Source organism: Chelonoidis abingdonii, chromosome 9 (assembly GCF_003597395.2).
Source record: "Chelonoidis abingdonii isolate Lonesome George chromosome 9, CheloAbing_2.0, whole genome shotgun sequence".
In the NCBI taxonomy this organism is placed as follows: Eukaryota; Metazoa; Chordata; order Testudines; family Testudinidae; genus Chelonoidis; species Chelonoidis abingdonii.
The window spans coordinates 86,102,523-86,169,930 of NC_133777.1; the positions used below are offsets into that span (position 1 = coordinate 86,102,523).

Consider the following 67,408-nt stretch of genomic DNA (forward strand, 5'->3'; position numbering starts at 1 on the left):
GCTCCTCTGGCAGAACGTCTTTCATGTGCGGCGTGTGAGGCCCAGAGCATGGGACAGTGGCTGGGCTGGGCAATCGCTACACCGCTCACACCTCAGCTGCAGCCCCTGCTCTGTTGGCCTTGAGAGGGCATCTGTAAGGCTCTGCCCCAGCCCACCTGCAGGTGCTGTGGCCTGGCTTCCCCCCTTCTGTGACTGTCCTGCTTCCTGAAGCCACACCAGCCTGCCCTCCAGCCAGGCAGCGCAAGGCAAACGGGACTGTAAATAGCTCCTGGGGCCTGTTTCTACATAAAGCCCTGAGCTGAGCCTGTGTGGCACCGTGTGTGCGCGCCTGCAGGCCCTGGCTCAGGGGCCAGCCCCCCTCTGGCCCCCCAGTGCCCACCCTGCTGCCGTTTGCCTGTGGGACACTAGAACTCAGGCTACAGCCACTGGGGAGGGTGGGCAGGCAGGGCTGGCTGGGCTAACCACAGGGCACAGGGAGTGGGAGCTGGGGGCTGGCAGGGCCCTGTAGTGGGGCTGTGCTGGTGAAGCTCTGTCTTGGGGGAGCAGGTGTCCTTGGCACACTCCTGGTTCAGGCCTCACCTGAGCTGGCCCTTGGTGGGCCTGCGGGGTGCACAGCACTGTGGGGCTCCAGCAGGATCCTGCAGTGCCCAGGGTGCATTGGGAGCTGATCTGCCTCCCTCCTCCAGAGCAGGGATGGGTACTCGCAGTGCCCTGGGCTCACATGTGCTCCTGCCCCACTGCGGGGAGCTGCTCTTGTAGGCTGCTATCACTTGGCTGTCACAACAGCTCCCTGAGGACCCTGCCCCAGAACAATGCAGGGAAGACACCACATGTGGGTCACAGGCTGCCCCTAGCAGCAGCCCATCGCTAGGCCCCAGCCCTGGGCAGCGCTCCAGGCCTCACCAAAGCCCTCGCAGAACTGCTTGATTTTGTTTTGCCTCCCACATGTTCTGTAGTGGGCAGGAGACACAGAGGTGGTGCCCACACACCTTGCTCCACCCCAACGGGGAGCCCTCACTTAATGCCGTTCGGCCCCTTCCTGGATCCTGGGCACTGCGTCAGCTCCCCTCCCATAGCAGCCAGTCGGGAATTGAGGCCGGGGACACTGCCTTGTGTCTCATGCTCAGAGCTGGCAACGGGCTGGTGAACCGTTCCTGGCTCATGGTGCAGGGGTGTTTGCTGGGGGCAGGGGAACAGCCCCATGTACCTGCTATCCAGCTCCATGGGCGTGGTGGGCAGCACTGGGCAGGCAGCCTTGTGGGGAGCAGGGGGCGGCCTGGTCCCAGCTGGTGGCTCTGCAGGGCTCTGCGAAGCCAGAACTCGTAGTCAGTCTCCAGGTTCTGGCGCAGGAAGAGAACTGCTGAGGGAGAGCAAGTGCAGGGGCTTCCCAGACCCTCTCTGACCCCCAGGCAAAGGCGCCAGTGTGTGTGTGGGGCTATTCATGCTCCAGCACAGCCTGCTCTAGAAAGTCCCTTAAGCGTGCCTGAGACAGGGCCCCGGAGAAAAGGCACAGTACTGGGGGAGGGGTGGACGGGCAAGGTGCCAGGGCTGGGGCTGGCCCTGGAGGGGGAGGAGGCAGGGTGCTGGGGAAGGGCTCAGTGTTGGAGGAGGGTGATAACTTGTGTGGTTAAATGCCTGATCACACTTTGGTCCATCATGAAATACACTTAAGAGCTCAAATAACCAGTGTCAGTCAGATTGACGGCCCTAGACCCATAGCAGCTAATATGGGGAAGAGGTTCTGTGCCATCCCAGTCTCCAGGAAGCCAGCATGGGCAGTGATCTTACATTCTCCTTAGCAGAAGGTGAGCTCTGCGCACCTCCCGGAAGCTGCCAGCGCGTCCCTGTGGCCCCTAGGAGCAGAGGCAGCCAGGGAGGCTCCAAGCGCTGGCTCTGCAGCTCCCATTGGCCGATGCGCCTCCACCTAGGGGCTAGACATGCTGGCCGCTTCCGGGAGCAGTGTGGAGCCAGGGCGGGTAGGGAGACTGCCTTACCCCACTGTGCCGCCAACTGAGAGTCACCCGAGGTAAGTGCTGCCCAGCTGGAGCCTGCATCCTGAACCCCCTGCCCCAGGTCAGAACCCCCTCCTGTACCCAAACTCCCTCCTGGAGCCCACACCCAGCCCTGAGCCCGCCCTTGCCCCCCAAGCCCATCATCCCAGGCCCCACCCCAGAGCCCTCACCCCCCCACACACTCCAAACCCCTTGGCCCCAGCCCAGAGTCCACTTTCGCACCCTGAACCCCTCGTTTCTGGTCCCACGCTGGACCCTTCACTGCCTCCTGCACCCCTGCCCGTGAAAGTGTGAGGGGGCAAGTGATGGGGGGCAGAAGGGGGGATGGGGGCAGGGCAAGGGTGTTTCAGTTTTGTGCCATTAGAAAGTTGGTAACCGTAGCCTGGAGGCTTGGCTGGGTGGGTGGGGACCCTACTAGCCCTCGGCCTGGCTGGAGCTCAGCATGGGCACGGAGCTCCTGGGGCCTGGGGTCAGGCATGGCTCTGGGGTGGACTCCAGGGGGACCTGTGGCCAGGGCTGGGGGCGTGGAGAGCAGGGGGTGGGGTGGGACAGGGCAGGGATCCTGAAGGTGGCTCCGTCCCAGCTGGCAGGTGCTTTCCTGGTCCCGCTCCAGGTGATGCGCCATCCCCCGCTTTGCGGCTCCTTGGCCTGGCTGGACACAGGCAGCAACGGGTCCCCCAGCTGGGAGGCAGAGGCAGCACTGGAGCCTGGCACAGGAAAGTGCCAGCAGGGACAGCCAGGTGAGCAGCTGAGCAGGGGGCCCAGCAGGTACCAGCTGCCACCGGGCAGGGGCAGCCCCTGGGTGCTGTTGGGGGGTGTGTGCTGATGGAGCCCAGGGGGGCAGTCCCTGGGTGCTGTTGGGGGGGGCTGATGGAGCCTGGGGGGGCAGCCCCTGGGTGCTCTTGTGGGGGATGGACCCCAAGGGGGCAGCCCCTGGCTGCTGTTGGGGGGAAAAGACCCCTCCAGCTCACACAGGGGAGAGACGGGTGCATGGGCTTCCCTCTGCAGAACCTGGCCTGCAGGCTGTGGACAGGATCCCCAGGAGCTGCCCCCGTCAGCTTGGCAGAGGAGGGGTGTTTCAGGACCTAGCAAGTGCCCCCTCCTGGCCACCGGTGAGGATTCCTGTGAGGGGAAACCCAGCCTCTCTGCTCTGGCTCCTGGGAATGGTTAAAGCTTGTCCCAATCTCGGGCTCCCTAGGCACCCTCTATGCACAGTGCGAGGGTGGGCGCAGTGCTGACCCTTCACACCCGAACACCACCCCCTCAGCCTCACCCTCCCATTGTGCAGCCGAACATCACATCCAGCCCAATAAACCATCCTCCCCACACTGCCCTTCCCTTGGCAGATCACCTGTCGGCGGCAGGCAGGTCCTCAGCCCCCATGCTCACCCGGCCCCTGCCTCCTTCATCTTCCTGGTGCAGAATGGCTCCCCCCCAGCTCCTTTACAGAGGCCTGTTGGGGTCCCCTGCTTTGTTCTCCTCCAAGTAACTTTCCCCTGCTCTCAGCCCCGCTCCCTTCAGGAGGATGAGTCTTCTCCCAGCTAAGGGATGTGAGGGGGCACTCCCCATTGTCAGGCCTGGCGGAGCCATGACACCCCCCTGCTGACTTGGGCAGCTGCACATGTAGAGGATTCCCTGACACAGTAACTGACCAGTGTCATCACATCCTCCACAGTCCGGGACTGGAATGGTCCGAGCCCCAGCCCATCACGGGGGAGACGGCATCTGCAGTTGCTGGTGGATCTGCTGTGGAAGGGTGTTAGTGTGTGTGGGAGGGGGGATCCGGTTGCCTGGGCCAGAGATGGTCGCAGTGCCGGGGGCTGGCCAGTGCACCATATCCCCTGGGTGAGGAAATGGGGAATGGCCAGTGTACACCACCTGGGAGAAAGGCCTGGGGGGGACCATTTCCTTGTGCACCCCGGCTGGAGATGGGGAAGTGGGTGCCCTCGGCGGTGGTGCCCAGTCTGCAGCAGTAATACCCTCCTGGCACTCAGGTTCCGCAGCATCGCCAAGTCCTATTTCCGCCAGGCCCATGGCGTGCTGCTCGTGTGCAACGTCGCCTCTGAGAGCAGCTTCCTCCATGGCCACCGGTGGATTGGTGAGATCCAGGTACTGGCCAGGGAGCAGGCAAGGCCATGTTCCCAGCGGGATGCCCGGAGCTGCTCACTTGGAGGCTGTGCTGCGCTGCACTCAGCTGGTTCAGGTAGAGCTTCAGTGAAATAGTGAAGCAGGCTGACTCTTACCTGCCCATCCCTAGCCGTCAGGGTGGTTCCCCCTGCAGAGCTTTGAGGCAGGCCTCTCTACTCTGCCCTAGGAGGGGTGTCTCATGCCAGGCCTGGCACATGAGGATCTGGGCACTCCTGGGAACCAAGCCTTGGAAAAGGCTTAATGTAGTCAGAAAGTCACCTGAGGCAGCAGGCAGTGGGGGTCTGCACCCCAAGGACCAACCAGCCCCTTGGAGAATGGGCCAGCAGCATGGAAACCTGGGAGCTCGTGGCAGGAGTCTTGGCCGGTGCTGCCTGTGCTGTGGGATTCCTGCCACTCCGTTCCCAGGCTCTGTGGGGTGCTTGGGCCGTGAAGTCTTTACCTCTGGTTACATGGCCAATGACCCAACGGAGCAACACAAGCAGGTATCCAGGCAGTGTCCCTGGCAGGGGTGGGGCTGGAGTGGCTCCAGTCTCCCTGCTGGAATGTGTCTGGGGATGAGCTTGGGGGCGGCAAAGGTGGAGCCCCTGATGCTCATGTCCCCTCTCAGCAGGCCACAGAGGGGCCTGTTTCGCTCATGCTGATCGGGAACAAGATCGACCTGTGATCGGAGCTGCCAGAGGCAGCGGGAGTCCACACAGCGCAGGGTGAGAAGCTGGCCATGGTGAGTGAGTGCCCCTGCTGCTGCACTCATGGCCACTGACTCAGAGGGCACCAGGAAGGGGTGGGTGGGGCCTTGGGCAGAGGTGCCCCGTACACAGTTCAAGTAGATGTAGACGTGTATTCTACTGAGCTGTGTGCGCGGAGACTTGTTTGCCTAGCAGGAGCCTTACAGCTGGGTACCCGCCCTCAGTTCCTTCTCATTGCCCCTGCTGTGTGTGTTACCATCTCCCAGTGACTCCACACTGGTAGACATTCTACCGCCTGCCGTCCCTGGGGGAGTGCCCTCCTCAAGCCGGCAAGAGCCCTGTGCAGTACCCTGGACCCAGTAACGCTAAGTGCATGGAAAAGCGCTGCTTCGTTCCCAGGCTGAGATCTGCAGGTTCTATTCCCACCCTGCCCCAAACTCTCTGGTCGTTATGGCGATAAACAACAGGGCCCAGCAGGGTAAGTTCAAGTCAATCCCTAATGGCAGAGGCTCTAAGTGGCTGGATCTTCTGGGCAGGAAGATCTGTAATTCATCTGCCCTACAGATAAGCTTTGCTAGCTATATATGATTTCCTCAATTCAGCCATGTCTAAATTGGAGGGGCAGTTACCCGAGGCCTAGTGGGGAGTTCTGGGCATTTGTTGTGGAAGTCTGTTTGGTGGCCAGAGTGTCCCTGCAGTCCACCCTCAACACTGAGGACACCCCAGCCAAGGTGGTGGCCTTGGTGCTAACTATGAGAAGGGCTTCTTAGTTGCAAAACTTTGGGATGACTTTGGATATCCAGCAAGCCACTGAGGCCTTCTCTTCTGACAGCGAGTCTTGTTCTCGGACAAGGCTGATGACACTCCGCACCCCTCTAAGGATTCCAGGGCTACCGTGAGGTTCCTGGGAGTGTACACACTGTCCACGCAAAGAGGGACGCTGCTGTGGGGTACAGCAGTGTAACCGGGCAAACTCACCCCCGCGGCGCCTCCTGCTGGTTGCTTTAGGAAATTTGCTCAAATACGCAGCTCGGAGCGCCCTCTGCAGGCCGGTGATCCGCCTTCTGGCCCCATGTCCCTCCCTGGACCCCGGTACCCCTTTTACGTGGGGTGCTGCCCCCCTGGCAGTAACCCCTTTTCCTTCAGGGTTTCCCCTCTGCTATCCCCACTTTGCGTCAGTGTCTTGGCAACTGCCCAGTCATTAGCTATCCCCACGCCCTGGGGCAGACTGCAGTGTTAGCCTCTCATCATTGGCAAAGGGGGTTTGGGCCTGCTGCCTTGGCCTACCCCTGGGTTGCACCCTGCAACCCCAGTACCTCTTGGCCCTAATTCTAGGCTACAGCCTGGGGCTCTCCAGGCAGGAGCTCCCTGGCTCCTCTGCCTTTCCCCAGCACTGCTTTACCCTAGGTACCTGTCTGGTCCCTTGCAGCAGCCAGGCCCTTCTCCCTCTGAACACAGAGAGAGACTCTTGGGCTCCTGGCTTCTCTGCCCTTTTATAAGGGCCTGTGGCTCAGTTTGGGGTGTGGCCCCAGCTGCTGCCACTTCCTCCAATCAGCCCATCTAAACAGGCTGCTTGCCCCAGCCCCAGCTCCTTCCCTGGGCTGTTTTAACCCCTTCAGGGCCGGAGCAGAGATCCACTCTGCTACAAGCAGCAATGCTCGCCTGCAGCACTCCTTTGCACAGCCTTTCCCCCCGAAGCGGTGGCCTGCCCTAGAAAGAGAGAGATTCCACAAGAGGAAGAAGTCGGGCCCAGGCTTTGGACAGTCCACGCATCATCTCTTGGAACCCACTAAGAACCCCCTTTGACTCCTTACTCCAGTGCAGTGGGCAGGTGTTACTCCACCCACAGGCATAGTTTGATTTCTACGTTTGGGCAGGGCATCACCTCCCGCCCGACTCACCTCAGCAGGCCACCTGCCTTTCTTCCAGGTAGGGTAGTACACTGGCCGCTCCCCATTTCCTCACCCAGGGGGTACGTTGCAGTGGCCAGCCCCTGGCTCCTCCCCCCCCCTACTCTGCTAGGGGCTGTGTGTGGGCAGGGGGCAGCTCAGGGTGCAGGCAGGGGCTGTATGCCAGGAGGGCCCCTCCCCGGTCGCTGCTCCCGGGCACCTCTTACTGGCTGCGTGAGCAGTCAAAGGGGTCTGGAAGCTGAGGAGCAGTCGCAGCCCTGGGCACCAGCAGCAGGAGATGGGGGAGCACCATGGTTGCCTGCTCCATGGGACCAGCCAGAGCATCCGCCTCCTGGCACTGCCCAGCTCGTTTCCCACCTCTGACCGCGCCAAGGCGGGTGGGGGGGGGGAGAGACACATTCTTGACCTTTGTGTCCTCAACAAATTCATTAGCTACATGAGTCACTCTACTGGCTGTCCTCCCTGTGCTGTCTCACAACTCTTTCGCTGCTCTGGATGTTCAGGATGCTTACTTTCAGGTGGCCGTTCTGCCAAGCTACAGGAAATTTCATCATTTTGTGGTAGGAGAACCCCACTTTCAGTATACTGTTCTCCTGTTCAGCCTCTCTTCTGCCCCCTGAGTCGTCACCAAATGTATGGCGATGGTCATGGCATATCTCAGAAGGAAAGGAATCCACATCTTCCCATAGCCCAATGACTGGTTCCTGAAGGCAACTCCAGAGAGGAGGTTCTCACCCATGTCAACACCACATTGCATTTGCTCGAGATTCTGGGAGTCATTTTAAATGCTGCAAAGTCAGCCTGGGCTCCCACTCAAACTATTGAGTTCACTGGGCCCTGTTAGATTCCACAAGGCCAAGAGTGTGCCTGTTGACCAACTGCTTCCAGGTAATTCAACAGCTCTGCTTCTGTTGGCAATCTCCACCCTCCGTGACACTCCGGGTGCGTCTGAACCTGCTGGGCCATATGACTGCGTGTACGCATCTGGTACAGTTCACCACACTGCACCTTTGCCCTCTTCAGGAGCACATTCCAGGTTACTCTGCCAAAAAGCAATCAACTTGTGGCAATTCTGCACCGAAGAAAACATCACTCTAGTGGCAGTCCACTTGCAGGTGAAAAATCATCTCATGGACCAACTAGGCAGGGTTTTCTCCCTGAGCCATGAGCAGTCCCTGAACGTAAATGTCCTCCAAGTCATCTTTGCAAAGTGGGGCATCCCTACAATTGACCTGTTTGTGACAAGGGAAAACAAATTGTCACCTGTTCTGCTCCCTGTGGGGGCCTCACTCCGGGATCCCTCACCAATGCTTTCCACTGCAACTGGCCTTTGGCTCTTCTGCGTGCCTTTCCCCCTACTCCAGTCATTCCTCACTTCATCCACAAGCTCTAGGTGGATCAGGCCACGCTCATCCTCATTGCTCTTGTAAGCAGAGTCAGGATGAGCTCTACCCTGACATCTGACAGTGAATTATGGGGAGCGTGGAAAGGAATTTCAGGTATTTGCATTTGCACACCCACCCTGCTTAGCATAGCCCATGGCAGCCTGGGATGATTACTTTGACAGCTGTGGATCCCCAATTTCTTTGTTATTGGGGCAGGAGGAATAAAGTGTTGTCACCCTGATTATGTGAATGAGGAACTATGAGACTGCTTTATGACAGAGAGTTTCACTATCAATTAAATAGCACTCGCTAGACAAGGGACATGGGTGCCAAAACCTAGTGAACTGAGAGAGGTTGGGGATAGTTATGTGTATCTGATAGTAGGGGCTGCTTTTGAGGGTCTGGCATACCAATTGTACCTCCTTCTCTCTTTTCCTCCCCACACTGTTGAATAGTAGAGCTAATTTTTTTTCTATTAGGAATCTAGCTAGAGGCTGCTGAGCTGAATTCACTTTGGACCAATAGTGCACCAGCACACAATTACAAGCTGAAATCACTAAGAGCTGAGATTATTGAGTGCTGTGTGAACTAGTGGGGAGCTTGAAGATATATTACTAAGTGGCTGGCAGGGCAGTTTGCAGGATGGTTGGAGTGGCCTAGTGGAGCTGAGCTGTTTGTGGGGACAGCTGGTGGAGCGGAGCATCTGGTGGAGTGGAGCAGTGTGTGGGATGGTTGGAGCAGCCCATGGAACAGTGAGTGGAGCTAGGGGATGGCTGGAGGAGCGGAGCCGAGCTGTTCGTGGTGAAGGCTGCAGCAGATCTCCTTGGAGAATAGGGGCAGTCAGCCTCGGCCCACATAAGCTGCCCCTTTCCACCCTGTGTGCCCCCCCCCCCATTTCCACCCAGGCTGGGGGGGAGGTGGAGTTTTTTGCTCATGGTTTGTGTTTATAATCCTGTTTGTGGTGTTTCTCCAACGTAATGCCGCAGTTTCCTTCCTTTATTAAAAGGATTTTGCTACACTCAGACTCCGTGCTTGCGAGTGGGGAAGTACTGCCTCCTAGAGGCGCCGGGGGGAATGGTATGTAATTGTCCCAGGTCACTGGGTGGGGGCTCGAGCCAGTTTTGCATTGTGTTATTGAAACGGAACCCCTGGATACTGAATGCGGCCCTTGTTGCTGCCAACTCAGGGGGGCAGAAGGGTTACACTCCAGCTTGGCTGAAACAGTGCTGGTTCCCAGACTTCCTTGCTCTGTCAGTCCAGTCTCCCATACCCCTTCCTCTCCATCCCAACCTGCTCACTCAGAACCATGGCCAAAACCTCCATCCTGCGATTAGTTCCCTGCACCTGACAGAATGGCTGCTACATGGCAAAAGGAAGAGGAAGAGCAGTGCTCAGCAGCTGTCCGACCAGGCCTACCCAACAGCACTGGAACGGTCTACTTAGCAAAGTGGAAGAGGTTCTCGGGGTGGTCTTTGGAGTGCAGGACCCAAGCAACAGGGGCTTCCATCCAGGACATCTTGGAGTCCCTGCTACATCTTCAAATATGGAGCCTTACGCTTAGTTCCTTGAGAGTGCACTTGGCAGCAATATCAGCATTTCATCCCCCTATTCAAGGGAAGTCAGTTTTTTCCAATGCCATGGTGAAGAGATTTCTGAAAGGGCTTCTCCACTTACATCCTCTGGTTTGAGAGTTGGGCCCCCCTTTCACACCCCTTGCTTCCTGTCTCAGAAAACCCCATTCCCAATCCATCCCATCTGCAAGGATGCATGAGTTGCAGGCCCTGATGGCTGAGCCACCTTACACTTTATTCTCCAAGGACACGCACAGTAATGTGACCACACCCAAAGTTTTTATCCAAGGGTGGGTCTCTCTTTTATCCTATATCAAGACTGCATATGAAATAGCTTTGGCTGCGCCTCCTCAGCTGATACGCGCTCACTCCTTGAGGGCGCTATAGCATTCCTCAGTGACTGTTCGATACTGGATATTTGCAGGTGATCCACACATACGTTTACAGACCATTATGCTATTACCGCATCTTCCAGAGCAGACACCAGCCTCAGATATCCATTGCAATAGACTCCAAGCCCCACCTCCAGATTGGTATACTGCTTGTGAGTCACCGAGGTGGAATATGTGTCTGCATCTACTAAAAGAAGAAACAGTTACTTACTGTAATTGGTTCTTCATGATGGGATGCAGCTGTGTATTTCACGACCCACCCTCTACTCCCTCTGCATCGGAGTCTCCTCTCATGGGCTTTTGGTGGGAAGGAACTAAGGCTGCTGCCTCCTGTAGCCAATGGAGAGGCCACAGCCACAAGCACTACCCCTCTACCAGTACTGCTAGGCAAAAGGCTCTGGCTTGCTGGGTGTGCACACACCTAAGTGGAATTTCCATCTGCAGCACATCTCAAAGAACTACAGTTACAGTAAGTAACCATTTCTTTCCTGTATTCTCAGGCATACGACTCACTGTTCTGCGAGACCAGTGCCAAGGATGGCACCAATGTGGTGGAGGCTGTGCTGCACCTGGCCAGGTGAGAGCCCAGCACTAGGAGTGGGTGCAGCCCCTTCCCTTGGCCTTCACCGTGGGAGACCGTTGGCTGAAGAAGAGTACCTTGCTCGCCACTCAAAAGCCCTCTCCACCCAGAGGCCCAGCCACCCTCAGCCCAGGGGGAAGAGAGAAGTGTGTGCACTATCCCCCTCCCTAAGGGGGAAATGTCCTTTGCCCCTGCTGGGAGGTGCTTGGGAGATGAGGGTTTGTTCACAGGGGCCCTCTTCCAGCCGGGAGGAGGCTGCCTGCTGGTAACATCTGTGCCTATTGGCTCCACAGGGAGGTGAAGAAGACTGTGGAGCCAAGTGAAGATGCTAGCAGACCCTTAACTGACCTGAGTGCCCCTGCCAGGCAGGCACCTCACTTGAGCTGCTGTAGGACCTAGTGCAGAAGAGGAGGATTGAGCCTGTGGCTCCTTCAACCAAGGGGGGCAGACGGGGCCCTGCTGTTGCTTGGGCAAGGCTCCCCATGGAGTGGGGCTGGTCTGCAAGCTGAGATCACCCTGGGCCAGAAAATAGGTGCATCAGCTCAAACGCCCACTCCTGCGGAGGGGTTGGTACTTGCCCTGCTTGAGAGCCTGGGTGTGCAAGGTGTGACTTGTTGCTGCCTGAAGCAGCTCTGGGAACTGTATTCTGAGTTTAATGCAGATGTCACTGTTGCCATGTCAGTCCCAGGATATTAAAGACAAAGGGGGGAAATAATCTCTCTTCTTGGACCAACTTCTGGGGGTAAGAGTAACAAGCTTTGGAGCTCCACAGGGACGAGAGGAAGAGCTTGCAAAGCTCAGAAGCTTGGCCCTTACTCCCAGAAGTTAGTTCTTATCGGACCACTCCCTCCCCCAGTTTGGCTCTGAGATCCTGAGCGGAAGTGGGACATCACTTTGCTGCCCCAGGCAGACCCATCTCCATGTTTAACCCTTTGCTGGCTGCAGGGCTCTGGTTGGGTTGCTTTGGTATCTTAGCAGCTACTTTGCCTTACAGCATGGGAGAGGAGAGAAATGGGCATCAGGCTTGTTCTGGCCTCTCCTGGGACCTAGGCTCTTTAACAATACATTATTTTTGTCATCTCTCTCTGGCTGTGTGGAGACTGTTCTCTCCCCTGTAAGTGATGGGGGGCTCTCACCTCAGCTCACCTGCCCATAGGCCTCCTATCTCCTTCCTGGGCCTACACCTGGCCCCCTGCCTTTGAGTGCTTGGGGCAGTAGGACCTCAACTGTTGCTTCCTTGCTTATGCATGATCTGGGATGTAGTGCCACCTCCTCCATGAGCACCTGGCACCAGCCAGCTGGCTCCACCCCAGAGGGCTAGGATCAGCCTGGCCTACAGCTCGAGGTGAGGGTCCATGCCCAGGGAAGCACCCAGCAAGGGGAGAGGTGGTCTGAGCCTGCTACCTCTCAGGCACATCCCCCACCCCCCCAAAAAAACAAAACAAAACAACCACCCAAGCCTGCTCTGCATCCTCTCCCCTGGCTCCACCACTGCCTCCCCCATTTCTCTGGGCTGGGACCCAGCTTTGACCACTGGGTGCCAAAGAAACAGCCTCACTGCCTGTTTACAGTTCTGGGGGAAGGGGAGGAGAGAATGGGGTCAACCTCTGGCACTGCCAGTGCATTGGCCTTTAAGGATTTAGCCTGTGGCTTCCCCTGCCCTTCCTGTGAGAGATTCCCTTAAGCCCTGCCTTGGTGCTAGCTAGGTCCAGGGCCATGCTTTCAGCTTGAGAGGGCTCGGGCCCTTCCAGGCTCCGCTGTATGAGGCAAGCAGCTCCCTACTCGGGAGCAGGGAGGGAATGGCACTTCAAGGAGGAGGCTCTGCGGGGCCACGAACACCAACAAATAATCCAACACCCCTGAGGAATCCAAAAGCTACTTTAATACATGGAAGTGGGTCCGATGTGAATAAGGGGGAGGGGCTCCTGCAGCTGCTTGGCTACGCAGCGCCAGGCCACCCCTCTGGGCCAACACTGGCTGCACATTGTAGAGAGCGGGGAGGCGCAGACAATCCTGGCGGGCTACACGCTTTGCATTCTACCAGCAAGAGGGCCAGAAGGCTGTGATGGGCTGGAGAGGAGAGCAGGGCAAGCACAAAGGTGAAGGGCAGGGATGCTGCCTCACTTCTGGGCCAGACCAAGTTCTCCACATGTTATTTTGGTTGTTCCTTCTTCTCAGTGGCCTTTTTCTGCTTCTGCTGCATTATTTCAGAGTCTCTAGTGGGAGAAAAGGAGCCTGTTAGCTGGTGGGCCAGGAGAGTGTAGCTGTGTCTGCTGGGGGCAGGGAAAGCATCTCAGGTTTTCTGGTAGCATAAAGCAGTAGGCAGAGGATTTCAGCACAAGGGAACTACTGGCCAGAGCAGGAGTGGCAGATCCAGGGCCCCCAAACTTCAGATTCAGGAGAACTGAATTTGGAAACCTTGGGTGGGTGGAGGGGGCAGGACACAACTAGTTGAGCGAGGTGGGGATACAACAGGATCTTCTCAAAGCAGTAAGAAGAAACGGGGGCCCACAGGTAGGGGGTACATGCTGCTGGAGGACAGGGAGAGCAAGTTACTGAGCATGCCTGAGAAATCTGACTGATGAAAGAGACAGCATCCCCGAGTGCAGCAGGGAGGGGAAACAGGACATTCATTCATTGTTATTTCAGAGAAAGCCGAATGGCAGGATGTTCTGCCCGGGGCCCAGCTCTAGATACACTGCAGGTAAGAATGCTGGGCTGTGACCCCCATGCTATCCCTGGGTCCCAGCAAAGGATGGTACTTCTATGGCTACACCATGGACTGATACAGCATGCAGGGGCCCAGGGCCCTTTGAGCATGAACCTCCCTCTTAGAAGGGAGCCAAGACCCCACTTCCTAGGAGCCCTCCAGAAGAAGCTCTGGCAGGTGGAGTTGCTGCAGGGAACACGGGGCTGCAGCCCCAGTCAGGAACCTAGGGCCTGGTTCAGTCAGACGCTGTGTTCCAGAGTCACAAGCCAGGAGGCAGAGAGAACAAAGCCAGCCTCTTGGCTCTTCCTCTCATCATGGATAGTTACCTCTGCTTCCGGGCAGCAGCCGACAGGCCGTCATCACGCCGCTTCCCCTTGCCAGAGTCAGTCTGCTTCTTCATGTTCTTCTGACGGGCCAGTTCACGCTGGTTACCGCCTGCAACGACACCAGCAGAAGACTGACTCGTTGCACCCTGGACGACATAAGGCCCCATGACCCAGCCCCATCAGACACCAGTTGCCCTCCTGTCTGAGGTACTTCTGGAAGCAAGGAGCACGAGCCTGGGATGAGACGTTACTGGGAGGTCCCCCGGTGCCAGCGCTCAGGCTGGATAATGGCACACCTGTCAGTTCAGAGAATGGTCACTTGACCACCTGTCTTTAAGAACAAACATGTCAGTATCCAAGGGGCAGCAGCACGGCACTCTAAGTGGGTGGTCCCCATGGAGCCCCAGGGAAGGGCTGTTCAGGGTTAAGGAGCCTGAGTCAGGGGGTGGCTGGGTGTGTACCCTGAAGAGCCCAGTTCATTCAACAGCTGAGGCAGCAGCCGCTGGAGCAGGGGTGCTGAGAACAGTAACTTGTGCCGGTGCACGAAGTGCTCCACCTAGAAGCCCTGCCGTGCTCTGGCACTGGCGTTGCCAGCCCACTAGCAGAGGGAGCTGGTGCTGCTTCCAACGGGCTGGGATGCAAAACCCAGGCTCTTGAAGCAACCTTCAGCCAGCACTGAGAGACCAACCCCTTGGACCCCCTAGGCCACAGCCTCCGGCTCTCCCAAGTGGGGCTGCCTACTCCCAACCCCCCCTGCTCCCCACATAACCCTCTGGGCTCCCCTGTTCCCCAGAAAGCTCCTCCTCACAGACAGCCCTGGACAGCCCAGCCCCACAACCCCTGCTCTCCAGATCCCTCCCTGCCCCCAGAGCCCTGGGCAGCCCAGCCCCACACCCCCCGGTTCCCCAGACCCCTCCCCAGGAGCCCTGGCAGCCCCGCCACACCCCTGCTCCCCAGATGCCTCCCTGCCCCCGCAGAGCTGGGCAGCCCAGCCACATCCCCCCTGCTCCCCAGATCCTCCCCCCCACAGCCCTGGCAGCCCAGCCCCACACCCCCTGCTCCAGATCCCTCCTGCCCCAGAACCCGGGCAGCCCAGCCCACACCCCTGCTCCCAGATCCCTCCTGCCCCCAGTGATGACCTGGGCAGCCCAGCACTCACCCCCCTTACTGCTCCCAGATCCTCCCACCGGAGCCTGGGACAGCCCAGCCCACAGCCCCCTGCCTCCCCAGATCCTCCCCGCCCGGAGCCCTGGGCAGCCAGCCCCACACCCTCCCCTGCCTCCCAGATCCTCCCCCCCCCTCAGAGCCCTGGTCAGCCAAGCCCCACACCCCCTGCTCACCCAGATCCCCTGGCCCGAACCCTGGCAGCCGACAGCCCCACACCCCTGCTCCCCAGATCCCTCCCCTCCACCGGAAGGCCTGGGCCCAAAAAAAAAGCCCCCGCCGCCACACCCCCTGCCTTCCCAGATCCCCCCCCCAGAACCCTGGCAGCCCAGCCCCACACCCCTGCTCCCAAGAATCCTCCCACCCAGAAAAAAGCCCCCCCCCTGGGCAGCCCCAGAGGCCCAAGCCCCCCTGCTCCAGTATCCCTCCCTGCCCCCAGAGCCTGGGCAGCGCCGCCCCACAGCCCCCCTGCTCCCTCAGATCCTCCCTGCCCCCAGAACCCTGGGCAGCCCCGCCCACACCCTGCTCCCCAAGATTCCTCCCCCCCCGTAGCCCTGAGGAGCCCCGCCCCACACCCCCCGCTCCCCAGAATCCCTCCCCCCCCCAGAGCCTGGGCAGCCAGCACCACACCCCCTGCTCCCCAGATCCTCCCCCCAGACCGCAGCCCAAGCCCCAACACCCCCTGGGGGCCCTCACCCAGATCCCTCCCCAGAGCCCTGGGCGCCCAGCCACACCCCTGCTCCCGACCCCCCCCCCCCCCAGAGCCCTGCAGCCCAGCCCCACACCCCCTGCTCCCGACCCTCCCCCCCCGAACCCGGGCAGGCCCCGCCCCAACACCCCCCTGCTCCAGCATCCTCCCCCCCCCGAGCCCTGGGCAGCCCAGCCCACACCCCGCCCGGCTCCCAGATCCCTCCCCCCCCAGGCCCTGGGCGCCCAGCCCAACACCCTGCCTCCCAGATCCCTCCCCCCCAGAAACCCTGCAGCCCAGCAGCCCACACCCCCCTGCTCCCAGATCCATCCCCCCCCCCTAGAGCCCTGGGCAGCCCAAGCCCCACACCCCCTGCTCCCGACCCCCCCCAGAGCCTGGGCAGCCAGCCCCACACCTCCTGCTCCCAGACCCCCCCAGAGCCCTGGGCAGCGCCAGCCCCACACCCCCCTGCTCCCGACCCCTCCCCCCCCAAGAGCCCCTGGCAGCCCAGCCAACCCGCTCCCGCCCCTCCCCCCCCAGAAACCCGGGCAGCCCCGCCCCCACACTCCCTGCTCCCCAGATCTCTCCCCCTCAGAGCCCTGGGCAGCCCCGCCCCACACCCCCATCGTGCTCCGACCCCGCCCCCCCCAGATGACCTGGGCAGCCCCGCCCCACACCCCCCTGCGCCCCTCGCGATCCCTCCCCCCGCAGCCGAGCGCCGAGCCCGCCCACGGAGGGCCAAGGCCGGGCCCCCCCGAGCACCATACGGGTCATGTCTGCGCTCGGCGCCACGTCTGGGCCTCCACCCAGCCCCCGCCGCTTCCTCATTGGCCCGCGGATTGCGTCACCCGAGACCGCAAGCTGGCCGACCTCGCACAAAGACCCGCCCCTGGAGGCTCTATTGGCTCAGGCCTGTGAGGGGCGGGCTTGTGAGTCGGTTTATGATTGGGGTAACGGAAAGGGGCGGGGTTGAAGGTCGGGCGCTCCGGGGGTGCCGTGTTGGGCGCGCGTGGGTGTGGTGGGGAGGAATCCCGGCGCTCCGGTTGTGTCCCGGGGGCGGGGAGATCCCGGCGCGCTGGGGGTGCTGTGTTGGGGGCGGGGGGCGGAGATCCCGGTTGCTACCGGGGGTGCCCGTGTTCGGGGGTGGGGGGGCGGAGATCCCGGGCGCTCCGGGGGTCTGTGTTGGGGGTGGGGGGGAGATCCAGCGTCTGGGGGTGCGTGTGTTGGGGCGGGGGGAGGAGATCCCGGTGCCTCCGGGCGGTGCTGTGGTTGGGGGTGGGTGGGGCGGGAGAATCCCGCGTGCCTCCGGGGGTGCTGTGTTTGGGGGTCAGGCGTCTGGGAGTGCGTGCAGCGGCGTGGGGTGGGGAGGAGATCGCGCGCTCCGGGGGTGCTGTGTCGGGGTCTACGGCGCTCCGGGGTGCTGTGTTTGGGTGGGGGAGAGGAGATCCCGGCAGCTGGGGGTGCTGTGTTGGGAGGGGAGATCCCGGCGTCCGGGGGTGCTGTGTTGGGGTGTGTTATGGGGAGATCTGGCGCTCCCGGAAGGTGTTGTGTTGGGCGGGGTGGGGAGGAGAGCCCGGCGCTGCTGGGGGTGCGTGTGGTCGGGGGTGTGTGGGGGGAGATCGGCGCCCGGGGGTGCGTGTCGGGGGTGTGTGGGGGAGATCCCGGCGCTCGGGGGGCTGTGTCGGGGGGTGGGGGGAGAATCCAGATAGTCGCGGGGTGGCGTGTTGGGGGGGGGGGGAAGATCCCGGTGTCCGGGGGTGCTGTGTTGGGGTCCAAGGCACTCTGGGGGTGCCGTGTTTGGGCGGGGGGGGGAGGAGACCGCGCTCCGGGGTGCTGTGTTGGGGGTCCGCGCTCTGGCGGGCTTTGTTGGGCGGGGGGAGGAGAATTCCCGGTGCTCTGGGGTGCCGTGTTGGGGTGGGTGGGGAGGAGATCCGGCGCTCGGTTTACCGTGTTTGGGGGGTGGGTGGGGCGGGAGATCCCGGTCTCCGGGGGTGCTGTGTTGGGGTCCAGGCATCTGGGGGTGCGGTGTCAGGCGTGGGTGGGGAGGAGATCCGTGCGCTCCGGGGGGGTGTGTCGGGGGTGGGGAGATCCCGGCGCTCCGGGGGTGCTGTGTTGGTGTGGTCCTAGGCGCTCCGCTGTGCTGTGTTGGGTGGGGGAGAGGAGATCCCGCACTCTGGGGGTGCGTGTGGAGGGGGGAGCATCCCGGCGCTCGGGGTGCTGTGTTGGCGTGGGTGGGGAGGAGATCTCCGGCGCTCCGGGGGTGCTGTGTCGGGGTCTAGCCCCGGCTATCCTGGTTGGGGTGGGGGAGGGAGATACCCGGCGCTTCGCGGGGGTGCTGTGTTGGGGGGGAGATCCCGCGCTCCGGGGTGCTGTGTTCGGGGGCGTGGGATGGGGAGGAGATCCCGGCGCCCGGGGTGCTGTGTCGGGCGTGGGTGGGAGGAATCCCAGGCCTCCGGGGGTGCGTTCGGGGGGTGGGGTGGGGAGATCCCGGCGCTCGGGCTGCGGTGTCCGGGGGTGGGGGAGAGGAGATTCCCGGCGCTCCGGGCTGCCGTGTCGGGCGTGAGTGGGGAGAGGAGATCCCGGCGCTGCAACCGGGGGTGCTGTGTCGGGCCGTGGGTGGGGAGAGAGCTCCGGCGCTCCGGGGGTGCTGTGTTGGGCCGGGGGGGGGAGGAAGACCCGGCGCTCCGGGGGTGTGTGTTGGGTGGGGGGGGAGGAGATCCCGGCGCTATCCGGGGGTGCTGTGTTGGGGGTGGGGGGAGATCCCGCGCTCCGGGGTGCCTGTATGGGGGGGGGTTAGGAGATCTGGCGCTCCGGGGGTGCCTGTGTGGGGGCGAGGCGCTCCGGTGATGGCCCTGTGTTGGGGGTGGGGGGGGGGAGATCCCGGCGCTCCGGGGGTGCCGTGTTGGGAATCCAGGCGCTCTGGGGGTGCTGTGTTGGGGGTGGGGGGAGATCCCGGCGCTCCAGGGTGCTGTGTTCGGGGTTTAGGTGCTCCGGGGGTGCTGTGTTGGCGGTGAGGGGGAGACCCAGGTGCTCTGGGGGTGCTGTGTTGGGGGTCCAGTGCTCTGGAGGTGCTGTGTTGGGGGTGGGGGGGAGATCCCGGTGCTCCAGGGGTGCTGTGTTGGGGGTCCAGGCACTCTGGGGGTGCTGTGTTGGGGGTGAGAGTGAGGTCCAGGCATGCTGGGAGCGCTGTGTTGGGGGCAGGGATGAGGTCCAGGTGCTCGGGGGTAGGGGGGTGAGGCCTGGGTCCAGCCCTCTGCATGCCCCAGTCTCTGCCCTGAGATCAGGCCTGGCTGCAGGGCGCTGGCTAAACAACAGCTAAGTTTATTTACAAAAACACACAGGTCACTGCTAAAGTCCTGTCAGCTGGTCCTGGCTTCACTGGGAACGTGGCCTGTGTCCTGTGCTGGAGAACCCAGGGCTCGCACCTGGCCCCCCCTTTGCTGTGGGAGGGGCTGTAACCCCCCTGCATCCCTTGTGTCCTTGGCTAGTCTCAGCTCCGTGTTGTCAGGAAGATGGAGGTCACCGTGCTGCCCAGAACCACAGCCACAGCACCAAAAAGCAGCTTCCAGGGGATGACCTGGAAAAGACAGGAGGCAACTCAGCTGGTGTCCTTAAACAGCTGTGGGCTACTGGGGTCCATCTGCAAGAGAAGAGGAGAGAGAGAGAGAGAATGAGCTTCACAATAGCCACCTGCACGGCAAGGTCCCCACAAGGCAGCTTGGGGCCATGGGCAGGGGCAGGGCCGGCTTTAGGCCAATTCCTGTGAATTGGGCTCCGTGCCAGCGCCTTTTTAATTTTTACTCATCTGGTGGCGCTCTTGGGGTCTTCAGCAGCATTTTGGCGGCTGGTCCTTCACTCGCTCCAGTCTTTGGCGGTGGGTCCTTGAGTGCCACCGAAGATTCGGGGTGAGTGAAGGACCTGCTGCCAAAGTGCTGCCCAAGACCACCCAAGTACTGCTGGGCGAGTACGAATCGGGCCCCACACTTGCTAAAGCCGGCCCTGGGCAGGGGTCACCAAGCTCCTTGTCCTGGGAGGATAGCGCAGCCCCTGTACCTGAGATGGAGGTTCTCTTTCCATTTCTGACTCCACAGGTCATCTGAGTGGGCTGTGGTCTCACTATTTGTGATTCAGGGACAGTGATGCTGACCTGTCTTGTAGGGAGAGGGCGTAGCTAAGATGGTGGTTGTGTGTCAAGAGCTTTGAGATGATAGTGGCGGGCCAAGGAAGGTCCTGATTCATCTCCCTCCCCACAACTCGACTGCCAGCCAGGCTACTTGTTCCTGCCTTAGTTTCTGGGTTTCATTGCTGGGTTAAAATAACGAGGAGTCCTTGTGGCACCTTAGAGACTAATACATTTATTTGGGCATAAGCTGTCATGGATTAGAGCCTACTTCATCGGATGCATGAAGTGAAAAATACAGGCGCAGGTATAAATACATGAAAGGATGAGGGTCGCTTTACCAAGTGTGAGGTCAGTCTAGCGAGATAAATCAATGAACAGCAGGCTACCAAGGGAGGAAAAATAACGTTTGAAGTGGTAAGAGAGTGGCCCATCACAGACAGTTGACAAGAAGGTGTGAGTCTCTGCAGCCTTCCAGGCAATCCCTGCACAATGCCAGATGGGGCTGGGAGTGTCTGCATGGGCCCTAGCTAGGCAGGGACCTTTGTGAATGGATGTGATGGGGTGTGCAAGCCCCACAATTGTAAGGGCTAAGGGCCAGCCCTGGGCCCAGACAGTTCTGCCCAGCTGCCCCTGCTGGACATGCTCTCGGTGGAGGCTGAGCTCAAAGGGGGCAGCTCAGCTCAGTCTGAGGGACAGTTGTGTGTTGCAGGCTCCTGCTGAGAAGCTGCTGGGCTCTGGGTGGGCGGGCCCAGGCCCTGCTGCCAAGCCGCTGCAGAGGATGGATGGCATCGATGAGCCATGATGGAAAGAGGAAGACCCTCCCAGAGCATCCACCTGCCAGCGTTCTGCTCACGTACACCAAAACCAGCAGGCACCCACTGTGTGTAGACCCTGGTCTCCTGTTCATGGGCAACGGGGAAGTGTCTCCACCCAAGAAGAGGTGACACAGCCTCTACCTGAGCCTTCCAGCTGGGAATAAATCACTCTGGTAAAACTTGGGCCCTTAGGCCAGGATGACAGGAGTCACAGTTTGGGCAGGTCCAGGTTAACAAGGCAGGGTTCTAGGTGATCAGGCTTTGGATGCAGACGCAGGCATAACTGCGACCAGTGACAGTAATGGGGAGGCAGAGTTCTTGTGCCGGAGCAGCACCAGCATCCTGGTTGGGCCAAACCTACATACCCATGCGCTCTGGTATGCTGCTGGCGGCACCAGGTTGTCCACACCTGTGGGGGCAGGGCGTTCCGGCGGCCCTTTCTGACTCTTCGCTAGCTTTGAGAGCTCAGCATGGATTGCCTGAAAGAGACCAAGAGAGGACAGCAAGTCGTTAACCCTGGATGGCTCCACCTGCTTCCTTCTGGAGCATGGAGAGGGGGCTTTTGGTCCAGCAACTGTCATTCCTCCTGCCTCTCAACCCTTTTTTATAATGGGATTTTAAAAAAAGGGTTGTACAATAAGAACCTTTTTCTATAGCAGCAGCTTTAGTAGGAATCTTGTTGAGTTCATTCCTGGTTAGGGCTCCTGGCCTCTATTTCCTGTTCTGCCATTGACTTGTATGACCCTTAGGTAGGTCACTGGCCCCTGGGCCTGTGGGGGGGAACAACACTGAGCACCTGGCTAAAGCACTTGGGGATCCCTGCGTGAAATAAGCAGGATACTGGCTACCCCTGTAAATGTGCTGCTTGGCGGCAGTGCAAGGTGAGACAGCTCCTCGCTGCCCATCCGCTCCAGGGAAAGTGGATAAAAGACGGTTATTCACCTTTGTAACCATTGTTCTTCGAGGATGTGTTGCTCATATCCATTCCAGTTAGGTGTGCGCGCGCTACATGCATGTTCGTCGGAGACTTTTCACCCTAGCAACACTCGGCGGGTCGGCAGGTCGCCCCCTGGAGTGGCAGCGCCATGGCGCCGGATATATACCGCTGCCGACCCAACCGCCCCTCAGTTCCTTCTTGCCGGCTACTCCAACAGTGGGGAAGGAGGGCGGGTTTGGAATGGATATGAGCAACACATCTCAAAGAACAACAGTTACAAAGGTGAGTAACCGTCTTTTCTTTGAGTGCTTGCTCATATCCATTCCAGTTAGGTGATTCCCAAGCCTTACCTAGCCGGTGGGGTCAGAGCGAGATGTTGCGGAATGTAAGACCGCTGAGCCAAAGGCGGCATCGTCTCTAGACTGTTGGACCAATGAGTAGTGCGATGCAAAGGTGTGGATGGGAGACCAGGTAGCCGCGCAGCAGATTTCCTGTATGAGAACATGGGCCAAGAACGCGGCAGATGAGGCTTGAGCCCGAGTAGAGTGGGTGGTCAGATGGCCAGTTTGAACATGAGCCAAGTCATAGCAAGCCCGAATACAGGATGTAACCCACGATGCAATACGTTGGGAGGAGATTGCCATGCCCTTCATACGTTCTGCCACTGCTACAAATAGCTGAGTTGAGCGCCGGAAAGGTCTGGTCCTCTCAATGTAGAAGGCGAGAGCCCTACGGACATCCAAAGTATGGAGCTGATGTTCTCATCGCGATGAATGCGGCTTTGGAAAGAAGACTGGCAGACAGATGTCCTGGTTAAAGTGAAAGGTGGAGACGACCTTAGGGAGGAACGCCGGGTGCGGTCGCAGCTGTACCTTGTCCTTATGGAACACCATATATACACAGTCAATGCTCGAAGTTCTGAGACTCGTCTAGCCGAGGTGACAGCGACTAGGAATGCTGTTTTCCAGGACAGGTACAGCAGCGAGCATGTGGCTAAAGGCTCAAAGGGGGGCCTCATGAGCCTGGTTAAGACAAGGTTCAGATCCCAGGTAGGGGTAGGGCGTTTGACCTGGGGGTAGAGTCACTCCAAGCCTTTGAGGAATCTGGAAACTATAGGGTGGGAAAAAACGGAACTGCCAGCTTCCCCAGGATGGAAGGTGGATATAGCCGCAAGATGCACTCGTAGAGAGGAGATCGCCAGACGCTGCTCTTTGAGAGACCATACATAGTCCAGGATAGTGGGGACTAATACAAAATGCGGAGAATGGCCGTGCTGGGCGCACCAGTGACAGAAGCGCTTCCATTTAGCGAGGTATGTCGAGCGCGTGGAGGGCTTCCTGCTTCCCAGCAGCACCTGTTGCACTGCGGCGGAACAACGCAACTCCGACTGGCTTAACCAGACAGGAGCCATGCTGTCAGATGAAGGGAATGTAGGTTCGGATGGTGCAGCCTGCCGAAGTTTTGCGTGATCAGGTCCGGCCAGAGTGGTAGGGGAATTGGGTCTGACAGGGACAGGTCGAGCAGCATGGTGTACCAGTGCTGCCTCGGCCAAGCCGGGGCAATCAGGATAAGGTGGGCTTTGTCCCTGCGGAGCTTGAGTAGGACTCAGTGGACGAGAGGAAACGGTGGGAAGGCATAACAGAGGTGGCCCGTCCACGGAATCAGGAACGTGTCCGACAGGGAGCCCGGGGAGCGACCCTGTAGGGAGCAGAACACCTGGCATTTCCTGTTCATTCTGGATGCAAACAGGTCTATGTGGATAAAGCCCCACCTCCAGAAAATTGAATGGAGAACGTCTGGACGGATGGACCATTCGTGTGATAGGAAGGACCTGCTCAGGTGATCTGTGAGCGTGTTCCGTACTCCTGGGAGGAAGGAGGCCACTAGATCTATGGAGTGGGCTATGCAGAAGTCCCACAGTCGGATCGCTTCCTGACACAAGGGGGAGGACCGAGTCCCTCCCTGCTTGTTGATGTAATACATGGCCGTTGTGTTGTCCGTGAACACTGCAACACAATGGCCTTGTAGATGGCGCTGGAACGCTTGGCATGCCAGCCAGACCGCTCTCGGACATTGATGTGAAGCGTCAATTCCCGGGGTGACCAAAGGCTTTGGGTGCGCAGGTGCCCTAGGTGAGCACCCCAGGCCAGTGAGGATGCGTCCGTTGTTAGGGACATGGAGGGCTGGGGAAGATGAAACGGCAGGCCTGCACACACTCGGGATGACGTCCTCCACCAGTCGAGGGAGCCTAGAACATCCGGCGGAACTGTCAGAATACTGTCTATGGCGTCTCTGCCCGGCCGATAGATTGAAGCGAGCCAGATTTGTAGAGGGCGCATTCGCAGTCTAGCATGCTTTGTGACAAAAGTGCATGCAGCCATGTGCCCGAGGAGAGCAAGGCAAGTATGAGCAGAGGTAGTTGGAAAACTCTGAAGACTTTTGACAAGGGAGACTATGGCCTGAAACCAGGGTGGGGGTAAACTGGCCGTTGCAAGGTTGGAGTCCAGCATTGCCCTGATAAATTCTATCCTCTGCGTAGGCACCACAGTGGACTTGTCCAAATTGATGATCAGGCCTAAACTCATAAACAGCTCCCTGATGATGGCGACATGGCTGATGACTTGTGCCTCGGAGGCCCCTCGGATAAGCTAGTCGTCGAGGTAAGGGAAGACGTGTATTTGACGACGGCGCAGGGAAGCAGCGATGACCGCCATACACTTCGTGAAGACCCGAGGGGCCGAGGAAAGACCAAAGGGGAGGACTGTAAACTGGTAGTGACCCTGATTTACCACAAAGCGCAGATACCTCCTGTGCGGGGGATAAATTGCAATGTGGAAATATGCGTCTTTCATGTCGAGAGCGGCGTACCAGTCTCCGGGATCCAGGGAAGGAATGATGGTTCCCAGGGATACCATGCGGAACTTGAACTTTTTGATGATTTTTTTCAGTCCTCACAGGTCCAGGATGGCCTGGAGGCCCCCTTTTGCCTTGGGAATTAGGAAATATTGGGAATAAACCCCCTTGCCCTTTAACTCCTCCGGTACCTCCTCTATAGCTCTGATTGAGAGGAGCCTTGCTCGTGAGAGGGGTCCCTGAAGAGGGATGAGGAGGGGGGATGGGAGGGAGGGGGTGAAACAAACTGAAGATGGTATCCAAGCTCCACCGTACATAGGACCCAACGATCTGAAGTCAACTGGGACCACGCCGGGAGGAACGGGGAAAGGTGGTTGTAAAACTGGAAGGGATCCGGAGAGGTAATTGGTACACTGCTGTCGGGCGCACCCTCAAAAGTTTGCTTTGGGTCCCGGTGCTGGTTTGGCGGGACCGGAATTGTTGCCCTCTTGAGGTCCAGACTGACGTCTGCAGGTAGTACGACCTCGTCTTCGGGCAAAATCTTGTCTTGGCCGAGGTGGGGGGTAAGGGTGTTGAAGTTGGGAGCGGAATGACCGTCTCTGAGTCTGGGGCGTATGGATTCCCAACGAACATATAATAACCCAGTTGTCCTTCAGACTCTGTAGTCCTGAGATCTGTCTTTTGCGAGAACAAACCTTGTCCATCAAATGGCAAGTCTTGTATGGTGTATTGCAGCTCAGGTGGTAGGCCGGACACTTGCAACCATGATATGCGTTGCATGGCTATGCCAGAGGCGACCGTTCTAGCTGCTGAATCGGCGGCATCTAGTGAGGCTTGCAAGGAGGTTCTCGCGACCCTCTTCTCCTTCTCTAGGAGAGCTGTAAACTCCTGATGGGAGTCCTGCGGAACCAACTCGGTAAACTTGCCGACCGCCTCCCAGGTATTGTAGCTGTATCGGCTTAAGAGAGCTTGTTGGTTTGCCACGCGGAGCTGAAGGCCTCCAGCGGAGTAGATCTTCCGGCCCAACAAATCCATGCGCTTGGCCTGCCTAAATTTTGGCGCGGGGGCTTGTTGGCTGTGGTGCTCCCGCTCGTTGACTGATTGTACCACCAATGAGCAGGGGGCAGGGTGCACGTAGAGGTACTCATACCCCTTAGAAGGCACCATGTATTTTCGTTCTACTCCTCTGGCTGTGGGTGGAATGGAAGCAGGGGACTGCCAGATAGTGTCTGCTCTGGCCTGGATTGAACGGATGAAGGGGAGGGCCACTCTGGTTGGTGTTTCCGCAGATAATATGCTAATCACTGGGTCCTCCACCTCAGGAACTTCCTCTACTGGAAGGTTGATATTCTGGGCAACACGCCGCAGAAGATCCTGGTGTGATCGTAGGTCAATCAGAGGAGGCCCCGATGATGATGTGCCTGCTACCGCCTCATTCGGGGAAGAGGAGGATGACAGCCTTGGGATGAGTGGGTCCTGGACTGATGCCTCATCCTGCGAGACCTCCGTCTCCGGAAGATCATGCTGTTCCAGTGCGTGTGCAATGGTTTCCTCCGTACCAGCTGGGGGAGGTCTGCTGACTGTGGCCTCTGGTGCACGGTGCTCTGAGTGGTCGGAGCATGATGGGCCCATTGGTTCGCCTTGGGCTTGGTGATAGGCCCAACGTGTCCAAAAGGACCACTGAGGCGGTCCGTGGTCTGGATGGGCCTGCGTATCTGAACATCTGTAGGAGGCAATGTCCGCATGTGAGGAGGCGGACGGATGACGTGATGGTCACGGAGGAGCTGAAGTTGATTGGGCCAGGTCTCTGCGTCCATAGAACTCATCTCTGCACGGTACCGGCGAACAGTACCGGGAACTGTGGTGGTAGCGGGACCGGGACCTGTGACCACCGCGGTGCCGGGAGGTCGACCAGTGCCTTACATCGTCATGCCGGGATCGGCTGCGAGAGGTATGGCGGTGCCGGGATCTGGACCGGTGCCGAGAGTACCACGACAGAGACCGGGATCTTAAGCGGTGCCGCGAGTACGACCGGTACCGGGATGGAGAATGGTACCAGGATTGTGAGCGGCACCGGGATTGGGAGCGATGTCGGGACCGAGAGTGATCGCGGGATCTAGATTGGGACTGATGGTGTCCGGTGGTTCCCGGGGAAGGTGGCTGCACCATGGTGGGCTTGCCCAACGACTGAATAACCCGCATGGGCGGTGCCGGGGGTTGGGGCAGCTCAGGCTCTGTTAGAGCAATTAGGTCCCGCGCCGTGGAGAAGGTCTCCGGCATGGAGGGCACAACGAGCTCGACCGCAGCGTGTGCCGGGGAGCTGGTAGGCACCGAACTCAACGGCTCCTGTGAGACCGGAATCAACGGTGCGGAGACTAGCGGTGCTGTGGCAGTTGATGGTGCCGGGCGGTCCGTCTTAGAGATACGCTCTGACTGCGGTGTAGCTGTAGGTGCCGCAGGAGCCTTGTGCCTCTTGCTCCTCGGGGAGAGGGAGCGGTGCAGGCCAGAGGGTTGGGCTGGTGAAGGGTGGTGCCGAGGAGCCTTTACTGGTGCTGGGCAGTCCGGTGCAGAGGAGGCACTTGCTCCTGGTGCCGGAGTCGGTGCCGAGGACGGAGGAGTTAGAGCTGCCTCCATCAAAAGTTGCTTCAGGCGAATGTCGCGCTTTTTCTTTGTCCGGGGCTTGAAAGCCTTGCAGATTCGGCACTTGTCCGCAAGGTGGGATTCACCTAGGCACTTTAAACAGGAGTCGTGCGGGTCTCCTATGGGCATCGGCCGATGACAGGCCGCGTAGGGTTTGAAGCCCGGTGAACCAGGCATGGGCCCCGGTACCGGGGGAGGAGAAGGGGCGAGCCCCTGATCCTCTTTAACTATATACACAACTATAAGAACTACTAATTTAAATGCTAACTAGAACTATAGAAATGAACTATGTACACGATAACTACACAAACGAGCGAATCGCAAGGTAGGTGGAGATCAGCTAAGCCGCGCTCCACTGTTCCGCCCGTGTCGGTCGTTGGTAAGAAGGAACTGAGGAGCGGATGGGCCGGCAGGGGTATATACTCGGTGCCATAGCGGCGCCATGCCAGGGGGCGCCTGCCGACCCACCGAGTGTTGCTAGGGTAAAAAGTCTCCGACGAACGTGCACGCGGTGCGCGCGCACCTCACTGGAATGGATATGAGGAAGCACTCGAAGAAGAATTTGGGAATTAGCCCCTGGAGGGGAGCCGTTGCTCTGCTCTTTACCTTTGTGGTGGGCTCTAGCTGGAGGGCTCTCTTTAGGATATTCATGGCTGCCTGGTCCTCGCCTCGTTCTGACAGCAGCTGTGAGACAGAGGAGATGGTAAAGAAAAGATGGGAAGCAGCTCAGGCGGCATCACGCTATGGGGGATGGGACGCAGTGATAAGGGGGAAGGGCTCACATGGAGAGAGCCTCAGATACAGCCAGAGGAAGAACCATTTGGTTACTAACTCCCAGTACTCTTCTCTTGCCTCCTCTTCCTTCTCTCCTGCTGCCCGTTCCCCCCTGCCCCCTTCTGTCTAGCTCTGACAGTCCCATTGGGGTAAGGCAGGGGTGCTCAGACTGGGGTGTGTGACCCCTCAGGTGGTCGTGAGCTGTCAGCCTCCACTGCCAACGCCCGCCTCGCTGCCTGCATTTATAAGTGTTAGTGTTAATGTATAAGGGGGGTGGCACTCGGAGGCTTGCTTTGTGAAAGGGGTCACCAATACAAACATTTGAGAACCATTGGCCAGACTCAGAGCAGTTGGAGAGAGAGGGCCTGACTGATGAGATCTCATCCTGGAACCTGCAGCTCCAATGCTTCTAGTCTCCCTCCCCTCCATCTCCTACCATCCTTTCCCCTCATCGCCCAGTCTTTGCCCCAGTCTGCTGGGTCCCCTTGGTTTGGGGCTGGGTTGTACCTTGCCTTTCCGGTAGAGAGCCTTCACATTGTCGGGGTCGATGTGCAGCACTGCATTGCATGACGCCAGCACCTCCTCAAACAGCTGCAGCTTCAGCTGGGCAGCCGCACAGTTATTAAGACATTTCACTCGATGCTCTTGCAGCTCCTCTTCCTCCTCGGGGCCTGGAGGGACTGGGAATGAGCCCAACAACAATGCGGTCAACGCCAGCTGGGACTAGTGTGCGCTGCAGCTCATTCAGCTGTTAGGTAAAGGAGAACATGCAACCCTAGTCCTGTGCCAGCCTCTTATCTCTGACTCCCTTCTTTGCTAATCTCAGACCCTCTTAGGGGGGAAGCCTCCAGTTTCCCCTCCACTCAACTCATGTGCCCCAAGCCCAGGTGGCCTCATATTTTACCTGCACCAGGTGAGTCCAGGATGCCCAGGGCCAGCAGGTAGGATCGCATGGCCCGCTGGTACTCCTCCCGTTCAAAGTGGAAGTTCCCTCTCTCCCTCTTCTGCTTGCTGACGCTGATTCGCACAGAGGGTGGCAAGAGCCCCAGATCGGGGCTGTCCTGGATCTGCAGCAGGGTCACCTCATACAGTAATGAGGCATCTGATGGGATATCAGGGTCCCTGGAGGGAGGAAGTGAGATTTTTGCCTTTCCCCAGAACTCCCTTCCCTGGGCTCCTGCACTCGGAGTCAGGGTGCAGAGCCCCTTGGCTTCTGGAACCCCAGAATCACAAACAGTGCGGATAGTTGTGATTTTACTAGGGACAGCTGGGCCAGAACGACAGGACCCTCCAAGCAACCAGCACCAAGATTACACTTTGTTCCTTTAGCCAAAGGAACAGTGAGGGGTTGGCAGCACCTTGCTGCTCTAAGCCCAGAGCAGGGAAAGGATCAACCACAGCCTACCTGCCTAGGTGACCGTAAGCATACAGGAAGCTGGTGAGCAGGAAGGACACCTCTCCTAGCTGCATGGACTGGACACTGAGTTCCAGAGCCTGTAGGGAGGACAGGGTAGAGTGGTTTATTCCTGCCCCAAGACATGCACCCATTGCACTGCATGCAAGCTCCCCTTGGCCCAGCATGCTGCAGAGAAGTTAGAGGTCAGCAGTGCTTATGCTAAGTTCCACCATCTGTCCCCTGGCATAGAAGGGAGGTGGCTGGCTCCTGGTGCTGGGCATTCTTTAGGGAGTGAGACTAGGGTCTCTATTCCTTTCTGTTGCTGTTGCATGCCAGAGTCAGGGGAGGAATCTGCCCCACAGGGCCCCATTCTTGTGGCATGTGTTCCCTTCCTGCTGCGGATACATGGGTGGAACAGCAAGAGGGTATGGTAGAGAAGGGTGGAAGGGTCAGATCAGGTTCTGAATTGCAGCTGAGCTGCTGGGCCCTTGACCAGTAGCAGGGCTTGGGATGGATGTGGGGTTCTTCTCCCCCTGAGTGGGGACTTGCCTCTGGACAGGCATGAAACTGGGAGTCTCTCTCCTCTGAGGAACCCTGGGGTCAGGATGGGATGGGAAGTTTTATCTATTTCCCCTGCTCCCACCTTGCCCCAAGGGGTGTAGATTCTAGCCAGACCTAGAAGGGCTTCTTGGCAAGAATCATTTTCTGTAGCTGTCCTCACAGGCTTCGAGGTATTGACTGAGCCACAACCAGGGTGGGGGGGCGGGAGCAGCAATGCTGCAGGATAGGTGTGCGAGCAGGGTGTAAGCCAGAGATCTGTGGGGGGTGGGGGTGTTCTGGCAACAACACTTGTCACTAAACCCCACATGCTTGTCATGTATATCCCCAAAGGTGGCATGTGAGCGATCAGTGGGAAACAAATAAGTCACTGCTCATTAATATTGTGTGATGTCTGTTTCGGGGGTGTATGAACGGTTACGTATGTGCTAGACTTGTGTTCTCAGCCATGCACAGGCCCAGGCTGCCCTAGACACTGCAGTGTGTTTGCTTGGCTGACCAGCCTTGGTGTCAGGCAGGGAGAATGAAGGTGCATTTATAAACCAAGATCAACAGAGCCATCTGGCTACCAAGGGGAGCAGGTAAGAAGGCAACTATCAGCAGTGGGCAGGGGAGGAACCAGCCTGACATCTTATGTGACAGTTTACGGGACTCTACAGCCAGGGCGTACGCAGCTGAATCAGCGGATTGTGTCCAATATTATTGTGTTATACACGTGTATCGAATATGAAAGCCAATGACACACTGCTGATTACCATCTGTTAATATTGTCTGAGGAACTGGGGATGCTCACAGATATTCTGCTTTATAGTCTGTGACCAAACAAAGAGAAAACAGGCTGTCTCCCAGTGATGTCAAACAAGGTGTGACCAGAACCAATGGAAGCCCCAGTTATATAGGGCTCAATGGGATGGGAAGTACACAGCAGGGAAGACCAGCCTCGGGTCATCTAAGTCTGGGAACAAAGCAGTGAGTTTGGGGAGAGAAAAGAAGCCATCTTGGCATCCATCACTGGCCAGACACAAGGGGCTAGCACTCTGCAAGCTGAGAAAGACAGGTCCTTCAGCCAAGGGAGTTGGAGTCTCTAGGAACTGAATATAGGTGAAAAAGCTGCTTAGGCAAGGGTTTTTCATCTAGGAAGCCAAGGGAAACCAGTCCCTTGCACGTCTGTGGAAGGTGGCTGAGGGACAGTTGGCCATGGCTGGAAAGAAAAAGATTAGTAAGAAATCTACCTTGAACTAAGGCTATAGCTGGTAGAGTTAAGTCTAGGCCACCAGAAAGTGTATTTTACTTGAAGCTGCTTGTAATCACATTGGCTTTATCCCTTGTACTTGAACTCACAGAGGGACCGCTCAGTGGTTTGAGCATTGGCCTGCTAAACCCAGGGTTGTGAGTTCAATCCTTGAGGGGGCCACTTAAGGATCTGGGACAAAGTCAGTACTTGGTCCTGCTGGTGAAGGCAGGGGGCTGGAGTCCATGACCTTTCAGGGTCCCTTCCAGCTCTAGGAGATAGGTAGATCTCTCACTTTTGTTAATAAATGTACTTTACTTTTAATCTAAACCAGCCCCATGCTGGGTTTGAAGAGAAGTGATGGTTAGCAGCTTGTTGCCTTACCTGGAGTTGTGTTTTTGTCTCTTTAAAGGTGCAATGGAGCTTATTGCTCCTCTGAATGTTCCCAGAGAGACTGGACGCATCAGGGCAGATGGTTTTGGGGAAACTTGGGACTGGGGTGTGGTGGGGACACTTGGTGAACAGTCACCAAGGCTGGTGGAGACCTGAGCATGCTGGGGTGTAACAAACCAGGTGCTGGAGTCACAGTTGCTGACTGAGGGCTGCTCAAGGCACAGACACCCTGTGGGGGCTTGTCTGCTGGCTGGGAGAGTCCAGACAGGCAGCTACAGTAGCAGAGTGTTTTAAGGCCCTCAGGGTTACAGGACAAGTGGTGAGAGAACCTTGGACTAGTCTGAATTGCACCCCAAACTGTGACATGGGACCTATGGCATTAACACAGCCTGGTGGGCAGATGAGTCAGCCCTCCCGTTGTCATGGCATGTGTTACACACCAGTAACATGCTTGGCTCTGCAGCAAACACCAAAAGGTAGTCAGTCCCTATGCCTGAGGGGGACTCCCAATCCAGGGAGCCCACAGGGCAGGGGCAGCCTGAGGAGCAGCTGTTGGACTTCTGTCTGTCTCCTCCTCAGCTCTGACTTTGCTTTGTGGCTCTCTCGCATTTACCATGGGGCTGCTGGTACGAAGCAAGAGCCACCCCAAAGTGCATATCCCCTCTGGGCATTCCAGTACATCTTGCATCTAGGTGGGGCAGGGACTGGCTCCATTTTCATCCCTGCACACAGCTTTTAGCAAGTGATCACAAGAACAGGGCCTTGGTGGGGCCTGCAAGCCACTCTGTGAGGCTGGATCCTGTGCAACCCCACAACCATCTCGCTCGCTCCTTTCCAGGTTCAGTTACTACTGACTCGGACCCATTGCAGACTTGTGTGTGTGTGGGTGTTTTAATAGGATGCGAGAGCCTGCAGTTGACTGCTACTTCAGTTGACACTTAGGCATGCACCATAAATGCCTCAGTTACACGCCTGTGGGTGTCCTGACTTCAGGGACTGGAAGGGCCTAAGAAGGATTTTTAGACCCAACAAATCCTGCACTTGGCAGGGGGTTAGACTGGGTGACTCTTGCAGATGGGCCCTTGTTACCCTGTGGATCTGTGATTCTCACTGGGTGGACTGGGCCTCTGGGCAGCTTTCCAGTCAGTCAGCCCTTCCCATGGGCTGAACCCAGGAGCTGGGAATTACTACCAGAAGTTTATTTGCCTCCCTGTTTATGCCCCAGCTCTGTAAGGGGCCAGAACAGCCAGGAAGAGGTTTTGTTACTGCCTTGCACAGCCAGCAGGGGGAGCACAAGTGTGTTGTGTAGGTTTTACAGTCTGTTTCTTTGCAATAGCAAGATGGAATCAGAACATGGTCACTGATGCCTATGGCTGGAGTCGGGCATTTCAAAACTGGCAAATGCCAACCTCCAGGGGCACCAAACCACCCAGCCTCGATGGTAACTCTGTCCTTAGAGTGCAGGAGGAGACCAGACCTGTATGACATCCCCCTGCTCCAGGATGAAAGTCAGCTTTGGGTCCTTCTCCACCAGGCTGCCATCCTCCAAGACTCCCAGCAGCTTCACAGTCACCTCCTGGCCTGGCTGGGGTCTGCTGGCCTCTCCTTGGCCTTCTCTCACCAGCAACTTCCTCAGGAATCTGTCCTCTTGGGGAAGCAAACAGGGAGAGGGGAATCAGCCCAGGGGAGCAGGAGCCCCTGCCGCAGGACTTGTGGGACTCCACTGGGCAGAGAGGGACCCGTTTTTCCCACTCCAGCCAGGGGCACTCCTCACTCTCACTCCCCATCCCCTCAGGAGACTCCTTCATATTAGACCCCTTGTTTTAGTGCTTCTGCTCTTGGTTCTGCAACATTGGTCAGCGAGGGGGGACCTCAAGGAGGTGACTGCACTTCCCTAAGGGCTGCTGTGCTTTGTTATGCGTATTATGGTAGCATCCAGATCGATGCCCCGCAGGGCAGGGCGCTGCATAGGCACCGGGAGAGATGAGCCCTGCCCCAGACTCGACAGTCTATTTACACCAGGCAGAGCCAGGCAGTGAGGAGAGACAGGCCAGGAGAGGGGAACCAGTTTGCCCAAGGTCACCCAGTGGCTCAGGCAGAATTAGAACCCAGTTCTCCTGAGTCTGAGTCCCAGCCCCAGGCCCTGCCCCCCAGCCTGCACCGTTTTATATGCATATTTCTCTCAGCAGCAATTTTGTGGCCTGGAAACCTGCCCAGTGCCACTGAAGCTCAGCTGCTGGAGTTCAGGGACACATCCCCTCTGCCCAGCATGCTACTCAGCAGCTCTGAAGGGGCCGAAAATGCCCCCTGTCTGTGCACCCAGCAGAAGGCTCATCCAAGCCATGCTGCCCCAGATTGGCTAGCCGAATGGCACTGTGCCAGGCACAGCTGGCCGGCCAGAGACCCATCATCCAGCAGGGCCGTGCCCCCATGCTGCACTGCAATCCAGTGCCAGCTGGGAGGCAGCCAAGTAAATGTGGTAGTGACAATGCCAGTGTGGGTGCTCCTTATGCTTGAGAGCAACTCAGGAGTCGTGCAGTGGAGAGGATGGGGGGGGGGGCAGATGGGAGCTTTCCCAAAAGTGGCTCTGGGTTTGTTTTCCAGTCACCCCTTCCTACCTTCCCTCTCCCTAGTCCTGCTGACTCACCTGTGATATCTGCCCAGCCAGTGGCAGTGAACAGCTCCCTGAAGTGGCCTTGCTTTGGCCCCAGCATGCGCTCCAGACCCTGGTAGAATTGTTGCTCCTCCTCCTGGGGCAGGGGGGCCTCGACTACAGTATGGGGCAGGAGGAACTTGACCACCCGTCCCAGACAAGGGCTCCCCTCCAGCTCCTGGGCTGCTTGGCTCGCTGCTGGTTCAGCTGATGCTGGCTGGTTGGCGCACTGGATCTCTGTGTCCTCCTTCCCCACCTGAGACATCTCCGGAGGCTCCTGGGCTTTGGCCATGGGAAAGGGGTTGTCTGGCTGTGGGCCAATCATTCCCACGGGCACCCTCTGCAAGCCCCAGGCCAGCCCCCCGCAGACTCAAAGCCCAGCTCGCACAGGGGGCTCTTCCGAGCCAGCGACCCAGAGAGGCTGCGGCTGGGTGCCTGGGTAAGTGATTGCCCTGCCCAGCTCTAATTCCATTATGCATTTGCCGGGCTGATTAGCCTAAGCCCCCTGCAGCCGGGGGCCTGGCTGCACTAAGCCCTAAGCTGCCCGGCCACGGCTCCCGGGAGCTGCCCCTGGGCACGGGGTGAGCCGGGCTTGGCCGCAGGGCGCCCAGGAGCAGGGCCCGGACACGGGAGGGCTTGGGTGGCTCCTGCTGTGTCCGCGGCCCGATCCTGGCCCCGGCCCCTCTGGGCCTTCAACGAGCAGGGGCAGGAGGCGGCGGGGGGGCAAAGGGCTGCGGGCCGGGATCGCCGAGCGCGTGGGGGCGGCTAATGCGATTAGGGGACCAGTTCGGGCTGCCCCGCCCATAACGACCCCGCCCCGGCCATGTCCCGCCCCTCCATGGCTCCGCCCCGCCCCGCCCCGAGCGCCTGGGGCTCCCACTCCCAGCCATGCCGTGGCCGCGGGCGGAGCTGTCCGGGCGGCTCCGGTACCGGGGCGGCTCCCGCGGGCCCCGCCTCAGCCTCCTGCACCTGAAACTCACCGACCCGGCGCTGCGGGCGCTGCGGGACTGTCAGCGGCTGCAGGTGAGGCGGGCGGGACCGGGTCAGCGCCCGCCCCGTGTCCCCCCCCTCCCGCCCCGGGTACCGGTCAGCGCCTCTCCCCTCCGCCCCCGGACGGTGTCAGCGCCCCCCCGGTCCCCCCCCCTCCCGCCCCGTGGACCGGTGGTCAGCGCCCCCCCGTGTCCCCCCCCCTACCCGCCCCCGGGACCGGGTTCAGCCTCCCGCCGCGGGACCGGTCACACCCCCTATGTCCCCCCACCTCCCCCCCAGGCTCTCCTGCACCTTCCCCCCCGGGATCGGGTCAGTGTCTCCCATGTCCCCACACCTCACCCTGCGCCCAAGGCTGGGTCAACGTGCACCCCCGCCCCCAGTCTGGGCCTGGGTCAGTGCCCCCCATGTCCCCCTATCTCACCCCTAGGCACTCCTCCAGCTCCCCCTGGCCTGGGACCGGGCCAGTGTCTCCACTCACCCCAGGCCGGGCCTGGGTCAGTGCCCCCTGCCCCTCACCTCACCCCTGGGCCCTGCCTCCCACCTCCCCCACCAGCCTGGGACCAGTTCAGTGCCCCCTCTGCCCTCCCCAACCTCCCCCCCCTAGCCTGGGACCAGGTCAACCTCCCCTGTCCCAGGCCAGTGCCCCCCCCATGCCCTCCCATCACCTCACCCATGGGCTGGGGCTGGGTGAGCGCCCTCTTCCCAGCCATCCCCTCCCAGACCAGGCTGGCAGCAGCTGGGACGTGATGTGTCTGTTTTGCAGGGAGGGTCGGTAACCATCAGAACCGTGTCCTGAGGGCCCTGGTGGAGTCTCTATTACTGGCCCTGGCCCAGAAGCTCTGCTGCAGTTCAGCCAGGGCAGCCCCCTGGCCAGCAGCATGCGGGGGTGGGGGTGGATCATGTGGGTGACCCAGCTGTGTGGGGGCACCTGAGTCACAGTGATCTGGACAGGTGCAGCCGCTAACTGTCCCTCTTGTTCTGTTTGCAGGGCTCAGCCCAGCCTATCATCACCTTCCAAGGGAGCCAGGGGGTGAGTGGGGCAGGGCTTCCTGGGGAGCATGCAACTCCCAGTTTGCAGGGGTTGAGGATGGGGCCCTCGAACATACTGAGTGCGTGTGAGATGGACACCAGCCCAGCCCCACTGGCTTTCCACAGCCCTGTTTCCACTTCCATTTCCAGCCTGGGTCTGCCAACCCCAGCTATGTTCTGGGCCTCTCCCTGCACCCGCAGCCCAGCGCCACTGGCAGCGAGCTTGGAGCAGCCCCTGCGTCACGACCCCTTTGGCTGGCTTGGGCGAGGGCAGTGCTTCCTCCTCACTCTCCTTCCTTGCCTACCGCTGGGGTAGGGCAGCCGCTGAGCGCGAGGCGAGGGGCTGGGAGCTGAGCTAAGCAGGAGAGATGGTGGGGCAGGGGGAGCACAGCAAAGCCCTGCTCTAGGGGAGGTGCAGTGTGCAGCCTGCAGGACCTGGGCACAGCGCTCTTCCTGGGCAGGTGGGAGCTCCGTTACTTGGGACTGGACATGGCCTCGGCAGTGTAGGCAGGATTGGTCCCTAGCCCCAGCAACAGAAGCTGTAGATGGGACCCATGGGATTTCCCCACCTCCATCACCTGTGAGCCTCCTTCCTGGTCCATGGGGCCGGGGCTGCAGAACAGACAGGGCCTCATAGAGGCTGGGAAGCAGCTGGGCTGCGGGGGAGAGGGGCCCTTTTGATCTGTAGCCAAGGGAGGGGCCCATGACACTGTCTGGGGGGTGTCACAGCCTGTTTGGACCTGACTGGCTCTTGGCAGCCCTGAGGGGGATGGGGTGGAGTGATTGTGCTCCTGCAACCCGTGGCCTTGGCAGCTCAGGGCCCTGTAGGCTGTCTGCCCTGTGCTGGGCCTGGCTGAGTCTCTTCTCTGCTGTTTTCTGGGGGCTCTCAGGTCAGGGATTTGCCTCCCTCCCCTTGGCTTGGGGCTGCTGCAGCACCTCAGCTGCACCATGCTCCTCGCTAACTAGCTCTGCAGGGGATTGCTGCAGGGAGCTGCTGCCTGAAGCTCAGATAAGGGTCCCTCTGGCCTTTGCCTGCAAACACATTAACAGTCCCCTCGCAGGGGGGTTGGGGGGGCAGGTATTGGGCTGCGAGCTCAGCAGCAGCAGCTGGAAAGAATAGGTAAAGCGCTGGATCCCTCCATGTGTCCCTGCTCTGCCTGAGCTGGGGCAGAGAGCCCCTGGCTTGGCCAGCTGTCCCCTGCCCTGAATGTCAGGCCTCCCTTCTGTCCCTAGCCCCAGCACGCCGGCTGTGTACCCCACTGCTGGGAGTAAAGCAACTCCAGGTCTCCCACTGGGTCCCCCAAGTCTGGAAATGGCCCAGCGTTGTAAGGGTTAAACCTCTGCTGGTGATCTGCGCCCTGGAGAGCTGCTGCTAAAAGCAGGCTGTAGCCTCGGGGGGGGATCCTGAACCAGACAATTAGATGGCAGTGCTGCTGGGCCCGTTGCCTGTAAACATGGGGTCTGGGGAGCCCCCAGCCCCCTCCCTGGGAGAGCCTGGAGCGTGTGCAGCTGAGCCCGAGGAGAGCTGCCAAGTCCCAGGCAGCGATGGGGATATGGGGCAGGAGGAGGATGCAGAGGGGCAGGGACAATGCAGCTCCCCTGTTCTCAGTGCCCCACTCCCCGGGAATAGTCGCATGTGCTCCCTCTCTCCTGTACAGTACATCAAGATCCCCTGTGGCCTGGGCAGCCTTGGGGACGAAGCTCGCCTCTTCACCTTCTACCTGTCCCGCTACAGCAAGGATAAGCCGCAGGCCAGCTTCGACTGCATCCGGCAGTACGTCTCCAGGTGAGTGAGTGGGCAGTGCCCAGCCTGGAGCCGCTCTGTGCCCCAGAGGCCCTGTCCTGGAGACTTCCCGGAACTGGAGGCCTGTTTCCTGCCCTGAAGCCCTAGGCAGGTAACCCGCTTGTGGCTGGGGGCAGGGCCAAGGGCTTGTGGGAACCTGACCTGGCTGAGTAGGGGCATGGCCAGCGCCTGAGTCGAGGCAGCTCAGAGGGGTGCATGTGTGAGGCTGAAGATGGGGCGCAGGCAATGGGGAAGGGGCTGTGTCTGCTTTGGTGTCAGGGAGGGGGCTGGCTCTTTGCAGATGCACCTGCCTGGCCATGCTGGGCAGTGACAGTTCTGTGTGGAGCTGCAGCCCCTGCTCTCCCCAGATCCACTGGGGCACCATGTGCCAGGAGCTCCCTGCCTGTGCAGCCCCCACTCCCCAAAGAACATCTACTTCAGGACAGCGGAGGGGGGTAGCAGTGACCAGGAGGGGCCTGCTCTCCCCACACTGGCACTGAAGCTGCTCCTGAGCAGAGAACAGTGCCGAGTGAAGGGGTGACTGACACCTTTGGGCTGTTCAGCAGGGCGGGAGGTGGCTGGGAGCTGCCTCAGCGTGGAGGGAGCAGGCTGTGTGAGTCGCTTGGAGAGAGCTGCTGTAGTCTCAAGGAGCTGATCCCCTAACTCTTCCCACTGACCTCTGCTAACTTGGGGAGGAGGGGGGGGGGGCCCTGCCCTGCCCTGCCCTGCCCTGCTCTGGGGCTGGTTGCAGTTCATTCAGGGTCAGGGAGGAGTCCTTCGATCCACTTCAGAGTCACATGCCAGCCCAGTGCCCCTAAGGTGGGAGGGGGCCCATCAAGCTCACCAACCGGAGCCTGCCAAAGAGGCAGGGAGGTAGGAGGGCAGGCAGCAGGGCTCTAAGAACTACTGGCCTGTGGAAGGGGCAGCCCCATATCTCTGCTGACTCCCCTGTGGGGCATCTGCAGAGACGGCGCTTCCATTCCAGAATGCACAGGAGACACACCCTCACCGAACCGGTGCTGTGACCCCAGCTTTGGAACAGTCTCTGGGAGGCAGTTCAGTGAGACAGACCCGAAGGGGCCTCACTCTTCCTCCAGGGCAAGGCACGCAGCGTCATCGCCTCCTTAGGCTGCATCTCTGGCCCTTCAGCCACTCTCGCTGACCAGAGCTCATGGTGGGAAGCAGAGCCCTGAGGGAGAGTTGTTCTATCTCAGGGAGCAATCTGCAGGGGCACTCACCCAGTGCTGAGAAAGTTGGTTTAGAGTCAGCTGGCACCCAGCATAGGGAGGCCTTTGGTAGCACAGAAAACAGACAGTTACAGCACAGTCTGTCCTGTCAGCATGGAGCCTAAAGCCCTGTCCCTCTGACCCCTCTTTGTCCCAGGTCAAGTGAGCCCTGACTGATTCCCACAGCCCACACTTCACTTCCATCCCTCAGTCCTTTGTTCTGCAGCTGGGCAAACTCGGCTTGGCTTCCAGCAGAGAGGTGGAGCCATCCACAGTCCTTAGTTCTTAGGTATTGAAGTCCTAGTGACTGGATTTGCTGTCATCTTCATGGACTCTACTGATGAGGTGCCAGCCCAGTGCCATTCACACCCGTGCCAAGCCCTCCTTTTCCCACCACCTCATTAGCAATGGAGCATGTAGGGGAAACTGAGGCACGCAAACTAGTCATACAAAATGTGACAGAAAATCTCCACTCCACCACAGCAGGAGGCTGCCCTGGGGAGTGGCTGTGTTGGGCAGGGACTGGGGATGAGATGAGGCAAGACAAGGGCACATCACCTGCTGCATGGTAGCGAGTGCCCTCTCGGTCTGGGTGTGTGTCTGGGCTCCCTCTCCTTGACTAGCTTCTCAGGATGAGCTAGCAGAGAGCAGGGGCCAGGCCAGTGACACAGGTTTCTGTGCTCTCAGGTTGGGTCAGAACCAGCTGGACTGTGTGGGCAGTATCCAGGAGAAAATCACTGTCTGTGCCACCGATGACTCGTACCAGCTGACGCGGGAGCGTGTGTCCCAGGCAGAGAAGGAGGCGTGGAGCAGAGCTGCTATCGAGATCAAGCCAGCAGCCCCAGGCCATGGTAAGGCAGGATCCTGCCACGGTCAGGGCGTGGCTCACGAGTGGGGCTGACCTTGAGAAGTGGGAGGAAGTGCTGAGAGAGCAGAGCAGCCCCTCCCACTCTGCATCTGGGCATGGGGCAGCATGTGGCCTATGTAAGTGTTGGCAGCTGGCTCTGTGCTGCGCATGGGAGGGTGAGGCTCACTACAGCTCCTGCCTGGAGGGCTTCCATGGCCAAGTCTCTCTGTCCCATGCCTTGCGTAGCCATTCTGTGCCCAAGGTGCGGGGCCCTGGGAATCAGCCTGCACCCTGTTGAGCGAGGTTGGCAAGGCTGGATTCAGGAAGAAGCTGGGGGCTGAACTGGGGCTGCAACAGCTACTGGGTGAGCCCAGCCTCTCTCTCTGGGTGTCGTCTCACCTCCACAACCCTTGCCCAGTCCCCCTGAGCTGCGCGTTGGCTGCAGCAAATGTGCCAGGCCTCAGCTTGGCAGGATTTAGCCCAAACTCACAATGAAGTGGAGGGACCCAGGGGCTGCAGGGGAGAAGGCTCTTGCGCCAAGGGGGCCAGCTATGGGCACTCAGAGGAGTCAGGTACTAGCTGTGAGATCTGGGATGAGAGGCCTTCAGGGCACATGTGGAGGGGTTAGTTCTTTATTAGCAGCCATTTGTGCATTGATTCCTCTGCAGGTAAATGTGTCACCATCCCAAAGAAGCTGGGCTTGAGCACCCCATTGGGGAAGTGCCCCACTGGGAGCCCTGCTCCAGGGGGCAGGAAATGTGTCCCTATGGGGACAGATCACAGGGTTCTTGTGAAATGCCTTGTGCAGCTTCTGGCTCTGCGGCCCTACTGCAAACATGAGCTCCTGGAGCGGCTGGACAGGGTGCAGATCTGCCCGAAGGACAGGGCCCAGCTGCTGCCCATGCTGGAGGAGGTGAGTGTGGGTTGAGGGGGCAGTGCGGCGGCTCCTGCCTCCTGAGCTCTCGCTGACTCTGCTGCTCTTGTCCACGCAGGTGGGGCAGCTGAATCCCCGGGAGAGCAGCTACAGTCTGAAGGAGGAGCTCTTTGGGCAGGTGCAGGAGGACTGGCTGGGCTACACGGCCGAGGAGCAGCAGCAAGTCAGGCAGCTCCTGCGCAGGTGCAGCCCTGGGCCAAGGGACAGAGAGCTGCCCTGGTGCCCCCAGGGTTAATGTTGAAGTCCCAACTGGCTCTGGGAAGGGGCTGGATGTTTCAGAGCAGGGGAGGGTTGCAGGGCACTCCTGTGTGTACAGCTGGCTTCAGGCACAGAAGGCTTCACAGCCAGATGGTGGGTTCACACCTTGTTCCCATCTCCTGTTCTGTGCCATCCCCACGCCAAGGCCCTGACCGCAGCCTGCTCGGCCCTATGGCCTTGGTGCTGGCAGGGCAGCTCCTCTCCTGTTCTTGGGGGACACACTGCCTTGGCCCATGGTAGCTGCCCCAGAGATCTTCTCTCTTCTGCTCCAGGAAACAGGACCACGGAGCTGTGGCCAGGCCCTTCTTGGTGCCTCTGGAGTGCCCGTCTTGCCAAGGTGCCAGCAGAAGGCCCTTGGGCGTGGTAAGTATTGGTGGTATGAAGCCTTAGGCAGATGGACGCTCTGATGCAGGCACCAGGACTAGGCAAGGGCTGTAGAACAAGGGCTGAAAACCTGCTAAGGCTAAATGTCCAGAAATCTGGAGATCACCAGCATGGCTTAATATCCCAGTTTGCAAATAAATCCATGCATTTTCAAATATGAAGAGATTGCACATGTCCTTATTTCCAGAATTGAGCTGATTACAGATATGTTGGTGCCTCTTTTTGAAGCCATGGTGCCCCCTGTCCCCCATGGGGCAAGATCAACTCCTCCCCCCAAAATCCAGAGCCCCGTCATCCTCCTCCACTAACTCTGGGCAGACTGGACACCTCCTTCTGGTTCAGGGCCACTGCGGCTGCCCAGCCATCCCTGGCCGGGCTCCACCCACCACCCTACTGCTTAACAGCGCAGCACAATTCCCCGAGGTCCCAGCTGCAGCAGGGAAGCAGCTGTAGGGTCATGGGAATGCCTGTGCCCAGGCCACTGGCTGGGCGGCTCCTTGAGGCTCTGCCTTGGGCTGAGTCTTCCCTGGGCTGGGAGGGGGCTGATCCCAGCTGCCTGCTTGGCTGTGGCTGGGCCTTGCCCCTTGCTGTGCCACTGTCACTAGCCGTAGCACCAAGTCTCTGGCCTTGGGTGGGTTGGGAGAGCAGGCTCTAGTCTCCAGCTGCGTAGCTGGAGTCCTGGCGGGCAGCCTGGCTGCAGGGGCGGGAACCGTTCGTACAGTGGGGAGCTGAGAGCCATTGAACCAAACTGTAACCCTGTGGGATGGAAACACTGCAAGCCAGGGGGTGCGGCAGCCCCCCTGGCATCCCAGTTCCAGCACCTGTGCCTGTCTGGCCTAGAGCATCAGCTCTGCCCTCCAGAGCGGGGCGGGGGGGGGTGAGAATGCTGCATGTAGGGAGGGGGTAGCCCCGTGGGCCATGATGAAAGGGGTGGATCCCTCCATGCTCACCTGTTTCTGCAGTGAGGGCTCCAGCCTGGGGGGTGAATCCAGGGCAGGCCCCACCGCCCGATGTGTTTTTCTTTCAGAAGCGACTGGCACTGCTGGATGCCTCGGACCCACAAGGGCTGAAGAAACCCTGTGTCCCAGGGCACCCCCGCAGCTCTCTGGGGTCCCACCACAGCCTGCAGGAGCCTGGCCTGGAGCATCAGAGAGCCCACAGCCAGCAGCAGCCATGCCAACTTCCCAGGCCCAGTGCGGAGCTGCGGAGCTCAGAGGAGGAGCTGAGCGACGGGGAGGGAGGTGATGACTGGGAAGAGGGAGCTCTGCGCCTGGAGCAGCACCTTTCTGCCCTGCAAGGTGAGGGGCTGTGCTGCTCCCAGCCCACCACATGGACATCCTGCTGCCAATCAGGCTCTGACCCACTTTGTCAGCCGTAAGCACCCCTAGCCAGAGCTGTCTGCCACATAGGGCTGACGGCCCCCAGGCAGCAAGACTAGGGGAGAGCAGCCTGGAAGCTCGGGGGCGGTGGGGGGCACCAAAAAAGGACTTGGGGTGAGCCCAAAGCGAGGCTCACATCAGAGCTTCAGGAAGGGGGAAGTTGTGGCCCCAAAGTACCTGCTAAAGTCAGAGGGAGGAGTCTCACCCCACGGTCAGCAGGGGGCGCCCCAGGAAGGAGGGGCCCTGGGTTCTGTTCCCTGCTCTGTGACACCCTGAGCCATTGCCCCCCCTGCTAGGGATATGGGGAGGGGTGATGAGGCTGGTCCCTGCACAGAGAGCCCTGCAAACCTGCTGGTTAATGCTTGGGGGGATGGGACTCAGCCAGTGAGCAGTGTGTCTGCTCGCAGCTTCCAGGGCCACGCACTGGGGGTGGGAGGCAAGTTTTGGTTCCCTGGGGCAGGTCATGGCAGTGCTCGACAGAGCCCCTGCACCTACCACTCTGCGCAACATCGGGGCACTGTCCTGTCCCTTCTGCACACCAGTATGGCTTAGGGGCCCCGCCTGAGGCAACGCAGGTGGCTGGAGCTCACGATTTTGCAGGCAGCTCCTGCTGGGGTTATTGGTGGCTCCGTAGCCCCAAGGAATTGAAGGATGGAGGCTGGGGCTGGAGGGGAAATTACTTTGAAGAGTTTCTGCCCAAATTCTTTTGCTTCCTTCTCAGACAGCAGCTCCCGGGTAAGCCCCCCGGCCTCCTTTGCTGAGCTCCCAGATTACTGCCGGTAAGCATAGCTGGGGCACATTGCTCCTCCTCACCTGGGTGACAGGCTAGCCTCTTGGCAGATACCATGGTGGGGGCCCTGTCCCAGCTCCCACAGCCTGAGGTGGGGAGAGGGCTGGGGCATGGAGCCAGGCTGAGCTTCAGATTCCCAGCCTGTAAAGTCCAAGTTGTAAATGGAATCTCAAAGCTGGACAAGAAGCAGACCAGGTCCTGCTCCCGAACAGGCAGTGCCCACCTTTTCTCTTCCTCACGCACAGGGAAGCTGTGGGTCAGGAGCTGGAGTTGCTCCTACCAAGCAGCATTCTGGCATGAGCACCTCATGCAGAGCCCCTGCTGCTCAGCTCACCTGCCTTGATGGAGGGACTAGTCAGTAGTTTCTCCTGGCTGTGCTAGGAAATACAGAGCCATCTGTTCAGTGGAGCAGCATCACGCCTATATGGAGGCGTTCAGTGCAGATTACGCAGAGTACCGGCGCCTCCACACCAGGATCGGGACTGTGAGCAGGACATTCATACAGCTGGGAGCCAAAATCAAAACGCTGCCGCACGGGACGCAGGAGCACAAGGTGAGGGTGGGCCAGGCTGGGTGGCAGGGCAGTGTGCCTAGGCCGAGTGCTGAGTCAGCTCTCTTGATTTGCAGGCAGTAGAAGACAGAATCTTACAGGAATACCGGAGGTTTAAGCAGGTGAGGCTGGCAGTGGGGGGCTGGGGCTGATGCTCCCTGGCAGGAGCTGACCTAGGCTTTCTCTTGCAGACCTACCCCAGCTACAGGAAGGAGAAGGACCGCTGCGAGTATCTTCACCAAAAGCTGTCCCACATCAAGGGCCTCATCCTAGAGTTTGAGAAGACAGGGGCTGCCTAGAGGAGCCTCCGGTGCTCTGACCCTGCAGTCTTCCCACTGCAGGGAGTGGGGCCCTTCAGGGTGGGGGTTGGCGAACTCTCCTGTAGTGGTACAGTAGTTGCAGTCCCCCAGCCTGGTGTCCAACCCAGCCATTTGACTGCTCTGGGGTGTGGGGGAGGGTTGCAGGAGCCGGCATGTGGCTGCCACAAAGCAGAGAGAGTGGGTGATGGTCTTAGTGAATTGTCCCCGGTGAGCTGCTCTCTTACCTGTCCCAGCTCCCAAGGCCATCCGGAGCTAGTGGTGCAGCTCCAGGTCAGGATGAGTGCCTGTGAACTGTTCAGGGGGCCAGCCTGTACCCCAGAGCTCTGCTCGTTCAGGGCAGGATCCCTGGCTTAAGGCTTGTCACAGCCAGCGTGGCTCAGCCTAACTTGTGATAGGTGCAGCCTACACTGCCTGCTGGAGAAGGCGGCTTTTGCCATCAAGTGGGACCTGCCACCTTCCTTCACTGGGTCCCTCCCCCCTAGGAGCTGAGAGCATGGCAGAGCCTTGCCCACCAGGGACAATCTCAATCACTAGCGCTAAGGGCACCATGCCCCAGGGCTACAGGAGGAAAGGGGTAGCAGGAGTTGAGGGGACAGGGAAGTGCACCCCAACTATCTCTCGGTGCTGTAATCAGAACTGCCTGGGGACCCTGCTGCCATCGCTATGTGGAACTGCAAGGGAGGGGAGCGGGGAGAGACAATAATGGTTGCTTAGGGTCCCTTTGTGCCAGGGTGGGCCCTGGGAGTTCTGCCTTGTTCCTGGTTTAAACAGTTCATTGTACATGTGTGGCTGTGCCCTTCCCCCTCTCCCAGCACCTGTCAGCTCCTCCTGCTTTGAAAGTAACTAGCCTGACCCAACCCAGCAGGAGAAACTGATGTGTTAGGGCTTGGCTAGGGGACTGTAAGTGATGCTGCAACCCTTTGCCTTGATTACCAGCTGGCCTCAGGGGAGGGGAAGGGCCCTCATGTCCAGGCTCTGCTGCCTTGTCCAAGGCAGCATTTGTACAGCACCATTGGGCTGTGATGAGGGTTACTAGGTGCTAGATGTAATGCAATTACTGAGCCACTTAGCAGCCAAACTGCCCCTCTGCCAGGGAAGGGCTCAGCATGGGCCAGCTGAAGGATGTACCTAGCTTGAGCAAATAGGAGCATTCAGACAAATGCTCTATGGGGACTGCATTGCCAGGGGCTAGGTGGGTAATGGCTGTTCACAGCTGACAGGCATTAACCCCCACAAGGCTCACCACTTCCTAACTTATTGCCTGTTCTCCACAACAGCTCATTCCCTGGGGCTGTGCCCCCTCCCAGTCAAGAGGGTGGGGGGACAGCTGCCTATTTGTAGCCAGGGCTCTGGTTCAGTCTTTGCTAGGGGGCTACAGCAGGAGCCCAGAGGGAAATGCTCAATCAAAACTGCTTGACCCCTGCCCAGCAAAGACAGGGTAGCACGTGCTTTCCCAGCAGTGGTTTACTGTGGTGCTGGGCTGGAGGAAAAGCTATGGTACAGCAAAGCCAGTATGGGGGAAGGACCTTGTAAATGCTGTTGTGCAAGCTACTGTATCTAGAGTGTGCTCCAGTAATAAAGGTGTAGACACCTCCCTGGTGTTTTTTAAAACAAGTCAGAGGGCAGGGGAAGACCTGCTGCAGCAATGACGGCTGAGCCAGACCACAGCAGTACACACATTTACCAGCCCTCCGCTGCAGCACTCTGCCTCCATGACTAAGAAACCACTCATCTCCCTCCTGCCCAGCACAGTGGATCCTACCTGTACCAAGGTAAATAGAGCAGGCTGTAGTACAGCAGGCCAGCTGTTCATGGCAATTCAAAACCTTGAAAGGGATGTAGGCTTGGTGCAGCCAGCCAGCAGGAGACAGGACAGAGGGTTACAGGCAAAGGCTAGCTCATTAGTTGCAGGGTTAGCAGCCCTGGGGCCAGGAGAGGCTACTCCTCCCAAGGAGGTCCTTGAGTGAAAAGTAAGAGGCACCTAGAGGCTGGCTCAGCTGCAATCACAGCTCTGAACAAAGGAGCTGAGCACCAAGCAAAGTGCCCTACCCTTCTATCTGGCTGGGGGATGCTTTCACAGCTGGTCCTAGCCTCTTGTGGCACTGAAGGGTTTGCTCACATCCTTGCCAGCTCTGGCTACATGCAGGGAGAGGTACTGTGCTGCCAGGCCCAGCACCAAGTGAAACCCACTCAGTGCTTGGCACAGCTTGAAGCACTCCTAGAGTGACTGGCATGCCCTGGAGGTGGCTGTAGGAACAGCCCACGGCTAGGTGAATTAGTGCAGAATGCTACCGGGTCACATGCTGGCCCATGGCAGGGAGCTCAGAGCCTGCAGCCATGGCCTCCGGCAGGCTTCTTGCCCCTTCACCCCTGGTGCCTGGGGCATTCACTATGGCAACTGTGCCCTGTCTCTTCTGCCCACTGCACCACAGGCCCCCTCCTAGGCCAAGTTCCCACCGAAGCATGGCAGGGGCCAGTCCCTCACCAGCCTCTTGTACTGGGAAGCAGCTCATAGACCACAAGCTGGAGTGCGAGGGCAAGTGGGATTTGTTCCCCATGCATTCTCACAGCCCTCAGGAACCAGCTAAGAGCAGGGCAGCACTCCAGAGGTCATGGTCTCCCAGCTTGCACATGGATGCTGGGGCCACATACACAGGACTCTCAGCAGCAGCCACTGGCAGCACTGAGCACAGATATTTGGTTTTAAAGGGGTCCATTTTATTGTCTCACTTCTCCAAATGTACAAAAAAATTAGAAAATGTCTCCCCCTGCCCCACCCCCCTTCCCCACCCCTCAAACATCACCCAAGTCTGGGGCAGCCCCATAAGAATGCAGCAAAGAGACAGCAGGAAATTAAACAACTAGGTACAGCAGTTGGGTCCCTTCAGCCCACATTGCATTGGGCACATTTCTTCACTCCCCCCAGCTGGCCCCAAGACACCCAGGGCTTCCCCAATGCCCACACAATTCCTCCTGACACACTGGTGAGCTGGGTGATTAGGTGCTTTACAGATCCTCCTGGGCCTTCTTCCTTTTCTTGGGCTTTTCCTCCTCCTGCAGCACAGGGGGGCTGGTCGCCTCCTGCTTCAAGTAGCTAATGAAGTCGCTCACCTCCCGGCCTCCCTGCAAACGGTACAAGAGCATGAGGCCAGGGCTGAGCACCAGGATCCTGGCTTTGATACTCCCTGTTGTCTTGGGAATATCTGCACCTGCTGGCTCTAAATGGGGAGTGTTCACGGCCTCACGGGAGACCAAGCTTCTCCAGACCATTTCCCTGAGAGCCCTTTAAGGCTCTCCTGCAGGATGCACCAACATGTCCTAGAGGTGCAGCTACAGGGCAGGCATCCCTTGGGGCCTGTGCAGCCACACACTTCAGCTGCAAGGATTTTACCTGGATGTGCACTGCCCAAAACTGTAGCAGCAAGGAGGAAACCTGCCTGCAAAGCTCCCAGGGCAGGAAGCAGACACTCACCTCATATTTCTTTGGATTCTGCTTGTTACCAGCTGCAGCAAAATAGATAGTGGGGAAGCTGGGGAAAGAAGAGACGTGTCAGCTCTGTGTTCAGCAGTCTTCAGGTCCCAACCCCTCATGGTGAGTCTAGCACTCACCACGCGGGGCAGCAGGTTTGCCCTGAGCCACAGAAGGGAGAGAATCACTGTTGTATGGAGTCTATCGCCACACAAGTCAACGAACAAGCCGTTCAAGGCACCATCAGCCAGAGGAAGCCCAGAACAGCAGCAAGCCATGCCCCAGCAGGAGATATGAGCGCCATCAGTTTGGCCCTGGGAGCAGAGCTAACTGAGTGCACCTGGATTCAGGTTTGCACAAAGATAAGAGCCCAGTGCTGTTCTTCATCCTCAAGAACAGTTTCGGAAGTAGAAGGAAGACCGACCAGGGAAGTTCAGGAAACTGTGTGCAGGTGGGCTTGGGAAACACAACAGGAGCAAGGGCAGATGCTTTTGTTTGAGTTACTCCAAGTCTGAATTTCTGCTGACAGTTGCTCAGGAGCAAGACAAGCAAGTTCCCAGTGACTATGACTACATGCACATTAGCCCCCAGCTGCCATCAGAGCCAGAGAGAGATTCCTCAGCCCTTCTATAGCATAGTCACTAGCTAGAGGCAGTAGCCAGGACTCCCCCCTGCCACCCCACCCAATGTCATACAAGCTGAAGCTCTTACCCTCGGACTTCATATGGAGAAGGCACATCATTGGCTGTAGCATCCATCTTGGCTATGACAATGTTGGGGTCTTTGCTGAGCTGTTGGTAGGACAGCACATTAGTGAACAGATCATCACTAGTCTATTGTGGACGCTGGGGGAAGATGCTGACCCCCCATGTGTGTTCTCCAAGGCTAAGGGGGCTCTTGGCTAGGCATATCAGAACAGCCAGGAGAGGCTGGGGCAGGATCTGGGACAACAGTGTTCATTTGTACAGTGCCTAAACACAACGACGGCCCCTGGGTGCTATGGTAATACAAATACTCTAGTGAGTCAAAACTTTGTCCTGAGAGAGACCAGGCAGCGCCAGTTCAGGCTGGTTTTGGCAGCAAGGAGGGCACAAGCTCGCTGTCTGATATCCAGGCGAGCACTAGAGATACATGGGCAGGTACAACATTCAGGCCCTCCAGAGAGCACCCCTGACTCAGGCCTCCTTTAGGAGGCTGCCCTTCCAATGTACACCCTCACTCACTGCCTGTAAGAGAGATGGCCAAGGTCGCCTGGGTGAGCAGGGGGAGTTGCTGCCTCTCAATTTATAACAAGTTCACAAACCCTTGCCATGTAAATATCAGAAATAAGATCTTTACAACAGGAAACTTCTGTTTAAAGGGACATTATACCAGAATAGATTCATCAGATTTTTCTGTTTAGCAGGATGTTACCGTATTAGAGTGGGAGCTTCATTACACGACCGTCTCATTTCTAGTGATTCGATTACATTGGTTGCTGCCTATGCTTCTCCCCACATGCCTTAGTTCACTGGGACAGAATGAAGAACTGAGGAGTACAGGAGCCAAGGGAGCAGGCCTGAGCCGAGTACAGCCAAACCATCCCTCAGGCAGGCATCTTTCTAGCAAGGATTCCCTGGGGACCAGCTCTTAGCAATGTTTGGACAGAAGACAGTGACCCGGAAAGACATGCAGCCCCTGGAGGCTAGTTACTGACCAGGGAATACTGGTGTGCCCTGGCCAGAGCCAAAGGAGATGCTCCTGGTGCCACCCAACCTCAAACATAACTAGAGGGCAGAAGTAGTCAACTGCATACTGACCAATGCCAGTTTAGAGAGCAATCGGTGGCCACTTAGGCACATTCATGCAACCTTATGGCTTGGCCGGCTGAGCATGATCCTTGGACAGCTCAGTTTTGGGGGATGACTGCTGCATTCAAACCTGACAGGCAAGAGCTCCCACCCTACCTTTTCTCCTAGTTCCTTGTACTTGGGCTCCAGGTTCTTGCAGTGGCCACACCATGGGGCATAGAACTCAATCAGAACGTCTTTGTCCTCCGCATTAACAAGGTCATCAAAGTTTTCAGCAACCACCACCTGGAAAGATTGAATTCTCCCAGATTAGCAACATTTCTGCACATGAATAACCACATGCTCACTCTCCAGGCTCTGACCTGAGTGAGCCTGAGCCTCATGCAGCAAACTGCACGCAGTGGTCCTTGAAGCCTGCACAGAACATTTGTCAGCTCAACATGCAGTGTTCTAGCTGGAGAGGCAACAGCCACGTACACCCTTACCTTCACAGGACCATCATTGTTCTCTGGAATGGGCTCTGATTTCAGGTATTTTTTCAGGTTACCATCAAAGTAATCCCGCAAGAATCTCTCCAGAGCTTTCCCATCACGGCTACAAATCAAATACAGGCGACATTTCAGAGCCATCTGGCACACAGGACTAGCAAGTGCACCCTACAAATCCCAAGGGAGTTTCATTCTACCCACAGACAGCAGCACACTGAAGAAAGCCATTCGGATCCTCAGTGCTAACCCAGGGCTCTAACTCCCCCAGATGACCCAGGGCACAAGAGCCACCTTCAGGATTTTGGGAAAGTGCCTGGTGCACATGTTTACCCCAGTAAGTCAGGCTTCCTGCTGCCCATGCTTTTCCCACCCAGGAGATAGGCTGAAGTATGTCTCCCATGTCGTTTATTTTAGGTATTCACTCCTGCTGCTGTTCACTCATGTTATTTTCTACCCCGGTCTTTACTTTTTAGGTATCTTGGAATTAAACCCTCAATCCTTAGAGCTTGCAGCTCCTCCTTCCATAGTGTGTAACTGCCCAGTGTCAGGCTTGCCACAGCTACTCCTCTGCCACACAGGCACATCCAGCTCAGGTGTCCTCCCAGTGAGCCCAGGTGGGTGGTAAGTATCTGAGAGGCTTTGCTTGTGACTGGATAGGAGGGGGGCCCCACGCCCAGGACTTACGAGAATTCCTCTTGCATAACATATTTCTCCCCCTTGGCGGTTCTGATGGCAACGACAGGAACCTCCCCTGTGCTGCTGTCCAGGCCAAACTCTGAAAGCTCATGGCCAAAGGTTTTTCTACTAGCAACAGCAAAGTAGAGCTTGTGTCCAGCATCCAGGAACTTCTGTGCCACCATCATCACTCTGAGTAAAGCAGAGGAAACGTGCTGTTACGCTTACAGATGTTGAACCGTTTCTCCAAGACAGTAGAGCACTTAGGGAAAGGAAGAGAACTACCTCTTTCAAGCTGAAACAGGACAGCTAGAAACAATTAGTGGGGGATCTGCTGGTTAGGAGGTTCTGCAAAGAGAAGTAACATGAAAATGCAGCTGGAGAAACAAGAAAGAAAGGAACATGCTACTAAACTGGATGTAACCTAGGGATCTCCCAATGCATAGCTTCAACAAGTCTCCATTTTGCACTGAATACTCCGTAACCCCTCAGTCAGTTCTGATCAACCAGGTCTCCTGTGGCTGCAGCACTGCATAGGGAGTCGAGCTCCAGTAAGGTGGAGTACAAAGAATGGAATCGAGCATGAGCCTCCTCAGCAAGATTAGTAGTTCTGGGTCTCAGTCAAGCAACTTTGGTGTGGACAGACGGATAAAGGAATTAGAGCTCCTGATAAGCATGCCAAATGCACTGTCGACACCTGATGCTGAACGACTGCTCCAGGCACGTGAGCTGGCTGCCTGCAACCTATGGAAACACCAACTGCTTGCCACAGAAGCATAAGCTGGAACAGTCAGTTTTCCAGAATCAGAAGCAACATTTTGAGGAACAGGATAGTGGCCTGCAACGCCTCTCTACTTGTAGTGACAACACACCCTGCAGACAGAGCCAAGAGAAGGGAAAATTTACTAGAGTCCCAGAAATGATTTCTGAGTTTGCACCCCTGGAAACAGCATTCTGCCAGATAAACCACAGGAATCCACCAAAACAGTGCACTGCATAGGGGAGGAATACTGTGGCTTAGGATTTATCTCCCTCTGCTTACCTGTTGCGCCAGTAGTTGGAGCCCTTGGCATTCTTCTCATAGTCCACATCATAATAAGCCACCAGCAAGTCCTTCCCTTGTATCAAGTCTTTGTTATCTTCTGTCATATGTGGACAGATGCCAAAACTATCAACAAAGCAGTAGTTAGCAACCTGCGTCTCACTATCTGAGCCTTCCTCCCCACCCAGAAATAAGCTTGTCCTAGCACAGTCTCCTTCTCATCCAAGATCACAGGATCCATAAAATTGCCAATACCAGCAGGCCTATTTGAAAAGTGTTTTCTTCAAATAGCTCATTCGTGCATCAGGCCAGTTTGTGGGGTTCTGCTACTGTAGCTGGACATACAAAGTTACACATGGGTTTTGATCAAATTAGGGACCTACTTTTATTTATGACAAAAACTGACCTAAAATCAAAATAAGCAAACCAGGTAACTGGAATGCTAGATCAAGTGCCAAGCAGTCATGGTCAGCGCAGAGGAAAAGCCCACATAGAAATCTCATTCTTGAGAATGAATGATGGACCTTCAGTGCACTAAGTATCCACAAGCCAACTATTCTGCGTGTTCCATTAGAAGAGAAGAACCCCTAAGATCAGCTAGAATTTAGTAGCCCAGAGGCAGTGCTACTAGCCATGCCCAGCCAATAGGACTGAAGCCAGACTGCCCAGAGTCTAGGAATTTAGCTGAACTCTGTCACGCACCCTAGCCCTGAGATCGAAGTGAGATGTCACTCACATGTTCTCCTGGAGAAACTTCTTGATCTTGCCACTGGTGATTTTGTCCTCTGTGTACCTCAAAGTGCTGTCTTCAAATTTGTTTGCCAGACGTTGAGGACGGAATAAGACAACACCCCTGAACAGAGATGGAGAGAGCACAACATGAAACAGTTGAAGGAACTAGCAGTATGTGGATGAGTGGGCAGGTACAGTGGTAGATGCCTTTCCAAGTGCACAGTGGGATCATCCAGGTCCTGAACAAAGCTACCTGTACCAAAGCCACCTGGCCAAGCCTTATGCTACTAGCCAGAACAAGCAGCAAGATTTCTGGCACTTAACAAGTAAAGAACCCCCACCCTGTGGTGACAAGGGAAGAGGAGAATGGGCAATACGGGAACAAAGAGCCCTGGAGACTTTACAGGTGTTTAACGGTCAGCCTCTCTCCCCTGCCCCTGCACAACAGCAATGACCAGCTCACTGTAGTTTATGGCTCAAGGGTCTCACGGGCCCAACAGCAGGACCTAGGCAGGCTGGTCTGAAGGGATTTCCAGCTGGGCCTCACAGCACTGATTTTAGAAAGATTAACCTCATCTGGTCCTGCCCACATGAGAAGCTATGAAAGGAATTCACTTTCCAAAGCACAACTGTCTGAGAGGTTGTCCCTGGTGCCCCAAGAACCACCTGTACACTGAGCCACTTACTCTCCGTCTGCCTCATACTTCTGTATCAGCTCCTCCTCGCTGGTGTGTGCAAAGCGGTAGCTCTCTCTTAGGTTGCTGGCTGCTTTCATGAACTCTGAATAAGCATCACCAAATGCATCTTTGAAGAAGCCTGCAACAGAGAGAGACACAGGGACCCTGCAGAATCTCTGCCTCAGCAGATGCCATTTCACTGGTTGACTCAACTCTTCTGTATTTACTCTGCCTGAGACACTGTCACTTCTGAATGGACTCTTCTCTGCCCAGCAAAACTGCTTCCGTTTAGCACGGCTCAATTTCCCTGTGTTCTTTTAGAAATAAACCAGCATTTCCTTCCTTCTTTCTGCCCCAGCAGGAGCCAAGCAGCTTTCTTTGGGAGTATATCCAGCCCAATCTCCAGCCCAGAAGACTGCAGCCCTCTGGGCACCAAGTCTGCCATTTTCAGCCAGAGATGGAGCTGCATGCTGGGCAGCTGGGGTCTGGACAGAGGCAGTGCCCTATAGCAGCGGTTCTCAAACTGTGGGTCGGGACCCCTAAATGGGTCACGACCCCATTAAAATGGGGTCACCAGGGCTGGCTTAGACTTACTGCGGCTCAGGGCCAAAGTCTGAGGCCCACAGCCCTGGGTGGTGGGGCTCAGGTTACAGGTCCCCTGACTAAGGCTAAAGCCTTTGACCCCTTCCCCTCCTGGAGCGGTGGGACTCGGGCTTTGGTCCCCACTCCCGGGGTCATGTAGTAATTTTTGTTGTCAGAAGACAGTTGCAGTGCCACAAAGTTTGAGAACCCTTGCAACTATAGCATTGCTCCACAGGACTCAGAGAGCAGTTTTTCCACTGAGTTCTGGTCTCCTCCAAGCTCCCATTTGAAATGTTCCTTGGATTAGCTTAGCTGCTATTGTGATGACCTGAGTCAGGCTAACGTGGTGAGACTGAGCGCTACAAGGCTTATGCAACAGCCATCCCTGCATATGTCAGGTATGGCTGGGTATAGCGTATTGCTCCCAGGGGATGAAGTCAGAACAGGGTCCTGGGGGAGACCTGCCCATTTCTTCACATTTTACATACATCTGTAGGTGCCTATCCAATGCTCTAGTACTAACCTTACTCTGAAAGAAAAAGCAAAGCCTTGTGATGCATCATCCAGAACTGTACACCAAGGCATTATCCTCAGCTAAGCGAGCTGCTTGCCTTGTTGCCCTTAATAGTCCAGCATCAGCAGTTCTGAGCCTATTTCACCAGCTATACTGGTGACTTATGCAGATATTTTTGGACACCACTGTCCAAAGCAGGGTTTCTCATCAACCATTCTGCGGACCGGACCCCAGGACCCTGACGCGGTTTAGCAAGGCAGCAAGCCATTCCCTGGTGTCATAAAGGTTGAGAAACACTGGTAAGATACTTACCCAGTTACAGTGGGTATCAGTGGATCTGCATGAGTGATGGGGAAGGATGTTTTAATATCATCCATATGCCATGGTCAGATGACTTAAAATCAGGATACTCTGGGGGCCATCTTGTGATATAATCTTTGATGTTCATGTTTGGCTCCAAGAGCCCAAGACAATCAGATTCCAGCAAGCGGAGAGGGAGGGGGAGAAAAGGAAAGGGATGGGGACTGGTGAATGTGTAAGTATCCATTGTAGTTTAAAGGCTGTGTTGTCCCGTACTACTCACCCACCACAGAAGCATCTTTGTCACTGATGAATTTTTCAAAATCTGCCACAGAGTGGAGAGCCACTGAGGCAGGCCCTGCCTGTTTCTTGAGGTGACTGACAATCCCATCTGAGGAAGGAGGAAGAGAAGCATACAGCAGTGTCAGAATGATGGTTTTATGGCATTCTAGGAGATCGATTCCATGCTTTTAGGACAGGGATTGTTTCTGCACCATATGCCTGTTCAGTACTTAGCTAAATGGGACCCCAGCCAAGTCTCTAAGCACTACTGTAATACAAATATGTATGCATCCCAGCCCCACAATGGAACTTCCATGAAAGCATGTTGAGCTGGAAGAGATTCATAGGGGATTCCCAGAGCACCAACATCCCAGCAGGACCTATTCACCCCCAATTCTTCCTCAAGAATTGCAACATTTACCATGCAAACGTAAAGCCTTCCTCCCCAAGCTACCAGTGCAATAACATAAGGAGTCAAAGGCTTGCCAGTTTCAAGAGACCAGTGCGCAATGCTCATCACAAGAGTTACATAAACAGAGTGTCTTTGTGTCTACTCTGAAACCTGACCTTGTAGCACTAAGCCAGCGGCTCTCAACCTTTCCAGACTACTGTACCCCTTTCAGGAGTCTTGATTTGTCTTGTGTACCCCAAGTTTCACCTTGCTTAAAAACAACTTGCTTACAAAATGAGACCTAAAAATACAAAAATATCACAGCACACTTACTGAAAAATTGCTTACTGTCTAGTTTTTACCCTATAATTACAAAACAAATCAATTGGAATATAAATATTGCACGTATATTTCAGTTTATGGTATACAGAGCAGTATAAACAGGTCATCTGTAGAAAATTTTAGTTTCTACTGATTTTGCTAGTGCTTTTTACGTAACTTGTTAAAAATCTAGGCAAATATCTAGATGAGTTGATATACCTCCTGGAAGACCTCTGCATACCCCTGGCTGAGATCACTACACTAAGCAACAAGCCCTGGGCAACAGCTGCACTGCAGTGGAATTCAGAGATAGGCAGATGCATGTCGACCGTATCAGACTGATGAATGTAACAAATATTCTCTCCTTCCTGCGTCTTTTGGCCACTGGATCTCTCCCACTGCTGATCAGATGTTGTGGACAAGGCAGACTTGCAGTGCCTCATCTTTACCAAGAACCAATTATGTACTCAAGTATGCAGGACTTCTACTCCCATCACCATGCAGACAAGTTGAGCCTGGTGACTGTGGGCCATGCAGCCAGGATGCTCCCATCTCCATGGCAACAAGTCAGATTCAATCCAGATGGGAAAGTGCTGCACCACCATGCCAAGATTCTTACCTGCTGTCCTGGGCCCATCATAGGCACCTGCCTCTTCACCATCCCTGAAAACTTTTAGGGTGGGATAGCCACTGACTCCGTATTTGTTACAGGTGTTTGAGTTTGCTGTACAGTCAACCTGAAGAAGAGAAATACTGCTTCTTTACACAGTCACATTCATGCAGTGTCGGCACACAGCACCACTTCCTCTGCTGCAGAAAATCAGAAGCAGCACAAGGCAGCTGCCCCAAGAGGGCCCACCACATAATTCTATGAAGTAGAGAAATGCAGCCTCAATAGGGCATTAAAAGGCAAAGTGCCTATCCATAGGGAGGGGGCTTCTGGCAGAAAGTTATAGGAACAAACTTGGCACCCTGTATGCCTTTATTTGCAGAACATGCAATCAGTGCTATAAAAAATATGGAGCAGACTGTATCCATGTCCATGGAAGCTTATAGGCCAGATCTAGTGCACCCACAGGGTGGCTGGAACATGGACTTGGGGAGATCTGAAGACTGTTAACCTGGCTAACAAAGCTAGGCAAGTACATGCTGGGACACTACATGAGAGACTAAAGTGCACCAACTGCAGCGTGAGAGGTGCCACTGAGAACTCTAAAATTCCTTCAGTCAGCTAATGTAACAGCACCTACAGACGGCTGAAACAGAAGAATGCTCCCCATACGCAGAGGGACCGATACAAGTCAACGGGGACTGGATGGTGTGAAAAGACTGCAGTGAGGCACTGGCTTAGTGGAATTGCACAAGTCAAACAGTGACAGGGTTCCCTGTACTTCTTAACCTCCTCACAAGAGAGATTCCCTTTACAGCAGCCCTCTGCTTCAAGGCAGTGCTGTAAGGCACTTCCCTGCATTGGCCCCCTGGAGTGAGCCGAGTAGGGCCTAGGAGGGTTTTGCCATCACCACTTAATGAAGGTGTTTGTTTGCATGTAGGGAGACAGACTCCTTTCCAGTGCTCTCCACACTGCAGGGGGAGAGGCAGGAGATGCAAGTGCATTAGGCCTCAAAATCCCCTAAACCCAGGGTCTGAGTATTTACTGCATATAACGCCTGCAGATACATGGCCTTTGTTTTTCCCAAGCCATGAGTACTAGTGTATAAAAAAGTATTTTATTGCAGTGGTAAAGGGATGGCCTCTCTAGCGTGCCCTGTACAGGAACAGACCAATCCTCTCTGACAGCAATGAATGCCTAGTGCTCCAGAGGCAGGCAGCACACTACTTGCACAATACTGCCTCCAGTGGAGGAAATCTGCTTAAGATCTGGGGCAGGAGGACTCAGACCCCCTAAATGGAGCAGAACAGAAACCCACACCCTCACATTTATGAAACAGAGGAAATTACTTCAGACCCCAAATCGCCATGGAAACACTGGATGCACTAGTCAGGGTACAGCCCCAAGCACAGGCTTTTAGTAAGTGGGCTGTAAATGTAAAATCTTCTGCCTGTGCCAGATGCCATTTAAGATCCACCACGAAGATGGTTCCAGCTCAGTCTGAGCAGGTAACCGGTCACAGAACCATGAACTCAGGCTAGGTCCATACCTTTACTAGAGGGACAATTCCTTTCAGTCTGGTAGCAGCAGCCTCGTACTCCGGGGCTAGTCGTTTGCAGTGCCCACACCTGAAGGGGAAGTGACAGTTCGGTTACAAGGAAAAGCCTCCCTGCAATTGGAGAGATGCCACATTTCCATTTACAAAGGATCTCCACACTGTCACACAACCAACCCAAACAGTCCTCATAGAAACAATGAGGTTTCCCGGAAGGATTTTCAACTTGGAGCTCAGACAAGGGCTGAGGGAAAGAGATGGAGTAAGTCACATTGACATTATTCCTTCCCAACATTTTAGAGTTCCCCTACTTGACCAGAGTGGGAAGAAAAAAAATGTGTTGATCTCCCCAGAGGCTTTACTCTATTCACTAGAATGCAGGCCAGCGCACTATTGTGCTCCTACAGATGCCCAACAACCATTAGCACTAAGCACTGTGATTTAACTCCTGCCCACTGAGATGAGTGGAATTAAGTCTGAAACCTAATATTAATGAATCATCCAGTCAGAAGATACATAGGAACAAGACTTAAGCTAAATGTACAAATACTTGATGATTCCATAACTTAATTCTCAACACACTAACCACAGAACCACGATATAAGTTGATGCTTAATACAGGCCTGAAACACATGGCAAGTTGTATTTGCAGCTTTGTCACCCAGTGAACTGCTGTCTAGTTTACAGAGTTCTGCAGTTTTCAGCAGCAGGTAAGTTAAACTCATTTTAATAATCCTGAAAGTTGAGTAACTCCTTACAGAACTGAAAGTAAAAATGAACCACTATTTTAATCATCCCAGCTAATCAGTAACCCAAACTAACAAAATGGCAACATTAGTCAAACATCTTCTGGTGCCAGTAGCATTATCCACCACACACTGTAGCTTTCCCTCCTCTGGCAACATTGATCGAGAGGTATATTGCAAAATCTAGTGGCACAGAATGAAGGGGATTATATTTGTGACACCCAGTTCCAAAGTTTCTAGAAATCCTAGGTTCTGTGGTATCAAAACAATTCTTAGTTGGAAATTGGATGCCTTTAAGATAAGAGTCTGTGATCTCTAGCTGACTGTGTTCTGCATTTCTATGAAGTACTAACTGCTTGCTTTACTTATGAACTTGTCAAAATTTTCTAATTGAACTGTTTGGTATAGAATGAGAACGACAACTTCCATCATGCATTAGGCTGCAGGAAGATGAGGAGTCTGCTGTGGTGTCTGCTTTTAATTGGTTAGAAAAGAGGTTTTTGTTTGCAAGTCATTGGTGAACACTCCACAAGAGTGGTCCTATTTTGATGTATTATCTTATTGGTGTCCAGCTCCAGAAATACACAGGACTTCCAAAAGCATCCCCCCGACTCTGTGGAATAGTGAATAACTCGTCAACTCACTGAGTACGTTTGTCTAGGCAAACAAATGTATCAACACCTTGTTTGTGACAAATGGAACAGCAAATCTTGGTCACTTACACAGATTCTTTTGAATTAAGGAAAAAAACACTAGCTCATAGACAGGCTTTCATTAGTTCAATTGCTTGAAGGAGGCAGAACAAAAGAAACTTAATGTTTTAATCATATTACATTGGAAGTGGCCTACCATAGTATGCTTCAAACAGGGCGTATCCAGTAAGTTACAGTAACTCTGCACTTACCAGTTATTTTAATTTTGTATTTTGGAAAAAGACAAGGCAACAAACAGCAAAGAGTCTGCCAGAGCAAACCTTGATTGCCTGTCCTAGGGTCTCTGTGCTGGAGCCCAGTGTAGAGGGAAGGCCTGAGGTCTCCCACCAGTCACTTGAAAGCATGAAACCCTTGAGAAAGAAACCAAGATGCCCAGAGGGAAGGATGGCCTCACCACTGGGCCCAGATTCAAGGGCAGCACATTAGACATTCATTTTTGCTGGATTCTGTTACCTCACAAGGGGTGGGACTAAAAGACAAGCTGGTGGGAGGTCTGAGTCACAAGAAGCGGCAGCCCACCAGAGGACGTTCAGCAAGGGATGCTAAAGGAGGCGAGCCTGCGATGCCACACCCAGCTTCGCAGCCAGGAAGGTCTGGTTCCCCACGGAGCTCTCTCAAGTTCTCCGTCCTCAGAGGCTGAGCTAGAGGGGCTTGAATACCCGAGGCAGTTTTGCTGTCCGGAGGATACAGCACAGAATAAGGCCCTTGGTGCTGGTCTCACGGTCTCCGCCCCAGGGCTGCCCCTGGTGCACACAGGGCCGTGGAGTCACCACTTCCCAGCACACTGAGCCCACCCCGAGTTCCGGGGCTCCGGCCTGACAGTCACCCACGTGCGAGGCCAGGCCAGGCCAGGCCCCGCTTTCAGCCAGCCGGGAACCGAGCACCGCGGGGCCCCCGCCAAAGGGAACCATGGGGCCTGCCCCAAACGCCGGGCGCCCTTCGCGGGGCACAGGGGGCCGCGCGGAGCCAGGCCGGGCGCCAAACGCACCGACAGTCAGACGGGCCCCGCGGGGCGGGGGGGGTCCCGGCGGGCGCGGGGGGGTCGGGCCCCGGGCCCGGCCGCTCACCAGGGCGCGTAGAACTCCACCAGCACCAGCCCCGGGCGCTCGGCCAGGCCGCTCTCGAAGTCCGAGTCCCCGAGCTCCAGCACGTCGGAGGCGCGGCCCGGCCAGGGGCCGAGGACCAGCAGCAGCAGCAGCAGTGACCGGGGCAGAGCCATGGCGGGCAGCGGCGACTCGGTCCAGGCGGCTCCTGCTTCGTTCCCTCCGCAGCGGCGGCGGCGGCCGGACTCCTCTCGGGCGGCTACAGGGCCGGAAGTCCCACCCCCGAACCGGAACTGCAGTGTGGCAGCTCCCCATTGGCACCCGAATGGCGCGTCACGGAGAGTGGGCGGGGCCTGGGATCTCGGAGTCCCCCGCCCTCAGGCCCGTGCCCTATAAATTGGCTGGATCGCAGCTTTTCTCCCGCCTCCGCAGCTTTTGCTTCGGAGCTTCGGCGGGGGCCGGCTCTGCGCGGAAGCCCCGCCCCCAGGGCCGGGCCGGGCCCCTCGGGGAGCTGGCAGCCATGGCAACCGCGGGGAGAGGCTGGGCCGGCGCTGCCAGAGGCGCTGGGACAGGCCCAGGTTTTTACAGCCGGAACCTCCTCTGCCCATTCCCCGCCTGCAGGGCGCTGGCCCGGCCCCGCCCCGGAGCTTGTTGCTGGGACGTGCCCTCCAGGGGCGCTGGGCACAAGCCAGCCTGGATGCTGTGTTCCCAGCACGGCCCCTGCTCGTATCCCAGCGGGGGGCGGAGCCGGGGTCGCCTCCGGGGCGAGTCTGGCTCTGCCGCGGTCCGGAGGAGGGTGTCGGAAAGCCTGGCAGCTCCTCCAGGTGCACACGGCAGAATCGCGCTGCGGAGCCTCTGAGCTCTCGTCAATGGAGCGTTTTCCCCAACCGAGGCGAAGCGTCTCTGCCGCTGCCCTGCAGCTGTCTGCGGTGCAAGGCAGCAGGGTGCTGTCACACCGCCGCTTGGAGTCAAACGAACCCCAAATACAGGGGTTTTGTCAGCAGCACCCTGAGCGCGTGGCAATACCATACCCCAGATCAGGGCCAGACCTGACAGAGATGCCCATACCTAAATGGAAGCTTCAGAGGGCATTTGGAAGACAGCCTGCAATTACAGAGGTGGCATTTGGCTAGGACACTAGAAACAGAGATGAGTACGAGCAGTCAGGCTCTGCATAGCGGCATGGGAGCTGCTCTGAATGAAACCTTTGCACTACTCCGGGTACTGAGACCAGGTGGGTGTGATAATGTCTTCTGTTGCTAGACCTGAAGAAGAGCTCTGTGTGGCTCAAAAGTTTGTCTCACTCCTGAACAGAAGCTGGTCCCATAAAAGATACTACCTCACGCACCCCATCACTCTAATATTCTGGGACTGACATGGCTACAGTAACACTGCATACAATCTGGTTAAGAACATAATGGCTATATGGGTCAGACCAATGGTCCATGTAGCCCGGGATCCTATCTTCCAACTATAGCCAATGCCACGTGCTTCAGAGGGAATGAACAGAGCATGCAATGATCAAGTGATCCATTCCCTGTTGTCCACTTCCAACTTCTGATAGAGGCTAGGAAGAGTTGGAGTATGGGGTTGCATTCCTGGCCATATTGACTAATAGCCACTGATGAACCTATCCTCCATGAATTTATCTAGTTCTTTTTTGAACCCCATTATAGTTTTAGCCTTCACAACATCCCCTGGCAATGAGTTCCACAGGTTGATTGTGCATTGTGTGAAGAAATACTTCCTCTTGTTTCTTTTAAATCTGCTGCCTGTTAATTTCATTTGGTGGCTCCTAGTTCTTGTGTTATGAGGAGTAAATAACACTTCCTTACTCTCTTCACACAAGTCATGATTTTATAGGCCTATATCATATCCCGACTTACTCATCTCTTTTTCAAGCTGAAAAGCCCCAGTCTTTTTAATCTCTCCTCATATGAAAGGTGTTCCATATCCTTAATAATTTTTGTTGCCCTTTTCTGTACCTTTTCTAATTCTAATATATCTTTTTTGGGATGGGGTGACCAGATTTGCATGCAGTATTCAAAGTGTGGGCATACTCTGGATCTATATAGTTGCATTATGACATGGTTAGTGGAATATGTACTGCATGAATATGTTTGTTTACTTTCATAGAGGACTGTCAGGAAATACAAAGAAGGGAAACAAATGGTCAAGATAAGCCACACCCCTTGGTAAACACTTCAGGGTTGTTAAGAAAGACTGTCCAAACTATTAAGCCCAGGAGATTCAACCTCCTTGCTCCAGCCAAGTTATGAAACTGGTTTTGACCAAGAGGGCCAAAGTACAGGAACTAGCAAGATCAAAAGGCCAACAGTAGTTTAAAGGTGAACATTGAGAGGGGAAGTTGTTTCGAGCAGCGGTTCTCAACCTTTCCAGACTACTGTGCCCCTTTCAGGAGTCTAATTTGTCTTGTGTACCCCAAGTTTCATTTCACTTAAAAACTACTTGCTTACAAAATTAGACATAAAAATACAAAAGTGTCACAGCACACTATTACTGAAAAATTGCTGACTTTATAATTTTTACCATATAATTATAACATAAATTATTTGGAATATAAATATTGTACTTGTATTTCAGTGTATTGTGTATAGAGCAGTATAAACAACTAATTGTCTGGATGAAATTTTAGTTTGTATTGACTTTACTAGGGCTTTTCATATAGAGTATTGTAAAACTAGGCAAATATCAAGCTGAGTTGATGTACCCCGTGGAAGACCTCGGCATGTCCCTGCTTGAGAACAACTGATTTAGAGGAACCAGACTAAGATGCAAGCACCCACTGGGGGTGTCAGAAGAAGGTAGGCATCCCTGGTTACTGCCAGGAGCTGGTGTGCTTTAGATAAGATAGATGTGTGTAGACTGGTTTAAATCCTTTGATGCATTGTTCCTACTGCAAAGGAAACAATTGTTTGGGTTTTAAGAAGGCTGTCTAGTCATTACATTCACCACTGGTTGCAGATTCTTGATGGGAAGAATGGCAGCTTCTGAACCCAGTCAGACCTCTTAGGCAAGCACATTTGATAGACTAGGCCCTGGCCTTCAGTATCCCATGAAAGAGTTAGGGTGTGATGAAGTGGGAACTTTAATATTTTGTATATACACTGTGTGTGCCTCAGTTTCCCCTATATACTATATTGTCACCTTGGTGTGGAAAAGAGCTGTTTTCTCTAGAGAGGCCCAGAGATGCAGGCATGATTGATGCCTAGCTTTCTTGAGTTTGGACCCAGATCAATGGAGAGTCTGTGAACACAATGGCAAATCCAATCTCTGGTACCAGCTGGGGAACAAAGGACTGAGGAGAGGCCAGGTGGGACTGGCACCAGGAACATGAACATAGAGGAGAGGGGGACAGAGCTGGAGCCAAGGGGGTCACAGTGCTTGTCCGGGGCTCTGGGCTAACCACAATGGACCATGCTGTAACTTTCTTTTCTCTGTTCTAACCAAGGCCTTCCTATTCATAGATTCTAGGACTGGAAGGGACCTCGAGAGGTCATCGAGTCCAGTCCCCTGCCCTCATGGCAGGACCAAATACTGTCTAGACCATCCCAAATAGACATTTATCTAACCTACTCTTAAATATCTCCAGAGATGGAGATTCCACAACCTCCCTAGGCAATTTATTCCAGTGTTTAACCACCCTGACGGTTAGGAACTTCTTCCTAATGTCCAACCTAAATCTCCCTTGCTGCAGTTTGAGCCCATTTCTTCTTCTTCTATCCTTAGAGGCCAAGGTGAAAAAGTTTTCTCCCTCCTCCTTATGACACCCTTTTAGATACCTATGGTGTGTTACAATTGATAATAAGCCCAACTGTTTCTTAGCACTGTGTGAGTGCCCCTGCGAATGCTGGTGGGGCTGTATTGCTCCCTAAGATAGCACAAGTCTCCCTCAGGTGTCTGCCTTCGTGGGACTCGTTGACTGGAGCTGATGGTGGGAAGCAGAGTGGCTGAAGGGCCAGAGATGCAGCCTAAGGAGGCGGTGATGCTGCGTGCCTTGCCCTGGAGGAAGAGTGAGACCCTCAGGGCGTCTGGCTCACTGAAGGGGTCTCCCAGAGACTGTTCCAAAGCTGGGGCTGTAACAGTGATCCTGGGGATCTGTGACAGGGCGCTCTGAGGAGAGGTAGAGGCAGGAGGCCTTAAGGAGTGCACCAAGATCAGAAAAGAGAGAGAGGTACAACTGGCCCTGTAACCATGACAACTTGTTTTGTGAAGCAGTGGTATGGCAGTTCCTTCACAGCCCCCTTCCCGCTCAGGAGCGACTGGAAGGGAAAAGCAGCCCTCATGATTCACAAGCAGCACTTACTGCACTTCTTGGTGCAGGCTTGAGTCCCAGAGAGCCACAACTGGTGGTTCAAGCGTAACCTGAGATGCTGGAGCGTGTACCTGGGCAGTGGTTCTTCAAACACTTTCAAACTGAAGGTTGCTTCTTTATCTGACTGTATCTTCTTTATCTGAGACCTTCTTGGATGCTCCCCGCTGCATCCTCCTGCACCTTCCCTACTGCAACAGTAGCACCCGCATCCATGAAAAAGCTCTTTGTGCAGGATGAGGAAAGGCCTAGGCCACACAAGCTGAGTAGGGTCCCAGCACCTTCCACCCACTGGCAGCCCCGCCAATCAGTGCCTTCCCCTCCCTCCCCACACCTCCTGATCAGCTGTTTCCTGGTGTGCAGAAAACTGGAGGGGTAGATCGAGGGCATGGCAGGCTCAGGGGAGTGAGTGAGAAGAGGTGGATGGGGGCGGGGGGGGCAGAGCCAGGGGTTGAGCAGTGAGCACCTCCGAGCACATTGGAAAGTTGGTGTGTGTAGCTCCAGCCCTGGAGTCGGTGCCTATACAAGGAGATGCATATTAACTTCTGAAGAGCCGCATGTGGCTCCGGAGCCACAGGTTAGCCACCCCTGGCCCAGGATCTCTGTCTGGAGTGCCCAGCTCTGGGCCTACTTCCTCCTTTTGCTTTCCTCCCACTCCCCTAGGCTTGGTGTTTCCCACAGGTGTGGCAAGGCCAGTTCAGCCACTGTGTCCCGGTCAGATCATTAACCCCTTCCCTCCTTGCTCAAGTAGGGGGTTTGTGCTCCTTGACACACTAATGCACTGGGTGTGTCTGGAATGTTTCATTTTCTCTGCCAGATTCTGGATTTTACACTTATTAGTGGTTACAGGCCTGACTGCTCTGATCCACCTGGGCCATTGTGAAGTTCTGTCCTTGTGTCATCAGTGCATTTGATCACAGATGAATTCACACTAACCCTGGAAATGTAAAAGACGTTAACAGAGTCCAGGACCCAAGTCAGACAGAGATAGAAAGAACTCTGCTTGGAGCCTTTGCCCACGGGACATTTTCCCCCTATCCCTCAGAGTGAAGCTTTCTCTGAAGACTGCCAAGGCATAGCAGAAGCTTTTTAGATGGCTAGACTGCCTCTGATTTCAGGAGCACATGCTCAGGCTTGGAAGGATTCAATTTTTGTTATCAGTAGATGTTAGCAAACATTGATGTCACCATACACAGACAAACCGGTGAACAAATATTTCCAGTGGTGATAAAAGAAATTTACAGATAGGCAAAGTAAGACAAATGCTGCTTGGGAACTTCAGAGTCAGCCTGAAGGATGTTTACTCTGTATGTTCTGACATGTGATGCTGACAGTTTGTGCTTTGATCGTTATAACATTTTAATTTTTTGAATATCGGGGGCTACTGTCATCAAATAACAATTGTCTGACCCCCTCGACTTCCCACAACTGTGAAACTTTAAATAGATGAAAGTAAAAAAACCCCCCAAACTTAAATGAACATAAAATCAACTTCTGCCAAGCTGCTTATGCTCCACTGAGCACCTGCCAGCCAAGTCTCCTTCCTTTAGTCCAGACTGTGAGGTCACTGCAGAGTTCTGTGATGATACAGCAAAGAACCTTCTAAGCCGTGCAGGGAACAAGAAGGAGAAGCTAAGCTGGACTCATGAATCCCCAGGTAAGAGCTCTCTTTGGGGAGGTCTCCATTCCAGACTGGCTCCATGCTGCTGCTTTCTCTCTCTCTTTTCAGAGCCCAGAAGATGCTTCCCAAACCAAAGTTAGTTCCCGATTTACACTGCTTCCTCGAGCTGACGCCATTCGCTCCAAGCTGATCTACACCTTCTACTTGATTGACCACCTTCAGGGACTGAGCCATGCCATCCCACGGCACAATATCCAAGATTTTCTTGGTAACAAGCCACTCTCACTATGCCAACAGCTGGGGTCCTGTGAGGGGATGGAATGAAGGAGGAGCTCAGACACCTCTCAGCATCTCACCTTGAGTGCTTCTCTCCCCCCATAAACCACATGCAGGGACCCCTACCCCCCAGCAATATTCCCTATGCGTCTCGCTCTGCTGGGCAGGCCTGCCGAGTTTCTCCGTGCTGACTGGGTAAGCTGAGGTCCCTGGAGAGAGCTCTGGGCACTGAGGGTGGTGAGCTTCTCTCTCTCCTAGGGTTTAACACAGTGCCCACACTGTGGGATCAGAACATGCGGGTGTTTCTCTCCCCAGGAGCAGGATTGCTGACATTAACCTAGCTTTGACTCCGGAGGAGGTGTGGGAGAGGTGGTGGGTTCCTGGAGGTGCCAGCTTGATTGGCTTCCCTCCACATCCTAGCTGCAAATGGCAATGTGATGTGGCTGGGGCTCCAGCTGGGCCATGGCTCTATACTGGGTTTTGGGTGAGTTGTCTAAGCTGCTCTCTTACCTTTATTTATTCTCCACAACTGAAGCAGGAAAGGCCCAGATCCTCAAAATGAATGGAAATGGATGGATGTTAGAAGCCTAAATACCTTTGAGGATCTGGGCCAAAATGTGTGTTTTTCTGCACCCATGCAGCTCCCCCAGGGGTATCACGCAGCAGTGCAGGCAGGGGACAGGCATTTTCACCCACTGTCTTTACTGACTGAAACTCTCTCCTGCTGGGGACAGGTCTAGCTGTGCTGGACTCTCTGGCTCCTCTTCCTCCCTGCATGTCCTCCAGGAACCGCCTGGGAGTTCTGTGTCACTG

General features: G+C 56.4%; 6 protein-coding genes across 7 annotated transcripts in view; 3 read left to right on the top strand and 3 right to left on the bottom strand.

Annotated features, from left to right (window-relative positions):
• SERINC4 (serine incorporator 4) overlaps window positions 1-211 on the top strand; it is a 24,368-nt gene extending 24,157 nt beyond the window's left edge. Inside the window, exon 12 of the mRNA XM_032794275.2 lies at window positions 1-211. This exon is cut by the window's left edge and continues 730 nt beyond it. The gene's annotated coding sequence lies outside the window, so the exon portion shown is untranslated.
• A 12,337-nt stretch (window positions 212-12,548) lies between these two features.
• On the bottom strand, window positions 12,549-14,156 carry SERF2 (small EDRK-rich factor 2). Its single transcript, XM_032794182.2, has 2 exons — window positions 13,721-14,156; window positions 12,549-12,900 (listed from the first exon to the last, which is right to left on the bottom strand). The coding sequence occupies exons 1-2, from the start codon at window positions 13,885-13,887 to the stop codon at window positions 12,837-12,839; spliced, it is 231 nt and encodes a 76-aa protein (XP_032650073.1). The 5' UTR covers window positions 13,888-14,156; the 3' UTR covers window positions 12,549-12,836.
• A 4,625-nt stretch (window positions 14,157-18,781) lies between these two features.
• Window positions 18,782-34,282, bottom strand: LOC116833012 (peptidyl-prolyl cis-trans isomerase FKBP8-like). Its single transcript, XM_032794180.2, has 8 exons — window positions 33,940-34,282; window positions 32,770-32,939; window positions 29,120-29,208; window positions 28,619-28,836; window positions 28,222-28,394; window positions 27,547-27,624; window positions 20,876-20,989; window positions 18,782-19,212 (listed from the first exon to the last, which is right to left on the bottom strand). Exons 1-8 carry the CDS (start codon window positions 34,268-34,270, stop codon window positions 19,171-19,173), a joined length of 1,215 nt encoding a protein of 404 aa, XP_032650071.1. The 5' UTR covers window positions 34,271-34,282; the 3' UTR covers window positions 18,782-19,170.
• Window positions 34,283-34,812: 530 nt separating this feature from the next.
• ELL3 (elongation factor for RNA polymerase II 3) lies at window positions 34,813-46,027 on the top strand. 2 transcript variants are annotated; one of them, XM_032794177.2, is made up of 12 exons: window positions 34,813-34,968; window positions 35,924-35,965; window positions 37,623-37,750; window positions 39,661-39,824; window positions 40,489-40,733; window positions 40,813-40,937; window positions 41,285-41,375; window positions 42,424-42,694; window positions 43,497-43,554; window positions 43,947-44,118; window positions 44,193-44,237; window positions 44,307-46,027. In XM_032794177.2, the coding sequence occupies exons 1-12, from the start codon at window positions 34,834-34,836 to the stop codon at window positions 44,412-44,414; spliced, it is 1,584 nt and encodes a 527-aa protein (XP_032650068.1). In that variant the 5' UTR covers window positions 34,813-34,833; the 3' UTR covers window positions 44,415-46,027. The 2 variants fall into 2 exon arrangements, 1 of the variants encoding a protein (XP_032650068.1); XR_012656587.1 differs by having other exon boundaries at window positions 34,830-34,968; window positions 43,811-44,118.
• Window positions 46,028-47,133: 1,106 nt separating this feature from the next.
• On the bottom strand, window positions 47,134-60,641 carry PDIA3 (protein disulfide isomerase family A member 3). The gene is made up of 13 exons (XM_032794173.2): window positions 60,390-60,641; window positions 57,858-57,936; window positions 56,318-56,435; window positions 54,988-55,095; window positions 53,318-53,447; window positions 52,636-52,752; window positions 51,900-52,025; window positions 50,867-51,049; window positions 50,180-50,288; window positions 49,851-49,979; window positions 48,616-48,695; window positions 47,908-47,965; window positions 47,134-47,558 (listed from the first exon to the last, which is right to left on the bottom strand). The coding sequence occupies exons 1-13, from the start codon at window positions 60,539-60,541 to the stop codon at window positions 47,442-47,444; spliced, it is 1,506 nt and encodes a 501-aa protein (XP_032650064.1). The 5' UTR covers window positions 60,542-60,641; the 3' UTR covers window positions 47,134-47,441.
• A 4,500-nt stretch (window positions 60,642-65,141) lies between these two features.
• The window catches only part of CATSPER2 (cation channel sperm associated 2), a 15,412-nt gene continuing 13,145 nt past the window's right edge, over window positions 65,142-67,408 (top strand). The window contains exon 1 of the mRNA XM_032794176.2: window positions 65,142-66,587. Within this exon, the coding sequence (XP_032650067.1) occupies window positions 66,344-66,587 (244 nt within the window). The 5' untranslated portion in view covers window positions 65,142-66,343. The remainder of the gene's footprint in view (window positions 66,588-67,408) is intronic.

Excerpts from the sequence above, each read along its gene's own strand:
- LOC116833012 (XM_032794180.2), bottom strand. The coding sequence starts at position 34,270 with ATGATTGGCCCACAGCCAGACAACCCCTTTCCCATGGCCAAAGCCCAG. Across the intron at positions 28,837-29,119 it reads GCTTACGGTCACCTAGGCAG|GGACCCTGATATCCCATCAG; the intron begins GTAGGCTGTGGT and ends TCCTCCCTCCAG. Across the intron at positions 27,625-28,221 it reads CTCTCTACCGGAAAGGCAAG|CTGCTGTCAGAACGAGGCGA; the intron begins GTACAACCCAGC and ends TCTGTCTCACAG.
- SERF2 (XM_032794182.2), bottom strand. The coding sequence starts at position 13,887 with ATGGGGCCTTATGTCGTCCAGGGTGCAACGAGTCAGTCTTCTGCTGGT. Across the intron at positions 12,901-13,720 it reads GCTGCTGCCCGGAAGCAGAG|AGACTCTGAAATAATGCAGC; the intron begins GTAACTATCCAT and ends TTCTCCCACTAG.
- PDIA3 (XM_032794173.2), bottom strand. The coding sequence starts at position 60,541 with ATGGCTCTGCCCCGGTCACTGCTGCTGCTGCTGCTGGTCCTCGGCCCC. Across the intron at positions 53,448-54,987 it reads CAAAGATGCTTCTGTGGTGG|GCTTCTTCAAAGATGCATTT; the intron begins GTGAGTAGTACG and ends TCTCTGTTGCAG. Across the intron at positions 50,289-50,866 it reads GTTATGCAAGAGGAATTCTC|CCGTGATGGGAAAGCTCTGG; the intron begins GTAAGTCCTGGG and ends TTTGATTTGTAG.
- ELL3 (XM_032794177.2), top strand. The coding sequence starts at position 34,834 with ATGCCGTGGCCGCGGGCGGAGCTGTCCGGGCGGCTCCGGTACCGGGGC. Across the intron at positions 37,751-39,660 it reads ATCCGGCAGTACGTCTCCAG|GTTGGGTCAGAACCAGCTGG; the intron begins GTGAGTGAGTGG and ends CTGTGCTCTCAG. Across the intron at positions 42,695-43,496 it reads GCACCTTTCTGCCCTGCAAG|ACAGCAGCTCCCGGGTAAGC; the intron begins GTGAGGGGCTGT and ends CTTCCTTCTCAG.